Here is a 72,089-nt window from a genome sequence, read left to right on the forward strand (position 1 = left end):
TGTTGTTGTTAAATATCAAAGGTGGTATTTGTATAGATGATTGATGTTGACTTCATTATGGGTGTTGTGAACATCAAAGTTCGTATTCATATCTAATTTGATATGACAGCAAAATAAGTATTAATTTGAAGAGTTCGGTTTTGAGTAAAGTTTATGATTCAATCCATAATCATTGTTTCTTGTTATTATTGTTTACGATATTTCCGTAAACATTATTTTACGAGTTTCATTCTCGTCAGGATTCAAAGTATTGCTGAAGCATTTCGCTCAAAAAATATAAAAACGATTTTGAATACAAGTAAGGAATCAATTCTGGGATTCCTCAACTAAAATTTTATGATTCAGCAATTATAATTTTAAATGTTCTGCTCTAATGCAGATGTCGGTAAAATATCAAAATGACCCTATATTCTCTATAATGATCTTGTTGAGTGTTTCTTTCGCTCATACTTGCATGTTTTTAAATTTAATCTCTAGTGAGGATTAGCTTGCGTTGTTTAGCTACGTAATTCGAGGAAGCAAAGAAGAAGCGTTTGGAAGGTGGTTGGTCCAGGGTTTGCGAACTAGTGTAAGTTCTATTGTATAAAGTTGTTTATATTATATTATATTATAGTTGTGTTATTTTATAGTTGTGCCTAGTATACTTCTTTTTGAAGTTATAATAGCGGGTTAAGTTTTGAGATTGAGAATTATTGAAGAGAGTTTTAAAAGAAAGTGAAAATTTTATTGATGGAATTTAGGATTCTTGTTTCTAGAACTGTAACCATAAAAGATCTTGGATTAGTTTGGGGTCAATTATGATAAATATCTTCCGCTGGCATTTATTTATTGATTAAACAGGTTAATTTGGATTGAGATTTTATAGTGACGACCAAATCCTCTGATCCCGGATTTGGGGCCGTTACAAGAATGTTAGAACCATTTACATTTCTATTGAAGAGGGTTTTATCCACAGTACATTTAGTAAAATGATTTTCAAGTAGAAATTTAGATAGAGTGTCATACCAGGCTCTAGGTGCTTGCGTTATACTATATAGTTCTTTTAAAAGAAGATACACATACTCCAGAAATTTTGAGTCCTCAAATCCAGGTGGTTGGCACACATATACCTCTTCTTCAAGTTTTCCATTCAGAAAATCAGTTTTTACATCCATATGATAGACTTTGAAATTGGCATGAGCTACATAGGCCAAAGAGATTCTGATTGCTTTTAGTCTTACCGCAGGAGCAAAAGTTTCATCAAAATCAATTCCTTCCTCTTGAGAGTAGCCTTTGCAACTAATCTTTCTTTGTTCATTATAATTATGCCATTTTCATCCATCTTGTTTCTAAATACCCATTTAGTTCTAATGACTAATCTGTCTTTCAGCCTGGGTACCAGCTTCCATACTTTGTTTCTTTCAAACTAGTTTAGTTTTTCTTGCATGGCTGCAATCCAGTATGAATCCAGTAGAGCTTCCTCGACTCGATTGGACTCTTCTTGTGAGAGAAAGCTGTTGTACAAATATTCGTCTTGAGTTACTCTTCTGGTTTTAACTCTGTAAAATGCATCTCATATAATTAATTCAAATGGATGACTTTTTGTCCATTTTCTTTATGAAGGCATATTTGATCTTGATGATGTGACTTCATTATCTTCATTCTGTTGAACAAAATTTGAGAGATTATTTCTTGAAGCGCCCTCTGAGTTTGAGGCTTCAGTAGCAGTTGATGAAGTTCTAAGATCTGTATCAACTGATAGATCATTTTGAGCTTCAATGGATGCCATATTTTGATCAACAATTGTCCTATTTTACTGATCAATGGCTACTTCTTTTTATTGGTTAACTGCTCTTTCCATATTAGTTGAATTTGCAGGCCCTGTGTTGATTCTTCTGGGAACATCATCAGCTTCATCTTTCTAGTCATCCATTTCATCATCAAATATTAGTGCATCATTGTACTCTTGGTCTATCAATCCTTGAATCTCCGTGTCATCAAAAACCACATGAACTGATTCCATAACAATGTTGATTCTCATGTTATTGACTTTGTTGGCCTTTCCAGCTACATACCCAACAAAAATTCCTTCATCCTCCTTGGCTTCAAATTTGCTAATGTTTTTTCCCTAATTTCTCAGAATAAAACATTTGCATCCAAACACATGCGGAAAATCCAAGGTTGGTTTTTTTTTCCCTTTTAACATTTGATATGGAGTCATACCATGAGCTTGATTTATTAGAGAGATATTCCGAGTATAACATGCAGTGTTAATGGCTTTAGCTCAGAAGTAGGTGGGTAATTTTGATTCTCCCAACATTTTCCTTGTTGTTTTAATAAGAGTTCTATTTTTCCTTTCAACAACTCCATAATAGAATTCTTGAACTTAATTCCATTGTCACTCTTGATTTTTCTAACTTTCAAGTCTGAATTATTGTTAATCATCTTGATATGATTGATAATGATTTCACTGGCTTTATTCTTTGAATGCATAAAAAATGTCCAGGTAAATTTGGAGAAATCTTGGAGATAGACATGATATTGACTAGTCCAAATAAGTCCATGTGAAGCAATTACATGGGTTTGTCAATTGAGGAGACTATCTTTTGAAAGAGGTTTTTTTTGCTTACCAAGTTGGCAAGCATTATAAAGACCATCCTTGGAAAATTCTAATTTTTACATTCCTCTAACTAGGTCCTTCTTAACTAGATCATTCATTGTTGAGAAGTTGAGATAAGACAGTTTCTTATGCCACCAGCCTTCATCAATACTTTCTTTACTGAGAAGACAAGTCATAGAATCTGCATCTGTGGAGCCGAAGTCAACTACATAGACATTTCCTTTCGTGACTCCCGCTAACACCATTTTGTTATTTTTCTTGTTTGTAACACCAAAAGATTCCAGATCAAAGTCTACTTTAAGAACTTTATCATAAAGTTGACTGACAGTCATTTGGTTGTGCTTTAGTCCTTCAACTAGTGCTACTTGATCAATGATGACATTTCCTTTTGAAAACACGCCATATCTCACAGTATACCCTTTATTATCATCTCCAAAGGTAATATTTGAGCCAGCTTTTTCTTTTGACTCTTTGCAAAGGGATGAATCACCAGTCATGTGTCTTAAGCAACCACTGTCCACATACCAGAGATTTTTCTTCTTTTCCTGCACTCAATCAAAACCAACTCAATTTGACTTTGTTACCCAAGTGCTCTAGGGTCCTGCATTGTTAGATGCTTTCTTTGACCTATTGCCATTCTTAACCTTAAACTTTGGAGGATCACAGTCTATCTTAGTCTTTGATCCTTGATCAGAATTAATGATGTTTAAATCAGATACGAAATGTTGTGGATGCATAGCATTCATGTAAGGATTAAACATGTTATTCATTTTATTCATATTCCATGACATGGCACATGTAGTAAAATAGTAACTAGGAATGAATGTCATGGTATTGCAGTTTTGATTAAACATATTCGGTATAGGCAAAGATTGTATGGCAAACATAGACATAACATGCACATGCACATACTTGTAATTAACAGACAGATGATTGAAACTACCACACTTAGAACAAGATTTTCTTGGAGCATACTTAACTAGGAGTGTAATTGTTATGTTTGTTAATACCTATCTTGTCATTTTGATTATTCTTTTTTTTTTAAGATAAGCCTTAGTCTTAACGTTGTCCTTGAATTTCTTGTTGGATAGGTGGCCTATGTTCTGTTGATTATCCTACTTGGTTTTGTTACTCTCACCAATCATAAAGTTCTTGCTAACTAGACCATACTTCTCATTAAGTTTTTCCAGTTTGGAAGAACTGATTGGTTGAAACTTTAACTTTCAACGGATAACTACTATCCGTTGAAACACAAGTTTTACTAAAAAGTTCAAGCTTAACTTCACTCATGTTTCCAGCAATGTCACAGAAGGATTCGATGTCTTGAATTTTTACGATCTTGTTGTCTGCATTTCTAGATTCTTTCTATTTAGCAATAACAGTTTGTTCATGTTTAAGTAGATTTTTTAGAATTTCTTCCCTTTTAACACATCAAGAAAATCATCTTTGACTACAAAGTAATCCTTTTTTAATTTCACAAGTCCATACAACTGAGTTTCTAATAAAGTATTTTTTTTAACAAGTAAAGCATTGGATGTTTAAATCTAGCATTTTGTTTCTTGAGAGATTTAAGGGTGGCGTACAGATTATATAGTTAGGAGGTCATATCATTTATAGTCTTTTTGCATTCACTCTTATTCAAATTAGAAAGATCAGTAGTGATTACATGATTGCTTGATGGACTAGCTTCAAGACCATCATCATCAGCCACCAGTGCCAAATTTACATATCCAGATTCTTCGTCTGAGTCATCTACATCAGCCCAGTCCTTTTTCTTGGTAATGAAAACTTTCTCTTTTTGTCTTACAAGATCAAAGTATTTCTTCTTATAATAAACAACTTCATTACTCCTGGAATTCTTTGGTTTTTTGCACTCCTTTGCAAAGTGTCCAGCTATTTTATAATTATTGCATTTAAATTTGGATTTCTCAACCAAATTTATATTAGATCGGAACTCTTTGTAGATTGGCTTGGAGAAAGATTTTCTTTTGAATTTCATGTTAAAAAATCTTTTCGACAGAAAATCCATATGTTCATGTAGATCTTCAAGGTCATCAGTTGAGGAGGAGTCACTCTCAGTCTCAATAGCTTTGAATTTTCCTTTTAATGATTTTGGTCTTGATTCCTCAGCTTCATTTATTGTAGATTCCATCTTGACTTCCATTTGCTTCTCACAGTGATTTGATGCACCAAGGGCTATATATATGTCTTTCCTTTGACCCTTTTTAGTTTTCTCATCTTGTTGCATCTTCAGCTTATAAGTTTTAAGGACTTCATACAATCTATCTAGAGTATATTCCCTATAATTATATGATTTTCTGACAGAGACATTTGTCGACTTCCCTTCCTTTGGAAGAGATCTCAAGAATTTCATATTAGAATCCTTAACCAGATAAACTCTTACATTCAACCTTAGACCATTTAACAGTTTTTGGAATATGTTTAATGTTTTAGTCAATCTGTCACCAAGGATAGTCACCAAGGATAGAGTGAAAGTACTCATATTGTTGTATAAGGAGTTGCATTTTGTTTTCTCTGATTTGTTCAGATCCTTCACAGATAGTTTGAATGGTGTCCCATACATCCTTGGCTATGGGACTGTTCATGACACATTCAAACATGTCAAAACTGATTACCAAACTCCTATAACAGATGAATAGATATCTTTGAGAGCTGCTAGGTTACGCATAATAATAAAATAATAATCAACACTTATAGTGTTAACCTAATATGTGTTTACTGCACAGTTACACAATCAATCTAGTTGATATGATAAACATGAATAAGGAATCATAATACATATCCAACTATTTATTACTACAAATAAATAAAGTCATACACTGACATATCTCTGCAAATATATCCTCCTGTGATATCTCCTAATTTCCAGCTTGACAAATACTGATAATGACAAATGCTGATGACAAGTACTTATCAGCAAATACTGATGAAAAATGTTTATGAAGTCATCCTTTATCAAACTCTGATATCAAAAATACTGATGGCAAACTCTGATAGTTTTAAATACTGATATCATCAAACTATATCTAACAATATCCCCCAACTTGTGCATAATGAAAATATGTAGAAGTTTCTATTTGATGATGTCAAAACTATCTAAATGCAGAAGTGTTTACATATGTACAGTCTTAAAGTCAATGTCTTCAGACATTATCTTCAGTCTTGAATCTTGGCATAATCAGCAGCTTCATCAAAGAAATTTTTGAGTAGATTTTCCCCAGCTACATTGAAGTACATCTCCATTTTCTATTTGATACCCTTCAGCTCTTGAGTAGATTCATCATTTGGATAGATAGCTGCTCTAAGGTCATGAAGTTTGGATCTGTTAGTTGATAGATCATCTAGCTCCGGAAATCCAACCTTCTTACCATTTGGATTAAAAGTAAGAACTTTAATTCTAATAAATGTAGTTATTTGAGCTCATCCTTTAGGCATATCAAGAGTTGATCCATCTACTTTGGAATGTATTTAGACTTGATACGTATCCCTCTCTGCTTTATGTACACCACATTCTTCAGATACTCAGACTGGCAGTTGTAGAGTTGTTGACTTTCAATAATGTCACTATATATTCCAACTCTTACCATGGTTTATCTTGCATATGTTCTTGTGAAATCCTCAACCTTGGTCCTGATTCAAGAAAATAGAGTCATATTCTCCTTTGGCTTATTTGTATCAAACATATCAAGCACAATTTGGACAGATACAATCTTGTGTAGATCTTCTAACTTCATATTTTCACCCATTCCTATTAAGTTTCCAGGCTCTCTAAGAATTAAGGCATTTTCTGTATAGGTATCAATATTTGGAAGACCAAGAGCACTAGTTTTTCCAGTCATTCTACCTTGAGAAGTGACACTGTAGATTTCATTAATGATCTCGGAAGAATCTCTCTTTGGTGTTGGTGTCTTGCTACTCCATAATAGCTTTTTCTTCTCATCAAGAGAGGGACTTAATTTATCATCTTTTGAAGCATCTCTGGATTTATCTTCATCAGAGCTTAAGTCTTCTTCAGGAATTGGATGATCAGCTTTTGTTTCTTGATCAGTTCCGTCTTCAACATGAGTAGTATCAGTGGTTGAGACTGGTTGAGCTTCAGTATTTATTTCTCTAACTTGAGCAATGTTAGTGGTTTAACTGATTTCAAATTTTTCAGCCCAATCAGATTCAGGAATCACTTTTCTCTTCATGTGAAACTGATTGGCTTCTTCTTCAATAACTTTACCTTCATCAGCATTATCATGAGCTTGACTTACTGAATAGACTGGATATTTCAGTATTTGAGGTTTAATAGATTCTAATTTTTCTCCAACTTTCTCCTTTCCTTTATATCTCGTGTCAGCATTTAATATAGCTTGAGACCTAAGAACATGTTCTTCAGCATTTGCAGTTAAGCTGATGCCCTTGATGACTATTCCATTCTCCTTAGGTCTTTGACTTCTTTATGATCTTGTATAAATATCTTGAATTTGAGGAACATCGCTATTTGCTGACTTTAATAAGGCAAATTCTTCCTCCATCAATTTCAATTATTTTAGATCAACTCCAGGATTCTCTCTTTCAAAAATCATTCTACTCACCTCAGAATCAAAAGCTATAATTTTAGGATCCTTGTTAGAAAAGAGTTGTCTTCTTACCCTTCACTTTCAGTGTTTGCATAAATTGACTTGCTTTAGTACCATATTCCGCAATTATTTCATCTTGGTCATTATCAGCACTTGTAGCTATCAGCATTTGTCTTTTAATAGTTATCATATTTGTAGTAGTGAATTCTTTTATCTACACATTCTTTAATACTTGATGTTTTCCTCTTCCACCACTCCTATAACCTCTTACTCTACCTATTCTAGATTAGTTAGTGCTCTTACAAACACCACTAGATCCAATTAGATCTCCACATCTGCTTGCACAGACTTTAAGACTTGTTATTTTCCTATTCCACCGCTCTTATCACCTCTAACTCCACCTTTTTAGACTGGCTAGTTGTTTTAGAAAAACCACTAGATTTATTTAGATCTCCACCTTTACTCCTGGGTGTCTGCCTCCCTTATTCCCTCCGTCAGAAGCATCATCCCTATCATCAGCTTTAGCTTGAACCCGTTTGCATTTAGATTTAGCAATTATCTCCCCCTTTTTGGCATCATTGCCAATAAGAAGAGAGATAACTAATTTCAGCAACTCTTGAACCTCATCTAGTTGACCAGACATTTTAGCTTGAGTAGCTTTCAATTTAGCTTGATTGGCCTCTAGTTTGTCTTGTCTGGCCAAAAGAGGCTTTATTTGCTTCTATAAATCAATCTCGGATTTGAATTTTGCTTCACGGAATGCATCTTTAAGTGCATCCATTTGTGCATGAGCCTTATTCTAAGTGGTATGAAGAGATTTAACCAGAAGGGTAGAGGCCTTGAGATGAGTGACAAGATCGGGATTTGTAAGATGTCTTTCAGCTGTTTCCAAATGTTGAGAAGTATGGTTAACAGTAATAGGATAGTTTGGATCCTTCTATTTGGAGTCCCATTCTTCTTCTAAATAAAGTTGAGTTGTAGCTTTAGCTTGCTCAGCCATTTTAAACTTCCTTTCTCTGTCAGGCATATATATCCTAAAAAAAGATTATGTCATCCAAGAATTCATCAGGATTAAGAGCTAAATTAATCTTAGAGACATCAATCTCCATCATCAGAGTCATCTTCATCAGTGGAAACTTCATCATCAGCAGTTGTTTCTTTGAATTTCTGTGATACTTCTTCTCCATCATCAGAGTTTATATTTTCCAAAGAGGCTATGTGAGAACCAACCGCTTCGGAAACTTCAACATCAGCATTTATTTCAATTCCTTCAGGAATTGTAAGCATAGGTGTGTGCACATTAGTAACTAACTCCAAGACCTTATTTCCAGTAGAATGTGCAGGAGCCTCAGGAATTGGGTTGGACACTAGAATATCAGCTTGTGGAATGGATTGTTCTGCACCTTCAGCACTAGCAGTAGCATGAATTGTAAGAATGGTTGAAAGAAAAACATCAGTGGACTGCAAGAAAGTATCAATACTTAGGCTTGCAAAGAAAATATCAGCACTTGGTGTCAGAGTTTAACTGAGGGTCTACATGTTATGGATCAACAACTGTTTCTTTGATACTCTGAACACCTGCAAGAGAAGAAAATGAAAGACTTATAACTCTATATTTTTATAAAGTAGTCTCACTACTTCTCACTGCACTCATCTCATGACTTTTGATAGTCAGAGTTTCCTCATAAGGATTTGCTAAATCCTGACTTTCAACTACCTTTCCTTTTGCCTGGTCAGGAGCATGCCTCTCTTTATTTCTATATTTCTCTAGATCTTTTTCTCTCACCCTCACTAGAAAGGCTCAAAATTTTTTGTCCTACAGAAATAAGGGATGGCTGAGAAGAGATATTTGTGGTCACATGAATAGGGGTGTCGTTTTTAAAAGGTCTATACATGATCATGCCATTAGGATTTCAACTAACAATAAATGCTGACAAAATAATATCAGGATTTAAATTAAATATTAATAAAAAAAGACTCAGTATATGTATCTTGTGCTATGAAAGTGTCATCTTCCTGTAGAGGTAGTGCATCCAATGGAAGTATTGAAAGAACTTCAACATATTTTGGTGTAGGATGCACCATTTTTCAAGATCCAAAGCTAAGATAGTATCATAAGGAGATAAGCATGCACTACCACTTTGGGGTAGTGGTTCTTGAGTGGCTGGAGATTATGGAGCTGCTAAATCACTTCAAGATTTAGGTACCGGTGTACTCCTCTCCTCTTCATCTAAATCTTCATCCTCTTATGCTTTGTTGAGATGCACACCAGCTGTACTTTTCTTAGAATGAGACTCAACAAATTTACAGAAGGCTTTGACCTTGGAAACATCAACTGTGAAATTGAAAGTGTCAACCTCATACCTTGCTTGAATTGTTTGAACAACTATAGAATTGAGCATTTCTTCAAAGTCTGCTACATCACTTTGAGGTGTAGGTTCTTGTGGGAAAGAACCATTATTTGATGCTTCATCATGAGGAGATGAAGGTTCTTGTGGGCTTGGCTCTTGCTCAGTGAATATTCTGGTGGACAAATCATTTTCAACATCAATTTCCTGAGCTACTCTTTGAGTTATATCAGCCATTATTCTTTGAACTTGCTAAGAGGTGGCAAGAATCTCTCTCACTCTTGTATCAGACTTTAATGGTGAGTCAGAGATTGTAACAGGTTTGGCTGCATCATGACCATCCTTTTGACTGCTTGAGCTAGTTTGAGTGGCTATAGCTTCACCTTCCTCAACAATTTCTTTCTTTATCTTCAATGCCTGATTGATAAAGTAAGATTTGATCAGCTTTCTTTTCTTTGGTCCAGAGCTAACATAATCAGCATTTACATCATCAGGATTTGTTTCTATGCAAAATCAGTGTTTAACTTCTAAAATTTGGATGATAAGGCAGCATTATCCTCATTATCTGATTCTGACTCAACAACAACTAGTCTTCTCTTTTTAGATTCTGAAGGTTTTGAAAAATGAGAGACTGTTGTTTTACTTCTACCCTGTGCACCATCAGTTTTTGAGCAGGGTGGTTTTTAAAAGCCCTAAGTCATCAGACTTTGCTAACCTCTTTCTTTTTACAACAGGTGCCTGTTCAGAGACACCTGAGGTGTATTGTGTTTGGATTAGTATTTGAGTAGTGGAGCTTGGGTTGGCTACAAAGGGGTTTGCTATCAGTAATTTCATGTTTCCTAGCTCTTTGAATATTCTGTAGACCTTAGGTCTCAAAAAGCCTTGCAATTAGCAAGTCCCTTACAGAAACTGAGATTTTAAGATCAGGAAGATCATCCCTTTCCTTATCCTTTATTAATGAGATCAGGAAAAGCCCTTTTGGTTAATTTAAATACATAGATTATCTCATTAAAAGGAATCAGAACATTTGTAAAACAATGGTTAAAAAATAACCGACGAAATCTAGCATAATAGACAGTATAAGGGTCGGCATTTAACCTATCACCTATGAAACATAAGATAAGTCTACCAAAATCATAATTGCAAGAATGTAGTAGAGAGTACCCTATTTTTTGAGACATCATTGATGGAGCATTAAAATTAGAACTCTTATTGTTGAATGCTCTGGTGATACGGTCATAGAAGAAGTTTCATTCCCTTCTAAGTCCAGGTTTCTTCAATTGACCCAAGTTCTTTATATCCTTGTCATACCTCCTCCGCAGGGTAAACCACCACCTCTCAGGTCCCCCGACTGATTCTACCCAATCTGAGCACGGAATCTCCTCATCTCTCCATCAGCAATTGGAGATGCATAACTATCTTGAGAAGGGATATGAAGAGCATCCATTATAGTTTAAGAAGTGATAACTTTTGTCTCCCCGTTGTATTCAAAGGTTATACTTGGTGTACCTTCATTGGAACCACCATCATTAAACACACCTTTTCTCCAAAGAGCAAGAACATTGTTACCAGAAACTGTAATGGGATTACTAAGAGCAAATCCCACCTCACTAACAACCAATAGATCCCAGAAGATATGATAATCAGGATTTATGCTATTTTATTCAATAATGGCTACATAGTTGTTGGGTACAAACTTAGTACCATTGTAGTTAAATGCCTTTGTTGCAACTGGAGAAGTAATTTTTAGCTGTTTGAAAAAAGCTTAAACGCTGATTAGGGTTTCAGAGTTCAATTGATAGAGAAGAAGAAATAAGAGAGTAGAAATAGTTGTGTAAAAGATAAAAGTTATAATTTTAAAATCAAAAATTGATTTTGTATAACTATGTACTCTTTTACTTACAAACAGTTGGACTTAGTGGGACACGTGTCATAATTGTATTGCTCGTCAAATAATCAAGGAACATATAGTTAAGAGCAGTAAAGACGTGCACAGTTACACAAGGTAATTTTCAATAATTACTGAAGCTTTTTCCTTTTTACACCCCACTAACTACACAGAAAAAATCATTGCATTTGCCCACAAGCTTAATCACACCCACTAAATCAAATAGTAATCCTGAATTAGACATTTTCTGAACAAATTCAAAAATCCATCAGAGATTAATAGTCAACCCACATGCTTGACTCATATCAATATTTATTTTTATTATCAGAGTTTATTCATACAAATACTATATAGAGTAAATTATCATAATTAAACACTCTAAACATTTTTCATACATTAAATAACATGAATTCATGGTATTAGTGTTTAAGACAGTCATAAAGAATTATGAAATACTGATCTGTTGGAAATTATCAATGTCAAGAATCAGGATCAACTATGGAGTCAGGATGTGAAGCCAGTCGAGATCTATATGACAGTCAGGATTTGTCAAGCGTCAGGATCTGATATAGTCAGGATATGCATCGGGATGTGATGACTGTCAGGATATGATTGGATAAGTCACGGCTACAGGATAAATCAGAATCTATTGATTTATAGGATCGTAGTCGTTGATTTAGATATGTATAGAAACTAGATAATTTATACTGTAACATATCTTGTAATTGATAGGGATTGATTTTACAACTGTGTGATATATAAACACAGAATAGGTTATCACTTTGTGGTGTGCTTAAATCGAGTATTATTCATAGCCTAGCAGCTCTTAAGAATATTGTTTTTGAGAGAGTTATGTAACAATTTATTAAAGATCAATATAGACTATTATTTGATTCATCTGTTTATTATTATTATTACTTTACTTCTGTGATAAATCGATTTATTAGTTAATTGTATCCAACCTATTTTAAACAATTAACTTTACTGGGCAACATGATCACTTATTCAGACTTGTTCAGATCCTTCATACGGAGTATTAATGGTGTCCCATACATCCTTGGCTATGGGACTGTTCATGACACATTCAAACACGTCAAAAATGATTACAAAACTCTCTTAAAGGATGAACAAATATCTTTGAGAGCTGCTAAGTTACACATAATGATAAAACAATAATCGACACATATAGTATTAACATAATATGTGCTTGTATACTGCACAGTTACACAATTAATCTAGTTGATATGATATAAATGAATAAGGAATCCTAATACATATCCAACTATTGATTCCTACAAATAAATAAAGTCATACACTGACATATCTCTGCAAATATATCCTCTTGTGATATCCCCTGATATCCATCTTGACAAATACTAATAATGATAAATGTTGATGACAGGTACTGATCAGCAAATATTGATGACAAATGCCGATGCGTCATCTTTTGTCAAACCCTTATATCACAAATACTGATGGAAAACTCACTACACCATAAAATGCCTACTGTAACACCAAAAAAACGTTGCATTAGGGGGTGCATATGTTGCTCTTGCCCCAGTTTTAAGTTAAGCTAACATTTTCTTAAAGATGGGTTTTTCCCTATTGCCTTAGGGGTCTACGGTAACATATTTGGTGCCTAAGGCAACCTCGTGTTTTAACTTGTTTATATGTTGCCTTAGCTTGCTAATGCAAAAGAAAGAGAGATCAGTTGTAACTTGTTTTTTATGTTACCTTAAAGTTTTAAAATGTTTTTAAAAAGTGGGCCCCATGGTGGGACCCACTAGCTGACATGACAAGTGTGGGCCCCACAATGCTGAGTTGTCTTGATGACGTGGTAAGTGGGCCTATAGAACCTAATGTAACATTTTGAGAAGCTGTTGTAACATTATAACTAGCCTAATAAAACATTTTAAACATAACATGGCAACAGTTTAGGAGGCTATTGTAACACTTAGCACAAACAAATTGAAATGCTTATTCTGTAAATTGAAGAATCCCAATTATACAATTTCATAACTGCAAAATAATGCATCCAACCCAAAAATTAAACATCCAAATATACAACCAAATTAAACATCCAAACTAACTATAATCACTACTAGTATTTCTCTGAAAGATGACTCTATTATTTTCTTGAGAAAATCATAGCCTATCATTCCAGGTATACAGTAGTCTGTTATAATATGATTCACTGCCATTTCCTGAAATCAAGAAGACCGAGTTTTAACAATCCAGAAGTGCATATAACTGAGCCCTTTTGAAGTTGCAGCTTTAAACAAATGAAATGAGTACCTGTTGATTTATTGGAGTTGTAAATGCTTTGTTGGGACTGATTTGTTCATCATTTTCATGCAATTCAAGAAATTCTAAAGCTTTACTACCAGAATCAACTTCTGTAACTGCCATAAAAAACAATCAGAACCAAAAACTCTAAAGTAATGATATAAACTAACAGATCAGAAAAGGAATGAGGTTTGTTGGGGTGAAACTGCTGCCCTGACAAGAGTATATGAATATTTTTGGAAGAAGGCAAGTACACTTTTTGTCCCTGTGCAACTGATCAGTTAGATTGACAAGTTATTGAAAGATAATGTAGTTTGTTACAACCATAGATCACTACAAGTTATCACTAACTAAACTTGTTATGACAATTACATATCAAGGAGCTGGGTTGGGGGTACATGCAGTTTCTTAGATGTCAAAACAACACATTTAATATCCACGTAAAATTAATGCATATGATTTTTACCAAGACACTAAAATTGAATATTTGAACAAATTACACATGTGCTGTTAGTAAGTCTGAGTTCTGTCGGTGACCTGATAAAGCTATTTTTTTACAAAGACTGTAGTTATAACAAATACAATCATACTATATTAACAAGGCAGTATAGAAATTCTTCATTAACTAGTACAAAAATTTGAACGGAGCAAGAACATTTACTAATAGTAGTATAGTTAGCAGAGAATCTAGATGCAATAACTCGTGTTAATGCGTAAAATAGGTACTGTATATGGACAAAGACTGAGATTTTCACAATATGCAGAACCATTTACTAAATTACTACCTCCAACAGTCACATCATAAGCATCTTCAGCCGATAGAAGCGGTTGAGCATCTCCTTCAGGGAGGCCCTTAGGATCAGTAGATTTTCTTCGGCGCCTATTATTAAGGCGCTCCAGTTTCTGTCTACAACTACGCTTACCTTCATCAAGGTCTGACAGAATGTGGAACCTGCCAGAGCACAGTAGTATAATACTTCAGAAGAGCAACAACAAATTAACATCTCAATTACTTACATCATAGCTCAAAACTATTGTCCTGCCTTATACAGAAAAAAATCTATACAATATCGGTTTCAATCGATGTTACCAAAATTTAACAAATAGTAAAAAAACATCTCTCAGCATACAAATTTAGCATTCATGATAGTAGTCTGACAGAGGCAGCTATAAAAGTAACGCAACAAGAGGGTCATCATGAAGTTAGAAAAAGCATTAAACCAAATTCAATATGTAAATGTAACACTGTGGTAAAGCCTCGACGCATTAAACAAAAGAAATAAAGAAAAACTTCCATCACCAGCAAGTCCCGCAATAGAGAATCATGATAGTGCTTACTAGATAGTGCACTCTTGCACTAATAATAAGAAACCAGGACTCTCTAGCACTCTTGCACACACCTGCGCCCAGGACTTCTCCAATTCGTAAGAAACCAGGAGCAAATCTCTCCTTGTCTCCACCACTTCAAAATCATAGCATAGAACCCCCTCTCAGCAAGAACCCCGCCTCAGGCCAGCCATACCCACAGCAAGCAGAAGAACCCTCCCAAACTACCAGACTATACACGCCAATTATCCACAAAGACCAGGACATTTAGACGGAAATAAAATCTACACATAGAAAGAAATGCACCCAGAAAAATACAACCCACCCCTGCATGAAACAAATGACCCCAAAAACAAAAAATCCAGAATTGTACCCCCCCCTTCCTCTTCAAAAACAGCACAAAAAAACTCATCACAGCAAAACCCCAAACCCATAATAAATAATAGACCAATAAAACACCCCCCTACTCCAGCCAATAAATAACTGAACTTACTAGAGAGTCCTGGTTTCTTACGAGTTGGTTTCTATGTTAACATTCATGTATATTAAGAAAAATAATAATAATAACACTTACTAGACAGTGCTTACCGTTTCAAACAACTCTAAGAGTATGATTTTTGAACCCACACCTGTTTCTACAGTTTCGTAGTGTTATAATTTATAACCTAATTAGTGAAGAAGAAAATCGCATCAAAATTTCATAATGTTAATAAGTGAGATTAGAAGAAGATTAAGTAAAAATAGGAAACTAATTGAACTCAAAATGAAGAACAAGCCCTAATTTGTCATTCAAATTAATTGGGCCCTAAATTTTTATTCAAATCAATTGAGCCCTAATTGAGATTAAAAGTTAAAACCAGTGTTAGATAGATTGACTATGCTGAGAAATAGTAGTGAGAAAGAAAGTAGTGGGAGAAAATAGTAGAGAGAACGAGGGAGAAAATGAGAGATGGTAGTGAGAGAGAGCACAGAGAGGCGGCGAGAGAGTGACAAAATAGGAGAGAAGGAGATGGTAGTGAGAGAGAGCATGTTGTGTGGGCTCAAAATTGCGTGCGTTTTGGGTGAAAAATTTTCATTTGCCCGCTTTACAAAATTTACCGGGTCCAAATTTGGTATTCACATAATTAGCTTATAAAAATATATATTTACCTTATTTATTTTATTGTGTATATGAATTTCTATATTTATATTTTTTAATATTTTATATTTTAATATACATATATGTATAAGTGTGTATATGAAAATGGTGGGAATTTATTTTTTACTTTTAAAAATTCCAATTATTGATTATTTTTAATTTTATTATGAATAAAATATAATATAAAATTTGTATAACATCACATATTTTATTATTTTATAAATTTGTATGTTTATATTTTTTAATATCCTTTATTTATAAAACTAATAAAAAAAGTGCTCATTTTAAATGAGGGAGATTTTTAGAATTTTTATTTTTGTTACTTTTCACCTTTATATTTTTTGAGTTTTACTACTTTATAAATTCTTATTTTAAATTTTTAAAATTTTCATTAAGTATAAAATTTGTTTATCATCATTCATATTACATATATTCAATTTATAAATCACCTTAAATTCTTGTATAATAATTTAAATTACTGATTAATCTTAAAAGATATTATTTATAAGTTTTAATACTCTACGGTAACACTTTGACAAAACTGTTGCAACGTGCAACACTTTTTACGTAATGCAACATCACATTTTTGGCTAAGCTAACATAGAAAACATAGTGTTAAATTAGATCGCAAGTACTATATCTAAGGTAACATATTAGCTAACATTCTTCAAGGGGGGCATTGCGATAGGCCATTTATGGTGTAGTGACTCTTGATAGAATCTAATAATTCTATAAGCATATAATTCTCTAATAGAGACAAGGACCGTAATCATCATATCTAATTATCGAGATTAAACCGAAGGCGGAAGCGTACCTGAATCCATAAGGCTATAATTTGTAAAGATATCTGAATCTGTATAATGTTCTTGATTATTGTCTTCCTCAACCGAGTACTCCTTAGGATTTTCTCTATGGCTCTCTCTGATGGGTAGAAGATAAGCCGTTACGTGTACTTGATATATCGGAGACTATAACCCTTTTTTTATATACCACCTAATTAAATCTCCCATTATAATTAATTGGGCCTGGTATTAGGTATCCACTTATTAGGTCCATACAATAAATTAAAATCTAATTGGGTTTCTTGTTTGATCACTTAATTTAACCCAATATAATAAATAGCAAATATAATTGATATATTTATATGTAGCCCATAAAATAATAATTATTATTAAAAAATAATTATAACAATCTCCCACTTGGGCTTCATATGAATTCGGAATCAATTATACAAAACTTTAGTGCGCAACTTTATGCTATTTATCGTCCTTAGATTTTACCAAAACAATTCAGTCCGTCTACTATATATGTATGAGATTCTGGCGGCACTCGTCACAAACTTTACGTGACTAAACCTTCCAGGGTCACCACACAAATATATTCAATGACATGAATCAATGCATGGATAAGTGGCATGGAAATTACATGTAATGTGATCTATATAATGTCTATTTCCAACTAGTACTTAGGCAATCTCTAACGAGATTGATTTCAATTTTCTCAACTCAATGTTAAACCACAATAAGAAAATTGAACAAAAGTAGAGTGACATTTAATAAAATTCCATCAACTGTATTCTGCAGAACATAAACAACTCAATGTTTATTACATAAAACACCAAAATACAAACTCCCACTAAACCAAAGTATCACATAAGGTAACACCCATATGAGCAGTATGCTCGTGAAAGACCTTAGGTGTTAATGCCTTAGTGAGTGGATCCGCAATCATGGAGTTAGTGCCAATGTGTTCTATCGAAATTTGTCCACTCTGAATCTTTTCTTTAACAACTAGGAACTTAATATCTATATGTTTTGCATCTGTAGTGCTCCTATTGTTGTTTGAAGACTCCGCTGCTGATTTATTATCATAAAATATCTTTAATGGTCTTTCAACACCATCAAGGATACGCAAACCAGTGACAAAGTTTCACAGCCATAAAGCTTGATTGGATGCCACAAAACATGCTATATATTATGCAACCATGGTGGATGAAGCTATGAGCGTCTGTTTGGCAGACCTCCATGAAATCGTTCTACCAGCCAGTAGATAAACATAGCCCGAAGTAGATTTTCTTTCATCTTTGCATCCTCCAAAGTCAGAATCTGAATATTCAATGATTTCTAGATGATTTGATTTCCTGTATGTGAGCATATAGTCTTTTGTTTTCTTCAAATACCGTAAGACTCGTTTCACTGCTTTCCATTGCTCCATTCCCGGATTACTCAAATATCTTCCCAACATTCCAACAATGAATGCTATGTCAGGACGAGTACAAACTTGAGCATACATTAGGCTTCCCACCGCCGATGCATATGGTATCCTTTGCATTTCCCTTATCTCAAGTTCATTCTTGGGACACTGTTTGAGACTAAATTTGTCTCCCTTAGACACGGGTGTATCCATTGGTGCACAATCTTTCATGCCATACCTTTCCAGGATCTTTTCAATATAGCTCTTTTGTGACAATCCAAGAATACCTCGAGAGCGATCTCTATGTATCTGAATTCCTAATACAAAAGAGGCGTTACCAAGATCCTTCATCTCAAATTGATTAGTGAGAAATTTCTTGGTATCGTGCGATAAGCCTATATCATTAGTAGCAAGTAAGATGTCATCAACGTATAAGAGAAGAAAGATAAATTTGCTCCCACTGAACTTGTGATATACACAATGTTCCACCAAGTTCACTTCGAAACCATATGATGTGATTACATGATGAAATTTGTGATACCATTCACGAGAAGCCTGCCTAAGACCATAGATGGACTTCTTTAATTTGCAAACCACGGTCTTTGGATCTCCAATGACAAAGTTTTCTGGCTGAACCATATAAATTGTCTCGCCAATGTTTCCATTGAGAAATGCCGTCTTTACGTCCATCTGATGTAGCTCTAGATCATAATGAGCCACAAGTGCCATAAAAATTCTAAATGAGTCTTTCGTGGAAACCGGAGAGAAAGTCTCATGGTAGTCGATACCTTTCTTTTGAGTGAATCCTTTAGCGACTAGACGAGCCTTATATCTTTCGATGTTACCACTCGAATCCCTTTTGGTTTTAAATACCCATTTGCAACCAATAGGTTTTGAGCCTTTAGGCAACTCGACAAGATCCCAAACGTCATTGTCTTTCATAGATTGCAGCTCTTCATTCATGGCATCAATCCACTTTTGAGAGTTAGGACTCTACATGGCTTGTTGAAGATTTACAGGATCATCTTCCCCAATGCCAATTCCATCTTCATGTTCTTGTAGAAAAACAACATAATCATCTGGAATTGCGCTCTTTCGCTCTCTAGTGGATCTCCTTAGTGGCACTTCTTGGGATTCATGAGGTTGTTGAGTTTGCTCAATTGGTTCCTCATGGGGAATTTCAGTATTGTCTTGTACCGGAGGGCCTTGAACAATGATAGGTATCATAATCTGATCATTGCTCTCGGCAGAGTCATAAATATGATCATGACTATCTTCTTCAAAGACAATACTTTTACCTATATCTTCCCTCCCAAAATCAACATCCTCAAAAAATCTTGCATTATCAGTCTCAAAGAAGGATCTAGTAGCGGGATCATAAAATTTAAATCCGCGAGTACGTTCCGGATACCCAACAAAATAACAACTGACCGTCCTAGAGTCCAGTTTTTTTTCATTCGGCCTATATGGCCTTGCCTCAGCTGGACAACCCCAAACATGTAAATGCTTAATACTAAGTGTTTTCTTAGTCCAAAGTTTGTAAGGAGTTTCGGCCACTGCTTTAGTTGGAACCCAGTTAAGGATATAAATTGCAGTCTTTAGTGCATCTCCCCAAAGTGATTCAGGCAAGGAAGAATGACTTATCATACTTCTCACCATATCTTTAAGAGTACGGTTTCGCCTCTCAGTAACACCATTCATGTTTGGTTTTCCTGGCATAGTGTACTGAGGGACAATTCCACACTCCTTTAGGAAGTTAGCAAAGGGTCCTGGACGTTGCTCACCTGATCCATCATATCTACCGTGGTATTCACCACCACGATCAGATCTGACAACTTTAATACTACTGTTTAGTTGAAGTTCAACTTCAGCTTTATACTGTTTAAATACGTCCAGAGCTTGTGACTTCTCATGTATCAAGTATAGGTACCCATACCTAGAGTAATCATCTATGAACATGATAAAATACCGTTGACCGTTCCAAGAGGCCGTAGGGAATGGTCCACATATATCGGTATGAATCAGTTCCAAGACACTTGTAGCTCTATTGGCACCTAACTTTCTCGAGTTTGTTTGTTTTCCATTAATACATTCAACACAGACTTGAAAGTCACTTAAATGAAAGGGATCAAGAATTCTATCATTCACAAGCCTCTGAATTCTCTGTTTAGAGATATGACATAATCGCTTGTGCCACAACATAGCAGAATTCTCTGTTAACTTACGCTTTGTACCTCTTGTACTTGAGTGCAAAATTTCATTATTAAAAGCAACAATATCAATCATATAAAGATTATCAATCAAAGAACCAGTGGCAACCACATTTGAATTTAAAGAGAAACACACTTTATTATTTCCAAAAGAACAAGTGTAGCCATATTTGTCCAAACAAGAAATAGAAATAAGATTCCGTCTAAATGATGGTGCAACAAATGTCTCAAATAAATCCAAATAACACCAGTTTTTAATAATAATCTAAATGTTTCAACAGCTTCAACTGAAACTTTATTGTCGGCGCCCACGTAGATGAATCTTTCGACATCAATTGGTGGTCGGCTCCACAGGCAACCCTGCATAGATACACTTATGTGAGTAGTAGCACCAGAATCTACCCACCAAGTATCCTTAGGTATAGAAGCCAAATTAACTTCAGAACAAACAAGGACAGAAGTCTTACCCTTCTTCACACGCCAAGCAGCATATTTTGAATACTCTTTCTTCATGTGTTCATCCTTCTTTCAAAAGTAGCCGGTTGTTCCCTTATCCTGCTTCTCTTGCAACCGATGCTTGGGTTTTCCACTTACAATATCCTTACCTCTCTTTCTCTTCTTATCATGAGAGCTTGATGCCAAATAAGCACTCTCAGTCTTCTCTCGCAAAACCCTCTCTTCCTCTTGCACACAGTATGAAATGAGCTCATTAAGAGTCCATTTTTTCCTTTTGAGTATTATAAGTCACCACAAAGTGTCCGAATTGAGGAGGCAGAGAAATAAGAACCAAGTGAACAAGTAACTCATCCGAAAGTTCTAACTTGAGTTCCTTGAGTTTTCCAGCAAGATTAGACATCCCAATGATGTACTCTCTTATGTTCCCCTTTCCTTTATACTTCATGGTCACGAGTTTTGACAGAAGATTACTCATTTCCGCTTTTTCATTCTTAGCAAAATATTGCTCAATCTCAGAGAGGAACTTCTTGGAACTTGTGCTCTCAGCAATAGAGCCCCGAAAGCCAGTTGGAATCGTTCGCTTTATGATCGCCAGACACATGCGATTAGAGTGTTCCCATTTCTCAATTTGATCCGTCTTGGGATCATCCGTAGTGGGAACTGGTTGCTCTTTCCTTAGCGCAAGGTCGAGATCCATACACCCAAGAACGATTTCAACATTCTCTTTTCACGTGACATAGTTTGTCCCATTCAACATTGGAATCATGCTCAATTGAGCGGAAGCGGAATTAACAAAAGCAGTGAAATAAAAAATAAATAGACAACATAATGCTCAAAACTAGTATATACAATAATGTGATAAATTTTAAATATTGGCAACACCATCACAAGATACCTAGAGCAATATTAAATTTTAGTCTTTTGACAGAAAATTTAATTTACAATTGGTACTCTCCGTGCAATAATCAAGTATTAGCAATTAATTTCTGTCAAATAATACGCCTTTCTTTGGACCGACTTATTATTCACATGAAAACCTTAATATTGCTATACACTTATTATCACAAGAATATTTTAATTTTGGTCAAATATTACCTTCCTTTGGGCCGATAAAATTTACATAAAATTAAATATTCTACCGTCATAATAATATTTTTAAATTAATTAATCTACACAAAAGAGGTCACTTTGGTGACATATTGTTTCAATCAATTAATTTAAAAAATATTCGACCACCTAAATAAATAGGTTAATAATAATTTGCCAATAAAAAATATAACTCACAAATATAATACATTCTTTATCATATTGACCTCTCGAATATGTTTACTTAACATATTTAATCAAATAGGAAAAATTCACAGGAGTTTAAGGTCGTGTCTAAACTATCAATATAATACGCTCAATAATTTTGCGATACAAGAATACACAAATCACGACTCGTAAATCCACTAGAAAACCATTAGCTTGGTCAGTCCATGTCAATTAACAAAACTATGGTCATTAACATTTACATGAATTCATGATTAAATAAACAATATGCAAGCCACAAAAAACTATATTTATTTAATAAAGTGAACATGAACCTGATTTCTGACTTGCATTAGCTAATTAACTACTGTACAATGATCACACATAATCATCAACTATAATGCTTATCACACAATATAATTAGAACTTGTGAAGTCACCATAGGGCACACTAGCAAACGCCGTATCCAAAACACAGGAATAAACAAGTCAAACCAAAACCCGGCAATTCGCATATAACATATTTTTTGTCAAACAATTGTTATCTTGAATCCATAATTTTGGAAAACCAAACGCATAAATTAAAAAACGCCACAAATCAATTCCCAATAATTAAATATGAAGAGGCTCTGATGCCAATTGATAGAATATAATAATTTTATAAACATATAATTCTCTAATAGAGACAAGAACCGTAATCATCATATCTAATTATCGAGATTAAACCGAAGGCGGAAGCGTACCTAAATCCATAAGGCTATAATTTGTAAAGATATCTGAATCTGAATAATATTCTTAATTATTGTCTTCTTCAACCAAGTACTCCTTAGGATTTTCTCTATGGCTCTCTCTGATGGGTAGAAGATAAGTCATTACGTGTACTTGATATATTGGAGACTATAACCCTTTTTTTATATACCACCTAATTAAATCTCCCATTATAATTTAATTGGGCCTGGTATTAGGTATCCACTTATTAGGTCCATACAATAAATTAAAATCTAATTGGGTTTCTTGTTTGATCACTTAATTTAACCCAATATAATAAATAGCAAATATAATTGATATATTTATATGTAGCCCATAAAATAATTATTATTATTAAAAAATAATAATAACTCTAACTCTAAATACTGATATCATCAAATTACACCAAAAAAATTTCAACTTGAACAATTGGTAAACTGAAATAAGAACACAAGAAATAAAAATTTTAGGTGGATTGTTTTTGACTTGCCACCTGAGTTTATATTGAAGAAATAATTTGTGCAAATTACAAGAATTTCACAGCTGCGTTTTACAGTGTTTTTCTAATAGACAGTGCTCTCGACTAAGCTCTATTGAAAACTCTACGTTCTTTTTTCTTAGAGAATACAATGTTGCTACTTGGTTTATAAATCATCAAGTTACAATGCTTTCTAGACCATACATAACACAATCTTTGACGTCCCGCAAGATAGCTTCTTCATTCCCTTTCCCGTCATACTTGACAAATAAGGCTAGGTTGTATCTTGATATATTTCTTTAAATATCCCTCCAATTTTTATGCATGGAAATGCAATATTTTTTCTTCTTTACTATCAGAGATCACTTGCACGTTTTTTCTTGGCTTCCATTTTTCAAACTGAATATTTTAACAGCCCATGTGCTTTGTTAGATTTGATATATGTTTTTTGTCAAGTCACTATTAATTGCTACTTACTATATTAGCCATTGAAAGTGTAGTCTTCCTAGCCATTGATGGGCTGATCCATTAGCCATTGAAAGTCTGTTCACCTTAGTCATTGATAGCTCACTTCATTTAATTAGAATTACATGACATCGATTATTTATAATTAGCCATCCTATTTTATTTATCCATTGAGTCAGTGATGACTATTGAATGAACAATTACAACAAAGGCTATCAAATGAGATTTATATGAAAAATGCTACAAATTCTTATCACAGATAAGCTACTCTATCAATGGCTATTAGACAATGATAATTTAACCATTGATAGCTACTTCTTACTTAAAGAAATAGCGTGCTATAAGTTTTTCTCATCATCAAAAGTACATGCAATTCCTAACCGACATTTTAAATGTCATTTTCTACCCGTCATTTTCTAACCCCATTGGTAGGAAATCCTGGGTTTTGGAATGGTTAGCACAGTAAGAAATGCTATAAATATGGCAGGGAATACTTTGAAGGCGGTACAAAATGTGGTAGGAAATCTTGATTTTTTTCAGTTCCGTGCCAATCGTAAATGGCATACCAATTCATCCAATACAAACTGTAATAACCCCAATTTTTGGAATTTTTGAAATCCTGATGAATAGTAACTTTTGTTGAAATTGTTGATTGAGTAAAATTATCAGGCCACCCTATGTAGGGGTTCTTTAATGGATATTGTGAGATCATATTAGTATTCCATAAAGTAAATGAGTATATGTAAAGATCGTCAGATTTCGAATTCAAACACTTTAATTTTTCCCAAAAAATCCACCAGATACCGAAAGAATTGTGTATAAGGTAACATGATTAAAATGATTTTAATTCAAGGATTATAAGAGAGGATCATTAAAGGAATATATAATATTAAGAAAGGTTTAGGAAAGCTCAAGTAATGAGATCCTGGATATGATCCCTCAAACGATTAACGAGAACGAGAGTTAAGCGAAGCGTAAAATAAATAAGCGACCAAGAGACAAGCTTGTACAAGAAGCCAAGGAATATGACATCATCAAGCCATTGGGAGTTGACAAGTGGAAAGGGAATGAAGTAAGCATGATGATGCAAGCACGGTTAGCAAGATATTTTGCAAGATTGATTATGGACCAAGTATTTTAACCCTTGATTAACTAAGGTTAAGTTAACCAAGATATTTTTAGAAAAATCGAATAACCACCAAGTAAAATCATTCACAAACACCAAACCACTTCATCTTCTTCTCTCCCCATTGTTTATGTTTGACTTTTTCATGAAAATACAAGTATGTGATTTTCAAAGTCCAAGCTCCACACCTTCAAAAATTAAGAAATTGTTTCCATAGATTCTATATCTCTAAACTTAGTTATGGTATGATTTTGAGCTCTAGATTCCAAGGTTTACTAAGCTAATTAATTCATCAAAGTTCTTGATGAATAGTATCTTTAAGAAACTAACTTTGTGTTTTCTTGATGGTTTGTGAGATCCAAGCTTGTTTAAGGATAGATCAAGGTCATAAGGCCCCCCAGCAATATAGTTCACTCCAAGGAGGGTATAATCTCTCAAACCCAAGCTTTGACTTTGATTTTTAATGAGTTTTTGGATGATTTGGTGAAACTAAAGTTAGATCCATGTTTGCATAAGTTAGATCCATGTTTGTATAAGTAAAATCCCTTTGTATTAGTTAGTTTTGGTGGTTTAAAGATTATTATGAATGGATCTATGATTAGCACTTAAATGAGTGGTTTTTTTTGTTCGATCTTGACTTGATTAGTAGTCCTAAGTTAGATTTGGTGTTGTGATGGTTGGATGGTGATTTGGTAGATAATTGGATTGGTAAGAAATTTGGAAATCATGTAAACGTAGTCGTCGTAATGCCCAAATTAGGAAGACTGACTTTACACATAGCATTTTCACCCGAACACTCACTGTAAGAATCTGACCATTTCGCGACCGAGCCTCGAACCCTCGATTAACTTTGAGACCATGTTTAAGGCCCTTAAAAGACTAATCAAAACACGAAAGAATTATATAAAGTGTATTAGGCAGTTAGTAAAGTCCTCACGAAAGAGTCGCCTTAAAACGTTTAATGGTTAATTTTATAAAAATGGTGGAGCCGAGGGTATGCGAGCGACTAATGTAATTTATTAAGCGTAGAAGTTAATGTTAAGGTCTAAATGGATAAAGTCTAGTTTCTTAAGCTATCGTGAATTAATTCCGGCTTATATGTTGTTTATAGGTTATTGTTAGGTCCCGAATTATCGTAGAAGGGGGGTTGAATACGATAATCACTAAATTAAAAATTCTTTCGAATCTTTAGCGGATAAAATATTTAGTGCTCGGTTAGTGGTTTCGTGTTCTTGAGAGGAATAGTGAATGGAATAATAAAACGAGGAACACAAGATATTCGGGGAAATATATATTCGTATATAAATCCTCGAGGGGTGTTGCTGCACTCCGGTAAATAAATTAACCGGCTACAATCTAAGAACAACAAAGTTCCTAGCTACTACAAAGATTTACAAATCAAATCCTATACAATAATCTAGCTTTTGTTTGTACTAGGATTTAATTACCCGGTAACGATTATAATGCCCCTAAGAATATAAAAGAGTTAAATCGGGCATTATAACGTTGCTCCGGTGAGAAGTTAAACGGATATACAAATAGCTTGAGCTTCTCTGTAAATCAATTCTGCCATTTTCACTTCTCTTTTGGGAGAGAAGATGAACAGAAAAATAATGAATGGCTCTTACCTTCTGCTGCAATTGTGTAGACTTTATATCCAATAATGTGTGGCTGAGGAGAGAGAAGCTTCTGTGGCGACAGCTTTATTAAAACCTCTGTGGCGACAGGAGTATAGGAGGGAGGAGCAGTAATTTTCCTTAGTTTATTTTACAACTAAAATACTTTGTGGCGACAGGGATTTAACTTGTGTGGCGACAGGGGGAGACTTGTTGTTTCCTGTGGTGACACACTATAAGTACAAGTATGTACTTAGACTAAACTTAACAAACATGTACATGTACACGTTTGTTTATTTGATTATTTTTCTTTTCTTTTTTTTGTTTTTTTTTATTTTTTTTTTGTTTTCTTTTTGTTTTTCTTTTTCTTTTCTAAGTTTAAACTGTAATTAAATTAATTTATAAAATAAACTTATATAACTTATATAAATAAACTAATTTAGATTTATAAAATAAACTTAATTAAATTTTATAAGATAAACCATTTTAAGTTTATTAAATAAATTATATTAAAGTCCATTAAATATTTTATTTAATTTAACAATTAAACTTTGAGCTTCGCCAGTCCCATGAGTTGTTTAGCTGTATACCCCGCGCACCTCTTCTCGTACTTTAACATATAAACATTAAATCCAAGTACGTTCTTCAACTTAACAATTCTTCTATTAATAATACCCAGATTCCTTTCACGAGCGGTTGATGCCTGGTCCAACTGGTCTCGTTCACAGACGACTAACCCCGATTTAAGTCTTCGTATTATAGCCTTGATTACATTATTAAGCTTGCCTCAACTTTATTGCTTCAAACACTGACTATCAATAAAAAACTGAACTTTCACTGGAATCCTTTCTGGTACTTTAGAAAATGTCTTCATTAACCTCTGTCTATACCCTGTCTTCAATTCTTCAGATTTCTATGCTTCGAACTCTATCTATCTTCAATCAATGCCAATACACTGAAATCTTCCGGTAGCACTTGTATACTGAATCTTCAACATTTCTGAAACCCTAAAAGTCTTTAACCTTTGTTCTTCATTGAGGCATGATCATATTAATGAACTTCTTTCAGTGACCTGTAGACAAACTTCAGGCTTTCTTCTAATCTTCTGATTCTTTGTATTTTCCTTGTCTTCATTCTTCCTGATTTCTTGCGTAGATGTAGTATTATTAACCTGTCATGTTCTAGTGTTGTTATTGTGTTTAGTTATCACGTAACTGTTCATACAGCTACGCAGTCTCACCAACAATCTCCCCATATTTGATTGTTAAACTTAACAAACAAATTAAATAGAGAGGATAACTCAACTAACAACTAGAAAAATTAATGTACCAGGACTTGTAAATAATGCTACTGGTTTTCTAGATCAAATACTGCATTTCCAGATTTCTTGAGTAACTGAAATGAAAGATGCTTGTTCCTCTAGTACTGAACTGGTCTTCAAGTAGTTTCATCTTCATTTCCTTGGTTCTTTAAAGCTCTTCCAGATAACACTTCTCAGTCTTGAAGTAATCATCAGCAGCTTCTTTTGTACAACCACATTTCCTGTTGAGAAGCGCATATCTCTCTTGCTTCCCCCCCTATGAAAATCAACTGCTTAAAGCAGATCACCTTTGTCTACCACCTCTCCCGTACAATAGGATCCGTAGATAAGAACCAATGGTACTCCCCTTTTGGAAAACAGCTTATCCCCTTATGAAGAATAGTGATGAACCAAACCACTTCTTCTGATTACAGGAAATCACCTTGTGTTTTACCACCTCTCTTGTACAATAGGATCCGTGGTTACAAACAACAATGATGTGGTGTAGTGTACATGTGCTTTACCTTTTTCCTTCTTCCTGCTATTTTTCCTCCTTAGTTGAGGAATCCTCTAAACTATTATATAAGCTTTTATCTCCCCCTTAGAGATGGAATGTATGTTATTGTCTGAAGGAGTTCTCATATGTTACTTGGTTGGAAAAGAAATAACAAGTCATAGTCTGATCAACCATGTCCCTTTAAATGCTGCAAGAATGACTTCACTGTTGATCATCATGTTCACCAATCTTCCCAACTCCTTATACCTCCAAACTGTGAGATCACCAATTGTTACCAATTGTTAGCTCCCAAAGGTCCCGAAGTATACTAATCCAATCTGTAAATGTTAGGTCTCTAAGAGTTAGGTTCCAATCATAAACAGATTCGAGACCCGCAGTATCAAAAACTATGTTTAGGGATAGGGAATGGGATATAGTTTTTGTCTTTCTTCCTCACTGTGAGTGTGTGATTCTGTTTCGTGTGCCTCACAAGTGTTTCACTCTTCTCTCCACTCGTGTTTACGCTCATTCTCACAAGTGTATCACCCCTCTCATAGCTCCAAAATCCAGCTGTACCTTCAAGGAAAATCACCTTAGCCATCTTTAAGGAGGTCACAGGTGGTGCAATGGGAGTTCGCAAATCCCCATCCTTGTTAGACTCGTCAGATGAATCTGAGTCATAATCTACAAGTTACTAGTTTCCCTTTTTGGGGTTCCAAATTTGAACTTTGGGAAGGTAAATAATGATCCAAAGAATTTAGCATAAAGATCAAAGTTTCCTTCTAATGTCTTTGAAGACTTTTCCTTGTGACTCATCAGGTAATATCTGAATCATTGTCAACAAGTTGCCGATCTGCACTTATGTCAGATCCACTATCCGCAGATGCATCCAGGTTTATTAGTCCTGGGGAGGTAGACACTGACCACTGACATATGGCTATTGGATCAGTATCCTCTCCTAACACTTGTAAAGGTAATTGGTCCATTAAAGAACCTTGAACAATCGAATATGACCTTAATATGGTCGAAACTCTTGTTTCTGTCAACTCATCCTATGTGTGTGTAACCTATCCTTGTGCATCAAGAATTGTTTATGTTTGAGGTGGTGACACTACATCGGATATCTTGGCCGACAGGAAAATTTCAATAGACGCACCATGTTGAGAGGATGAATCTAGTAACTATTTTGTGCCTTTTCAGCCATTACATCTTCTTGAGAAGAGGTATGGGGGCTAGCAGTTGTCTCTGTTTAAATACTACTCATCTTTGTAGGAGACAAAGCTGATGGGTTGACTTCAGAACCTTCCTTATGTGGTTCATTAAGGCACTTTCTCCCTCACGCTCATGCATACTTTATTTTAGTGGTAAGAGAATGTTGGTTGGTTCTGTTTCTGTGTTTGACTTTACAGTCTGGGATAGAAGTTGTGAGTTTTCAACCTCATGACTATCAAATGAAAGAATGCCATTGGAGATTGAACCTGCATCACAGAGCATATGGCAATATAGAGATAAAATGAACTTAAGATCTATAATGAATAAAAATTATGCATTTAATATTTTGAGAGAAATGATGTACAATAGTGATTTCAAAAGATTTTAATGAAATAAGCAATCACCACTGTAGAAAGAAGTTTGATTTTTCTCTTAAAAATGTTCGAGTGCACAAGTCTGTTTTTATGCCTAAAAAGATAAATGATTTGATAAGACACAGACAGATGACCTAGCAGTATTAAGAAGAGAAATAAAGATTTTGTCTTTCAACATGGATGAGTTTTTGTAAAAGCATTGATCACCTAGGGTAAAGTCTAAGCAATTCTCATTCATATCAAAAGCTCCATAATCTATTTTTATAAGATTATAATCAACAAAATTGTTTATTGATAAATATTCTTAATAAGACTTACTATGCTGCTAATTTCAAACTATAGTGAATCTTTCAGATATAGCAACGCATATAAATCCACTAGAACTTAAAATCTCACAATTATCTGCAACAAAATATTAACAATATATCATTGTCTGATACTTGTCAAGTACTTTAGATACCAATAATTATGTTGCATCCTATTTTAAATATTAAAATAAGATATCAATGAATTAAATACCAATTATCTATCAAAAAGACATCAGCATTCAATTTCATATATCATACAATTGTTAACTCCTAACAACTGTAATATCTCAAACAATATTGGTTTGATAAATAAAGCAACATTAACCAACATTGTTTGTTTGCAATCTTAGAAAAATATATTAAGTTCCATATACTTTGATCCATTAAGTATTGCATCTATTATCAAAGTGTTTAGGAATTTGCAAATAAGTATAAAAATTATTCTAACTTGACAACATATGGTTACTTCTAATAAAGCAAAATCCTCATTGACCATAGTTATACTTAAGAAAAATTCATACACTTTCTATATTAATATAAGTGACTGAAGATAAGCATTGATTACCTAGAGTAGTTCTAAGTAATGTCACAAATACTAATACTTCATAATTAGTTCATAGTTAAACTCTTACCTAAATATCATTAACTGATATAAGTCAAGAAATTACACATAACTAATCATGCTACAATCATGATTCTTATTTCAGTGAATTCTTGAGATGTAAACATTGCTAAATTCACTAAAACCAAAATCTCATAATTAACTTATAACACATAAGTTACAATCAATATACTAGATATCAATTGTTGACAAATTTAGTTATAATCAATCATGCTGCTTATTTATTTTAAGTTAGTTTGAATTATGGAGCAAATAAAATCATTAAATTGCTTCAATTTCCATAATCCAAACTACCCAAAATAAACTCTAAATAAATAAATACTAAATCTCTATAAGTTAGATACTAGCACTTAAATATTTTCATAATTATTTAGCAAAAAAAAAATATTTTCATAATTATCCTTGAATAATCAGCAATAGGATATATGACTTATATTCATGACAATCACTCTTTGAATAATTAGTAATTTTAGAAATACTTTCTAAGCATATAAAATATTGAGAGTTTTATACACATAACTTATAAAATACTTCAACTTTCAATATTAGTGATTTTAGAAATAAGCATTGATTACTTAGAATAAAAATTCTAAATAATATCATTAATACTAAAAGTATCACAATTATTCATACAAGATACAAATAACTATGCTGCATATTATTTTAATATAATTTAAATTATGAGACTGATATGGAATGAAATTGTCTACAGTCATAACTTAAATCAATTAAAATAATATTCAAACTTAATGCTATAATATTTAACAACCACAAATGTATCTGACATTGTAATCATGATAATCAAGATAGTAGCACTAAGTACGAGGTACTGGATTACTGATAAATTTACAAGTCCTTTAAATATTGAAAGATTTAATACTTGTGAACTTATATTAAGAATTCCTTACAGATGGGATTTCCAACTAATATGCAATGAATGATATCCCACACTTACAAACCAATCTTGAAAAATTAACTTTATCAAGTGATTTAATAAATGTTTATGTCAGTAACTCTTTAACTAAAAGACATGCTCTCTAAATTAATGATACCTGGTGTTAAGGTGTCTTATCATAGAGTATTCCACAGTGTTGTTGGATTTGAGGTTGTTTCTTATCATAACAAGAAATCAATTTTCTTCCACAAAGTTGACAGCTTCCTGAGATGCTTCTCCTGTCACTTATGTTGACAGCTTCAGAGATGCTTCTCATGTCTTTCTTATAACCTGCGTAATCTGTATCTATATAGACAAACATGTTAAGCATAATATCTTTAGGGTACTTTTATTCCAAGAGTTGGTAGTCCCTTAAGATATCTAATAATCTTGTTAATAGCTATAAGATTGGATTCTCTAGGATCTACTTAGAACCTTGCACATTGGCATCTTGAGAACATTACATGTTGTTTATTAGCATTTGAGTAAAAGAGTGAGCTCGTCATACCTCTATAGCTTATCATTATACCTGAGTTGCACTGATCAAGCTTTAGTGGTTTCTATTGGTAAGTAGTCTTGGCATGTTCAGAATCTTCCAAATTTTGCATCTTCAAAAGATCCTTAACTTACTTGTATTGCCATCATTCTTTTGGTTTACTTGTGCTCCTTTAGGAATTATCCTAATGGCTTTCTTGAAGTAAACCAAAAAGAATTGTAACCTTTCCAACATGCTCCTCCATACCTACTCTGCAATTACTTAGCAAATAATCTTGCACAAGTTTTTGTTAGTAGACCAACATATAACATTATCATTATATCAGAGCACATATATAATATTATGTTTGTGCCTAGTGATAAGAAAGTTATTAATATGACGACTCTACTAGTTCATATTAGACTGTAACTTCAGTTAGAGTGCCATACCATGTCCTTGACGATTGCTTGAGTAGTATACTAGTTCATTCCAACCTGAAGTAAGCTTGTGAAGAAGAGATATACATAGTCTAATTGATCTGCTATTGCAAAGTCCATGAACTATTTTGCATTGACTTCCTCTTTTGACTCACCAACTAGGAGTGCACTTGTACACATCTACTAGAGTCCAATTCCAAGTGTAATATGCATCAGGTGTCTGATATGTTATAATATCCTCAAGTCTCATCACTGGTGCTATCTATTAGATACTGCTTCCTAATAATAACCTAGTATCCAGTTTGGCCTTGTCCCTCATAACAATGCCATTGTCATCCAGTTTGAATTCTGGTTATCATCATACCAATTACAAAGTTATCATTTGGTTTGGATACCAGCTTCCCTTCAATCTGGTTGCTGACTGATTGAGTTCATCTTACTTTACAATCACCCAATCAATCTGGATCTATCAGAGCTTCTGTAACTTTCTTAGTTTCTTCTTCAGATAGAAAACTAGAGAAATAATCATTCACACTCAGTAGCCCTTTGTCTCAGCAGATATGTTCTTTAGTGTCCTCTAATTTTTAATGTGGTGTAGTGTCTGACTAGTTGATCCTTCTTATTTCTACCCCTAAGTTGTTGCTGGGATTTCCTGAAAATCCTTATCCTTGCTGACTGGATTCATTGAAATAATGAATTTTATTATACACAGCCATTCCACTGCTTAGATATGAATCATCAATACCATTAATTTTCTCCTGTAACAACTTGGAGCATTGAGTTGTTGAACTGTGCACTTAGACTGTCAATCATCTTCTGTTGATCAACCACAAATGCCCTGTAGGTTGTTGACTCCACTGAGTAGCCATGGAAAATATCCTAACTGTAGAACATTCTCTCCAAACACTTTGAGGTTATCTAGTGTTTGCTTCTGATGGCCATTAACTCATTTATGGTCTTCATGTATACAACCTGATCAAAGCTTGATCTTACTTGTAGCAACCTATATTGACTACTTTAGCCCTTTGGTATTTACAAGATCTTGATTAGCTTGATATTTCCCTTGTAGCTTTAATCAAGTTCCGGGTCTTCCTTTGTACCACTTCATTCTGACACGGAGCTCCCAGTGCTGAATATGTCTCTACAGTTGCTTCCAGCTTGATCTTCTGATACGATCAATCACAATATGTGATGTCTTGTCTTGAGAATGCATGAACAACAACTTTGTTTCATAAGAGTAGTCAACCACCATCACTGAGATATATCTTTGCTTGATGTGATGTTGTCTTTGACTTCTCTTTCTGACATGCCTCATATTTATTGTCTTCTGAATTCTGGATGAGGCAGTCCTCTCACTAATCCTTTTTTACAAAAGAGTTCCTTGTGTTAATGTTCAAGGGTGAGAGCTTCCAATGCCATAGCTAAACTTCTGTCAGATGAAGCTTTATAGTAGAAACCATTGACTTCACCTTTCCTGAGATTCCAGTCTAGCCATGAGCATATCCTTTCCTTACTCTAAGAAGAGCAAGCTTCTCAATCTTCCTGCTTCAGATGAGACACTAATCCTTCATTGAATTGACATTTTGTCCTTTCATGCAGAACTGTCTGATAAGAGGATTTGTGCCTTAATTCTCCAGCAAAGAAGTTGCTTCAACTATTATCAGTGACTCCAATGATTAATTGTTATCAGTGATAGCAATTGTTGAATCCATGATGACATCCCTTTTCTGCATAGCTTGTCCCGTAATGAAAACCTTTGTTGTCATCTCCAAAGATTATTGACGGAATAGCTTTTGTCAATCATATTTGATTGTGAGGCTCTTTCTTTGATCATATACCTTGAGTATGAATTACCAAGAATACATATGAATCAATTAACCTGTTATGTCCTGCACTCGTAAATGGATCAACAGTTCTTGGTACCCAATTTATCAGTTTGGATCCAGATGGATTAGAGATTTAATCATAAACAAAGATAACAACAGCTGCAACCTTATCATGCTAATTCTTGTCTTAGCAGTCTTTGTCGTATTGTAATTAATACTTGGCATTCATTCAGAAACATTACACATAAGAATTAAGCAAGACATGCATGATATGGAACAAACAGAATTAACAATTAAATCACTAATTCTATCTAGTCCAATCCTGTTGATAAATCTCATCTTGTTATCTCAATCCAATAATAAAGTAATACATCTTAACAAATAATTCAGATCAAATAATTAAACCACAATGTATTAGGATATAGAGCGTAAGCATAAACAAAGGTCTTTTATGCTGGAAAATATATATCTCACTAAAGAAATTAATCATGTTCAACAAATATTCAAACACATATCTAAGATCATCTAACGTAACATGCATAAGTTAAACATCAATCCTAGTTACCAGAAAAATAATGTAGTGAACTAGTTTAGCATTATCTATGTGTGATGTTATCATGCTCGTGCGAGTGTTAAACATTTAAACACTATGATCTTATCATGCATTGAATATTGAGAGAAAAGTATTGCAGTGGTTCAAGAATTTGAAACCTGAGATATGTGAGTTGGACCATCTTCAGAGATTGCTATGAAAGCAAGATATTCATGATTCTCATCATCTGATCCATCCCAACTATTTCCCGTGCACTATAAGTTTTGACTGGCTGCTTCCCTAAGAAAACATTCCACCTTTGTCTCAACTCTTCAACTAAATCCCTACTCATCCTTGTTTGTCAAGCTTCTTGTTTTTTTATAGCAAAAACCCTGATAGTTACTTGACACATATGTCTTATCATAACTGTAGCTATCAAATCTTGTATTTGTTCCAACCTCAGTCTGTAACCACCTCTTGAACTGAATCTGTAAGAATCTCTGCTTCAGAATAGATAGGCTTGATCCTTGGATATAGATTATGTACTCCTTGTGAATCTGATGCGACTAAACTTCCCTGACAAGTGAAACACTGCCCTGACGTCCAGTCCCTCAAGTACTTCTACCTGAGCTTCTTCTGATCCAGCTATCAGTAACTCTTACATTCTGTCCTGAGGTTCCAACTATACTGCATGTGACTGAGATATTTGTTTGTCCCTGTTATTCTCTCTAACCTCCACAATTCCTGCCTGTATGATTTCATTGATTCCCGGATAAATATAGCATTGGTACAAACCACCGTGTGACTGTATAATCTGGAATCATAGAGTTGTCTTAAAATCTCCGAGAAAAATTGTACCCGTAGAAATTTCATTCAATTCCTGCGTCTGAAAACCCAGTGGTATCCTATGGAGTAAGCCTTTAAGGAGGTTCCACAATTTTCGTCTGTAGGTCTTGAAATCAATTTTGTTGGAGTAAGAAAACCATTATCTACAATTTCAATGTTCAGGAGTTTTCCATCTGGATAGCACATGGTCTTCGTTTTCTTCAAAAGATTGAAATCTACTTTAAAAGCTTGGAGGAATCCTGAGTCTACCAATACATTGAGTACCCTTAATTTAATATTTAAGAAAAATTTAAATTTTCAATATTTTAATTTTCTTAGAAAATAAATTAATCACAAATAAATATTTACGTAAAATCTAATTTTCAAGAATTTCGAATTTTCTTAAAAATTAAATAAAACGTAAATTATTATTTAAGAAAAATTTAAATTTAAGAATTTAAATTTATGGAAAAATAACTAAATCAAAAATAATTAATTAAGGTAACAAAAATTAAAGTGAAATTTCTCTGGCGATTAGACATTCCTGTATAACTTTGTGTGGCGATCAAATAATACAACAGGTCACAACAGAGTTTTAATTTCCTTTTATATTCTACTGTGGAAAACCCTTCTATGGCGACAAGTAACTGTTTGTGCGGCGACTTGATACAGGGTGCTCTTGTGCGTGCATAGGAGTCTGTATGGCGACGATGTTCTCAGCGCGTGGAAAACTTCTGTGGCGACTAATACCAGCGTCGTGATAATTAGATGGTGACTTAGTCGAGGAGCTGTCTACTTACCCTATGCGGCGACAAGTTCCTCTAGCTTCCATAATAAATTTCAATTGCTTTGAATGCAGTAGTACAAAATGGCAGCCCTTTAATATCAAATGCCTGATTAACAACAACCTGTAAACCGAAAACTGGAAGGCAACTAAACTGAGGATGTATCCGAAAATTTAATTTATATTACTAATTTTATTTACTAAAATTTAAATAATAAATTTATTTAAGTCAAATTTATAAAATAAATTTATTTAAATTGAGTTCATAAAATAAACTTAATCACGTTTAAGTAATAAACTCATTTAAATTAAATTTATAAAATAAATTTACTAAATCAAATTTATAAAATAAATTTATGTATAATCAAATTAATAAAATAAATTTATTTAAGGATCCTGATTCGTGTATCAATCAGTCTGCTCTGATACCAATTGTTAGGTCCCGAATTATCGTAGAAGGGGGGTTGAATACGATAATCACTAAATTAAAAATTCTTTCGAATCTTTAGCGGATAAAATATTTAGTGCTCGGATAGTGGTTTCGTGTTCTTGAGAAAAATAGTGTATGGAACGATAAACCGGAAACACAAGATATTCAGGGAAATATATATTCGTATATAAATCCTCGAGGGGTGTTGCTACACTCCGGTAAATAAATTAACCGGCTACAATCTAAGAACAACAAAGTTCCTAGCTACTACAAAGATTTACAAATCAAATCCTACACAATAATCTAGCTTTTGTTTGTACTAGGATTTAATTATCGGGTAACGATTATAATGCCCCTAAGAATATACAAGAGTTAATCGGGCATTATAACGTTGCTCCGGTGAGAAGTTAAACGGATATACAAATAGCTTGAGCTTCTATATAAATCAATGCTGTCATTTTCACTTCTCTTTTGGGAGAGAAGATGAACAGAAAAATGATGAATGGCTCTTACCTTATGTTGCAGTTGTGTAGACTTTATATCCAATAATGTGTGGCTGAAGAGAGAGAAGCTTTTGTGGCGACAGCTTTATTAAAACCTCTGTGGCGACAGGAGTACAGGAGGGAGGAGTAGTAATTTTCCTTAGTTTATTTTACAACTAAAATACTCTGTGGCGACAGGGAGTTAACTTGTGTGGCGACAGGGGGAGGCTTGTTATTTCCTGTGGCGACACACTATAAGTACAAGTATGTACTTAAACTAAACTTAACAAACATGTACATGTACACGTTTGTTTATTTGATTATTTTTCTTTTCTTTTTCTTTTCTTTTTTGTTTTTTTTTCTTTTTCTTTTTTTTTTGTTTTTGTTTTTGTTTTTGTTTTTGTTTTTCTTTTCTAAGTTTAAATTATAATTAAATTAATTTATAAAATAAACTTAAATATAACTTATATAGATAAACTGATTTAGATTTATAAAATAAACTTATTTAAAGTTTATAAGATAAATCATTTTAAGTTTATTGAATAAATTATATTAAAGTCCATTAAATAATTTATGTAATTTAACAATTAAACTTTGAGCTTGGCCAATCCCCTTAGTTGTTTAGCTGTATACCCCGCGCACCTCTTCTCGTACTTTAACATATAAACGTTCAATCCAAGTATGTTCCTCAACTTAACAATTTTTCTATAAATAATACCCAGATTCCTTTCACGAGTTGTTGACGCCTGGTGCAACTGGTCTGGTTCACAGACGACTAACCCCGATTCAGATCTTCGTATTATAGCCTTGATTACATTGTTAAGCTTGCCTCAACTTTATTGCTTCAGACACTGACTGTCAATAAACAACTGTACTTTCACTGGAATCCTTTCTAGTACTTTAGACAACGTCTTCATTAACTCTATACCCTGTCTTCAATTCTTCAGATTCCTATGCTTCGAACACTGTCTATCTTCAATCAATGCCAATACACAGAAATCTTCCAGTAGCACTTGTATACTGAATCTTCAACTTTTCTGAAACCCTGAAAGTCTTTAACCTTTGTTCTTCACTGAGGCATGATCATATTAATGAACTTCTTTCAGTGACCTGTAGACAGACTTCAGGCTTTCTTCTAATCTTCTGATTCTTTGTATTTGCCTTGTCTTCATTCTTCCCGATTTCTTGTGTAGACGTAGTATTATTAACCTGTCATGTTCTAGTGTTGTTATTGTGTTGAGTTATCATGTAACTGTTCATATAGCTACACAGTCTTACTAACAGTTACCGAACCCACATCGGACCTATTTTAACCCCAGATCGCTCAGGCAAGTTTTCTACCCATATATTGTTGTTGTGATGTAAATATTTTATGCATTATCTTGAGATAAGTGCATGGTTGTTATTAGCGGGTCCTGCGATATATTGAAGCATTTTTAATATGATATATATATATGCATGCCTGTTTTGGAATCTTAATATCTCATTGTTGATTCAATTTCTTATAAACTGCATAATACGTATGCTAGAGATAGGCATTATTTGCGTATACCCTTAATATAGGGGACTCGTTTATTATTTTCCTAAATTGGGAGGCAATACCCCCGTGTATAAACTATATAAGTATATTCATATAGTTTTCCATATATATTAATTGAATAAGGTTATTCGATAGTTTTGATTAATAATCAAACTTTAGTTTTGATTATTCAAATAAAGATCTTACTTTCGTATAAGTATATCTTTTATTATTTATTATTCATTCCAAGTATCAGTTTCAAAAACTTTTACTTTATTTATCTTTATGAAGATTATTCTTTATGTGAATATTATTTAAATAATAATATTCTGATATTTTCTAATATACCGGGACTGATTTATTTTATTAAATCATCCCTACTCCAAATATTTTCAAAAATATTTTTGAATCTTCAAAATGATTTTAAAAGTTAAAGCGGATCCTAATACTCGATTTTAATTTAAGATCTTCCTTTCAAAGGGGATTTAAATACTTTCTTAAAACCTAAGGGATCTGGTTCCGTGGTGTATTTTTGGCGCAACAAAGTTGCTAATTTATTAAAGGAGTTTGATTACTTTCCCAACGTTCGGGAAGTAAGCCCAATCAAAATGCGTTGGCATAGGTGACATGGGCTCAGTGGGAGTCCATCAAAGTGTAAGTGGCAGAGTGGTAGTCCATTAAAGCATAAGTGGCTGAGTGGCAGTCCAACATAAGGTCCTAATGGGGCCAGGGTGATGACTAGTGGGGAATTCATCCATCTACTAGTAGAAAAGGTGACTTGATTGATATCTTTGCCTGATCAGCAAGATATTAGGTTTATGCCAAAGTTTCTTCTTTCTAAAATTCTTGGAAATGACAACGTTGTTTATACTTTTCATAACATAGGAGTGTATGATATATATATATGTATATATATAGATGTATATATATATCGGGATTTAATGAAGTATCTCGTAACTTCATTTCTTTTAAATGATATTTCAAAGATTGATTCTATATGATGAGCTTTTGAAAACTTATTATACTTTGAACTGTGGTAGTTCAAGTAGTTTTTAAAAAAGGGTATAAGCATATTGGAGTATTTTGTAACTTCATCTTTTTAAGCTTATATCCAGTAAGTAATTATCTTATACTTGATAAAGATTTTCAGTAAGTTATCGATTTGGATACTTGCATCATTGATTAAACTATATATTATCTTGTGAGCTGTAATGTTCACTCTTGCTTCACTTCTTCATCACACAACAACAGATAGGCAAGCTGAACAGGACCAAGTTCCCAATTCGCGAACAGATTGGAAATATTCCGCAGCTTCCTGCAGGCGTTGATGCAACTATGACCGAGCTAGGAGCTACCAATAGGCTAGGCTTTCTACTCTTGATGTATCAGACTTATGTATATTTATGAATTGTAATAATGGCAAAGAATATGTAAATTTATTCAGAACCCTTTTCAGGTGTAATAACTTATAATTATGGAATAAAATGACTTTTATTATTTTTGGTATTCATCTCTGAGACTATAACTTGTGGTGTGTGTGTGAGTATATTGTAGGGTCACAGTACGCAGTATTTGGTTGTTAATTAAGATTAAGTGTTGTTAATGGAAATGGAACTCGTGACAACCCGGATCCCCGACCCCGAATTTGGAGGTGTTACAAAAATGGTATAAGAGCCAAGGGTTATAAACCTCAGAGATGATGTGATGTTAAAATGATAAGTTCACTATGATAATAAGAACTCTTGCCAAGTTCATAGTTGGACTACCTAACGTAGTACTGGTAGTTAAAACCCTTACGGGAACTCTTATAAATATCATGATAGTAACATAGTCTGTTATCTTATAGGGTAGCGGGGCACGGAACCCTGAGGTTTAGGAGTAACAACATGATGACATATTATAGATCAGATAATGGATCTGAGTACCCTAACGAGGGACCGGATGAGATTCATGTTGAGAATGTAGCGGTTGAGGATGTTATCCCGGAAGATATTGTAGCTGATGAGGATCACGTGGAGGATCCTGACAATACTGAAGAGATGATCGCTGAGGAATTAATGACCGTAGTCAGGGTGACTACCAGTGCTAGGATGGCCGCAAGAGCGGCACTAGAGGATGGAGAGTTACCAAGGGCACAGCAGATTGTGAGGGCAGTTGGAGTGGAGCCTTCTATGGTATATGTTACACCAGTAACAGACCCTCTCTAGGAGGTTCTTGTAGACATCCATGAGGTTCCACCAGTTCCTGTTCACTCCCCTGTACAGAGCCCAACACCTATTGAGGAAATGCCTCCTTTATCTCCCGCACCACTGTCACCTGATACTGTGCTTGGTTATCTAGTTGGATCTCCTGGGCTGCACCACCTGCACCCTACGGAATGCTAGATGCAACCGTCCAGGCTTCTCTTATTGCCAATTATTAAATGACTTTGGATGGCTTTTACGAGGCCCGTAATGTTAAAAGTGAGTTGTTGGATCGACTTACTACACCGAGGAGTGAGTGCGGGGTACTTCCTGCAGGATTGGTTTATAGCCTGGATAGGATTGAGGCTACTACCCGAATTACTGCTAGAGGCCATCTTGAGGGTCAGATTGATCCAGCTCTACTTAAAATTATCCTAGACCTCATTTCTTCTTTGATGGAGCAGGTTAGCAATGTCATGCGTGCTCGCATTCCTTGATCCAGAGTAGTGTGCAGAGTCAAAGGGATCAGACAAGAATTTTCATTTAGCACCACCTTTGGAGGATTAGCCTAGTTATGAATGATTATTCTAGAGTGACTAGATGATTATCTACAGTAGTACTTTTGGGATGGATCAGATCAGATGATGTAATTCTCTTTCATGTGTCTAATTGTTATACTCTCGAACAAATGGTTATGTATATATTTGTTCCTTACAGTTATGACCAGTTCTTTTGTGATAAGATCGCAAGTTTATTCGTATTTTTATCTGCATTGTTAACACTTAAGAGTGTCATGATACATATAGAAAGTGGGAATTCGTATTTTCCGACCATGTAAGCACTGTACGAAGGAAAGACTTGAGCAAAGTAAGTAAAACCAATATAAAGAGTTCGTCAAAAAAATTTCAGGCATTATGCCCCCACAAGGAATGAGATTAGAGAAAACCCTGAGTTTATTAAATTAAGGAGGTCACAATCAAGATATAAGGAACCCACAACCTTATGAAGTGGGAAATGAGGATTTAAAACTTATAGGATGACCCCGATTATGGGGAGAAGGATGAAACGTTTCATATTGAGAAAACAGAAGTCAAGTAAGGAAATGAGACCTGGGACGGTACTCCTATGGGGCAATTCATGGACCTACCTAAATAGAGCTTGGACTATTATCCCCAACCACCACCCTGAGGAATCGATGCGGTAAAAAAATATTCCTTCAGGACCTTTTTATCGCTTAAACTCTCAAAATTCCACGGAACAGCTGACCCAGCTAAGGCAAGAGCCTGCCTAAAGGAAATAGAGGAATCATTTTAGACTCTACCTGATTAATGAAGCGCAAAAAAGTGTTTTTGCCACTTGTCTTCCGATGGGAGAGGCCAACCACTAGTGGGAAGGCCAAGAAAGATATAAGAGAAAGATGTTTTAATAAACTGGTTAAAGTCCAGTCAATTGTTTCAGGGAAAGTACTTCCCAAGGTATAAGAAAGAAATGTGAGAAAAGCTTCCAAGAGCTAAAGAAAAGATTGGTGACGGCCCCTGTGTTGGCATTGCCGGATGGAAAAAGAGATTTTATGATTTATAGTGACGCCTCACACAAGGGATCAGGGTGCGTACTTATGCACAAGGTAATCTCGTCCAGAAAATTAAAGGAACATGAAATTGGATACCCTACCCATGATCTTGAGCTCGCGGAAATAGTTTTTGCCTTGAGGATTTGGAGGCACTACTTGTATGGAGATAAGTGCGAGAATTACGCCGACCATCAGAGCCTCAAGTACATTTTGGTTAGAGCTAATCAAGGATTATGATTGCGAGATTCTTTATCATCCAGGGAAAGCCAGTGTGGTAGCCGATGCCTTAGTAGGAAAGAGAGGTTCGAGATGATAATAACTTTGGAAGAGCTGATAAGAGATTTTAAGAAGATAGAGAAGTGTGTCATCATCAGGGTGATGATGACTGATCATGAGATAAAATTGAGGTTTGAATTCATAAGCGATACATATAATTAATCCCCTTTAAGTTAGGAGTATTTGATGAAACTTTAAGATAGATCGATGGATTAATAAGGAAACACGGACGGGCTGAGGACATAGGAAAGCAAGAAATTAGGAAATTGGATGAAGGAAGTGACCTTCAAGAATGTGAAGTGTATGTGACACATGTGATGTGATACCCAAAGGGGGGACACCATGTATAAAAGATATCCCAACATTGAGATGACTGTTGAGATAAATAACAGAAGTAAATGACTAATTAGAACTAAAAAGTTCATGTTGAACACGACCAATATCTTCCAGAACATCTTGCTACCATTACCTAATCAGGAAAGAAAAGCAGATAATCGTTGTTATCTTTTAGAGGCCATATGGATTAACCTCAGTTTGAATAAGGATGTTATTGTGAAACTAGGTATAGAATATCGAGGTGAGAATGATTGAATAAGTACCATTATCAGGGATATATGACTGGATGTATCCATGAAAGGATGCAAGTACCTTTTTAAAGGTAGAATTAAGGATAGAACCTCGATAACTTGAGATGAACTCTAGGGGAATGCATAAAGGTTGGCATTTTACCCTTAATAGGAAATAATGAGTTTGACAATATAAATTGGAAGGATTAAGGTAACAACAACCTTGAAAGATCAGTGGAGAAAGTTTTTAGAACTATATAAACAATGGTTCTGGTATTAGTAATTGGTATCTCGATATGCCATCTACCTAGGGAGTACAAGAGGAACGATTTAAGGATAACCTTGGTGAGGTTATAAAAAGAGAGGTGATATTTAAGTTTTCCGAATAGAAATTTTGGTAAAGAAAATATGACATAATAATAAGGATGCTAGGTGGGGCACGTGTTAAACCATAAGAAAGTATAGATCGAATCAGTGAAGGTCTAAATTGTTTAAAACAAGAAGGACCCAAGATTAGGGACGTCCTAAGTATGATCGAGAGTCAACCGTGATGATGTTCACATTAAAAGACTAAGGAAATAACTTATGAAAAAAAGGTGATATTCTTCCAGAACTTAAGAAGAGCGTTCTCGCATAAGCAATGATTGGAAATGAGGTAGAAAATATAGTTGAAGAGGGTTCAAAAGACATTGATTGGAAGGAACTATTACTATCAGGAAAGGCCAATGAGGTGGCCGATGCTTTAAGTGTAAGAGAGCAATTATCGACGCTCGTGCCAAAGGAATACAGTAATGCTACTGAAAGCTGTGAAGGTGGTATTGTGGTATGGAAGATTTATATTCCTTCTAATGACTGTGCAATACTCAACCATAATAATAGGTTGGTAGAGCTTTTAATTCATGATTATCGTTGTGAACGGGCTACCCATCTTAGAAGGTCCTATCTTGAGATAAGCCAGGACCATGTTATGAAAGGACTAAATGAACCTGTGAGCTTCATATCTCTAAATAAAGACATATAATTAATAATGGTATTAACATGCTATCATTGCTTTGATTGAAACTCTTCTGCAATTTTATCTGCTTTAAGTCGTATAGACGTCAAGTTCGGAAAATGTTTAACTTGGATCACGAATGGTTATTATGTTACCGCTTTAGAAGATTTCGATACGGCAGGTATGGACTCTGTACGGTTAGCTATTAAGATTCCGAGGAAAATGATTGACTACAATAGGTTGGAGGTGGACCATAGTAGTACAACAATGAGTTTGTGGATAATGGGACGATAACAACCGTGAGAGTTATATTGTAATGGATGTTGAGATTGAGTACCACTAATCGAGTCGTGGTAAGTATAAGTTATCATTGATAGACTAACTAAATCGATTATTTACCTATTGAATATTTATTCCCTCTTGACAGAGAGTCGTATTACTATACGAGGAAGGTTGTGGTGCAAAATATAGGATTCTAGTAACAATGATGTCTAGAATGAAATCCTAGATTCAATTTTCGATGTCGAGGGAGTTTCAAAGGTGATTGTTTATGGGCTTAGGCAAGAGCATGGGTCCGTAGAACGATGGAAGGAATAGTAAAATATCTGCGATGCGATGATACTTGATATCGATATATATACATGAATAAGTGTTTAATTCTCTGGTGATAAACCTCTATAGTTAAGAGGTAGATTCCAAGCCATATATTTTGAGATCATATATTTTTATATATAATTCTATTAAATTCGTTCTTTTCTCTCCTTTTCATTTCGTGTAAACTGAGAAGAATAACCATTCCAGAAGGGGAGGTATTGTCGAATGACTATCTATCTATGTGATGGAAGCCTAGTAGGATACCACCTGTTGTTTAATTGCTTGTCAAGTACTAAAGGTTGGCCACCTTCTGTACTAACTATGCAATAGGACAAGTGTTCGTGATCATGATCAAACTTTCAAAGATAGAAGTAGCTAGAAAAGGAGTAATATGAGTACAGTGGTATTCAGAATAGAATCACGTTCGTGATACTAAGGTTGACGTGTTTATTAAAAGGTTATAGAACGCTAACGAGCAAAAGTTTAATCAGTATAGTAATAGGTACGAAAAATAGTACCGATTATAGACTACAAAAGAGTGGGTATTGAGAACCAAAAGCTATAGCGCTAGAAGCTATGATGAGAAACTATTTGATAGACTCAAAAGGAAGTTGGAATGATCACTTAGCACGGATCGAGTTTCCTTACGACAATCAATTTTATGTCAGTATCTAGATGATGCATTATGAGGTCCTTTGGGGTAGACAATGTTGATTTCCCTTGTATTGGGATGAAGTTGGAGAGCGCAAGATGCTCGGGCCCGAAGTGGTCCAAAGAACCAAGGATATAGTGGATTTAATCAGAGGACGGCTGGTAGCATCCCAAGATCGATAGAAGGAGTATGCTAGTTTGGCCTGAAAGGGGCAAGCAATATGAAGTAGGAAACCTAGTGCTGTTAAAGGTATCCCCTTGGAAATGATTGATGAGGTTCAGAAAGAAAGGAAAGCTAACACACAATTTATTGAACCCTTGGAGATGTTAAAACGTATTGGGAAGTTAGCATATTAGCTAGCCCTACCCCCGAACCTGTAGTAAGTTCATAACATGTTCCAAGTATCAATGTTAAGGAAGTATAATTTGAATGTCGGACATATAGGGGAATACGAGCGCATGGATATGCAACCAGACTTAACCTATGTCGAGCAACCAGGAAGGGTTATAGATCGAAAAGGAACAAGTGTTTAAAAACGGGGTTATCAAACTAGTCAGAGTTTGGTGGTAGAACCACAATGTGGGAAAATTGACTTGGGAGTTAGAAAGTGCAATGCTAGGAAAGTATCCCGAACTGTTTAAAATGTCAAACTGTTGAATAGGAGAGACTATAATAACTCCAATTTTTGGAATTTTTGAAATCCTGATGAATAGTAACTTTTGCTGATATTGCTGATTGAGTAAAAGTATCAAACCGCCCTATGTAGGGGTTCTTTAATGGATATTTTGAGATCATATCAGTATTCTATAAAGTAAACGAGTGTATGTAAAGATCGTCGGAATTCGAATTCAGATACTTTGATTTTTCCCGAAAAATCAACCAGATATCGAAAGAATTGAGTATAAGGTACCATGATTAAAAGGATTTTAATTCAAGAATTATAAGAGAGGATCATTAAAGGAATATAAAATATTAAGAAAGGTTTAGGAAAACCCAAGTAATGAGATCCTGGATATGATCCCTCAAACAATTAACGAGAACGAGAGTTAAGCGAACTGTAAAACAAATAAGCGACCAAGAGACAAACTTGTACAAGAAGCCAAGGATTATGACATCATCATCAAACCATAGGGAGTTGACAAATGGCAAGGGAATGAAGTAAGCATGATGATGCAAGCAGGGTTAGCAAGATATTTTGCAAGATTGATGATGGACCAAGTATTTTAACCCTTAATTAACTAAGGTTAAGTTAACCAAGATATTTTTAGCAAAATTGAATAAAAACCAAGTAAAATCATTCACTACACCAAACCACTTCATCTTCTTCTCTCCCCATTGTTTAGGTTCGACTTTTTCATGAAAATATAAATATGTGATTTTCAAAGTCCAAGCTCCACACCTTCAAAAATTAAGTGGTTGTTTCCATGGATTCTATATTTCTAAACTTAGTTATGGTAAGATTTTGAGCTCTAGATTCCAGGGTTTACTAAGCTAATCAATTCATCAAAGTTCTTGATGAATAGTATCTTCATGAAACTAACTTTTTGTTTTCTTGATTGTTTGTGAGACCCAAGCTTGTTTAAGGATAGATCAAGGTCATAAGGCTCCCCAGCAACTTAGTTCACTCCAAGGAAGGTATAATCTCTCAAACCCAAGCTTTGACTTTGATTTTTAATGAGTTTTTGGATGATTTGGTGAAACTAAAGTTAGATCCATGTTTGTATAAGTTAGATCCATGTTTGTATAAGTAAGATCCATGTGTATTAGTTAGTTTTGGTGGTTTAAAGATGATTATGAATGGATCTATGATTAGTACTTGAATGAGTGGTTTATTTGGTTGGATCATGACTTGATTAGTAGTCATAAGTTAGATTTGGTTTTGTGATGCTTGGACGGTGATTTGGTGAAGTTTGGTAGATAATTGGATTGGTAAGAAATTTGGAAATCGCGTAAATATAGCCGTCGTAATGCCCAAATTAGGAAGACTAAATTTGCACATAGCATTTTCACCCGAACACTCACGGTAAGAATTTTACCTTTTCCATTTTTATATAGTTCATGATATGAGCTTTTTTTTTATATGTGGATCGCTTAAATCCGAGTTATGAGTGAGGAGAAACGATCGTTTTAAATAACAGTGTTTCGCGAGCGAACCCCAGACCCTCGAGTAACTTTGAGACCATGTTTAAGGACCTTAAAAGACTAATTGAAACATAAAAGAATTATATAAAGTGCATTAGGCATTTTTTAAAGTCCTAACGAAGGAGTCTCCATAAAATGTTTAATGGTTAATTTTATAAAACTGGTGGAGTCGTGGGTACGCGAGAGACTAATGTAAATTGTTAAGCATAAAAGCGAACATTAAGGTAAAAATGGCTAAAGTCTAGTTTCTTAGGCGACCGTGGATTAATTCCGGCTTATATATTATTTATAGGTTACCGGACCCATATCAGACCTATTTTCACCCCAGATCGCTCAGGCAAGTTTTCTACCCTATACTGTTGTTGTGATGTAAATATTTTTATGCATTATCTTGAGATAAGTGCATGGTTGTTATTAACAAATCTTGCGATATATTGAAGCATGTTGATATGATATATATATATATATATGCATGCCTTTTTTGGAATCTTAATATCTCATTGTTGATTCAATTGCTTATAAACTGCATAATATCTATGCTAGAGATAAACATTATTTGCGTATACCCTTAGTATAGGGGACCGTTGAATATTTTCCTAAACCGGGAGGCGGTACCCCGTGTATAAACTATATATGTATACTCATACAGTTTTCCATATTTATTAACCGAATAAGGTTATTTGATAGTTTTGATTAATAATCAAACTTTAGTTTCGATTATTCAAATAAAGATATTACTTTCGTATAAGTATATCTTTTGTTATTTATTATTTGTTTCAAGCATCAGTTTCAAAAACTTTTACTACATTTATTTTTATAAAGATTATTCCTTATGGGAATATTATTTAAATAATAATATTTAGATATTTTCTAATATATCGGGACTGATTAATTTTAGTAAATCATCCTTACTCCAAACATTTTCAAGAACTCGATTTTAACTTAAGATCTTCCTTTCGATGGGGATTTTAATACTTGCTTAAAACGAAAGGGATCTGGCTCCAAAGTGCATTTTTGGCGCAACAAAGTTGCTAATTTGATAAAGGAGTTTGATTACTTGCCCAACATTGGGAAAGTAAGCCCAATCAAAATGCGTCGGCATCGGAGACATGGGCTCAGTGGGAGTCCATCAAAGTGTAAGTGGCTGAGTGGCAGTCCATCAAACCGTAAGTGGCTGAGTGGTAGTCTAGCATAAGGTCCTAATGCGGCTAGGGTGATGACCAGTGGGGAATTCATCCATCTACTAGTAGAACATGTGACTTGATTGATATCTTTGCCTGATCAGCAAGATATCAGGTTTATGCCAAAGTTTCTTCTTTCTAAAATTCTGGGGAATGACAACGCTGTTTATACTTTTCATAACAGATGAGTGTATGAGAGATATATACATATAGATGTATATATATATATATATCGGGATTTAATGAAGTATCTCGTAACTTTATTTCTTTTAAGTGATATTTCAAAGATTGATTCTATACAAGTTTTATCATGTAGCTCCTTCTATATGATGAGCTTTTGAAAACTAATTATACTTTGAATAGTGGTAGTTTCAAGTAGTTTTTCAAAAAGGATATGAGTATATTGGAGTATTCTGTAACTTCATCTTTTTAAGCTTATATCCAGTAAGTAATTATCTTACACTTAATAAAGATTTTCAGTAAGTTATCGATTCAGATACTTGCATCATTGATTAAACTATATATTATCTTGCGAGCTGTAATGCTCACTCTTGCTTCACTTCTTCATCACAGAACAACAGATAGGCAAGATGAACAGGACCAAGTTCCTAATTCGTAAACATATTGAAAATGTTCTGCAGCTTCCTTGTAACACACTACTAGAAAAAGGGCATTAGACATTGGTTCTCGACTGATTTCTATTTTATCGGAAACCAATGTCTTCATGGGTGTAGAGAAAGGTGTTTTTTTTCACATCGGTTCAAAACCGATATGAAATATACCTTCTAACATCGATTTCTTTCTTTTTTCATAAGTCCAAAACCGATGTCAAAAGTCATTTCAGACATCAGACACTTGAAAATACTAATGTCTAATATGTACATAGACACTTGAAAATACTAATGTCTAATATGTACATAGACATCAATTTTAATTTTAGACGATATCTCATTTTTAGGCATCAGTAATGTTTGTTACTTAAAAGTGATGTCTTTGTGGTAAAGAGAATGGGCTTTTAATATATATAAACTGATGTTAAATATATTTACCGATCAAACAATATACATACCAAAAAATGCTAAAAATAGAAACAAGTGTAATTGTATTTAAATAACTAAAACATTATTTATAATTACAAAGCCAATCTAAAAACCATCCAAAGGATTTTAGTATACAATAAAAAAATTCAATTATAATTTTCAAAACTTGTATCAAGCCTATTGCAGCTAATACTTTACTCATGCTTTCCTTGATCCACCAGTCCATATGATACTCTTATTTGGGCTTCCACGTCTCATTTACCTTTAGTAAACAGTGTAACCATTGTTCCTACATCCTGCATGAAAGGCAGAAAAAAGACATTATAAAGAGATATCTATTGATACTTGTGAGTAAAACTCAGAAACAACATCGCTATAAAGCAACATAACATCAGTATGCCAAGCCCTTCCTTGTCTTTATATCCAGTTCTACCAAGTCTATATATGTACTGCTCTTAATCGGCAGGTATGCACACCTATAGTTGCACATATTGTATCAAAGATATTAGCTCACATCATTTTGGTATAGCAAAACTTATTCATTATTTTATACAAGGCATTATCTGCGAACATGGGAAATTTTAGCAACTTGCAATTTATATCAATGTGATATGATTGTCATACCTGTATGATAAGTGTAACATCTGGATAGTCCACTCTGCGCTGAAAATGGTCTTGAAAATGGGATGATAAATCATACAAAGTCTGTGAAATTGAAACACTGGCCACGAAATGAATGGCAAAGCCAGATGTCATTCTCAAAGTCATACATATCCAACATCAATCCCCTCACTCCATTCTGAACAACAAATAAACAACATCATAAAATCAAAACAACTAAACAACTAAATAATTCAAAAATAATAATCGAAAAATGCAATGGCATACTCTGAGTTGGTTAGTGACAGTATCTTCTTGATTATAAAAAGTAATTCTCTGAGTACCAGTCAATAGAGGTGCATCAACAATCAAAATGAATTGTGGGTCATGAGCCACGTATATTAGATTCACCATATAAATTAGGCAAAAAATGGTAAAAAGATAGGATCATTACAAAAGAAGAAGGAATATTAGCTTGGCCTATAGTACAAATGGGCTGATTCTTATCAATTGCTGGACAATTCCCACAATATAAACTGGCCCACAATCAGTAGCAGCTGAACATGATTCCGTGAACTGTGCATAAAAAGTAATTGTTCTTGAAAGATTCAGCTTCAAACTCAAATAATTATAGTTGCAACACATAAGATCTATGCATTATTACAAGAAATACAGATAAATGTACATATAAAGAATGAACCTGACAAGTGCCATCAGAACAAGCAGTAGAAGTAGTGATGAGTAAGATAGATACAAACAAGAAGATGTAGTAGGAGCTGCAGTCATTAGGAAGTGTGCTTCTGCTCATTCGATTTTCTGAAGAGCAAGACCATTGCACAACATACTAGATTCCAGAATTTGTAGCAACCAACGGATTAATAGCATCTAGAGGAGTCAACTTAGATTATAAAAAAAATCAGCATCGTATGCAATAGTAGAACATACAAAAAAATTATACAAACTGAAGCATTTGTAGTTGTACATTACAAAGAGTGCAAATACACAAACAATACCGAATGGGAAAGCATAAACATTAAGTAGATCAAGTAAGATGACTCGTGTAAATTATACAAATTGGTTGCTCAGGGTTTTTAGTGATGGGACCTCTTCATTTAAAATTGAAATATTATTATATAAGACAGGGTAAAGCACCAAGGGCTGATGACAACCACCTAATAAGAGTTTGGGGTAGCTTAGGATCCCTTGGAAGGCCAATAAACTACAAACTAAATAGTGACTGGGAATTGGGTAGAATTTTTTATTATTTTTTTAGCATCAGCAGTCACGTGTTTCATGCTGACTAGTGTACAGGTCTGTGTTATTATGTAATTCAAAAAATGTGGAGGAGCTTATTTATATGTACATACACACTCTAGTCTCTACTGTACTGTTTCAGCTTCATTTAAGATGAATATATGAGATCACTTGTTTGGTGATTCTCTTTCACATTTTTCATTCTCACCCAGACTATATTAGTGTCCTATCTGATCCAGATATTCTATCCCTGTTTCTTCCATGTCATCTGTCAAAATCTAGTTTCACAGAGTTGTACAATATAATTGAAACCTGATAAATTAAGTGGTGAAGTTTCCAGCCCATCCCAACTTAGGTCTATACTCTTTCCTTCGTCCTTGTTACACTCTTATCTATTCTGGTCAGCAGGAACTGACCTGAACCAGCCATGGGGAACTGACCTGAACCAGCCATGGGATTGCTCTGCTCCACCACAGACTTTACTAGAGCAGCTCCTGCCAATACGCTGAGGCCGGTGGCTAGCTGAGACAGCAACATAGGAGCAACCAATTCTTAAAGAAACCCACAACTACTCAGCTTCTCAAGACAATTTCTAAATTATCTGCATATATGCTGCTTCTCAGCTTTGCCCAACAATTGCAATATAGACCTATGAAAAGTTAGCTTAATTAACTGAATATCATAATATCCTTGGTTTACAAAGAATCAAGACCACTATTATATTTTTAGCTGACAAGATGAAATCATAGATAAAATAAAAATTCAAGTGAAAGAGGATAGGCAACTACTATTGCTTTTGTTTCACTGGAAATATTAATCTTGAGTTAGTAAACAATAATTCTGCAATAATTTACTGAAAATACTTGCTCAATCAAGCTCGAAACTCCAAATCAATCCGCTTGCTTACTCAATCAAGCTCGAACCCGTATAAAAAATTACATAAAAAACAAAAACCAAATTATAAGAGAAATTATAAAATCACTAACTAATTCCAAGAACACAAATCGAATATTTGGGGAAAATAGCATAAATAAATAAATAATTAAAATTGCATACAATTACCCAAATAATAAATAAAAGTAAATTGTATACAAAAATGCATTCAAATACACATCTGAGAACTCACTTAGATGAGAAGAACCGCTGTTATCAAAATTAGTACAATAGTTTATAAATTTCACCAATTATTAAAAGTGAAATATACTTACAATTTAGGGCTTGATTCAAGTTATATGCCTTGATTACAACTTGTATATAACTCGGTTGTTATTACAGAGACTCGATTACAGCTTGTAGAGCTCAAATTAGGGCTTCATGTATACTATTTTATATACCGATTAAGAACTAGGGCTTCAGAGCTTATAATCGACTCAGAGGGCTGTATTCATTCAAGATTTTAAAGGATTTTTTAGGATTTTTGAAATCAGAGGTATTCAATTTGGATTTTAAAAAATCCTTTAAAATCTGATGGTATTCAAGCAGGATTGTTTAAAGTCTTTTAAAATCTGAGGGTATTCAATTTAGATTTTAAAAAGTCATTTGAAATCTGATGGTATTCAATTTAGATTTTAAAAAATCCATCAAAATCTTATAGTATTCAAAATTCCATGGAGTTTTTTTTATTTGATAATTTTGTGGATTTTGATGGATTTGCTAGTACATTTTTTATCCTTTGAAATCTCTCTAAACTCCATGAGATTTTGATGGATTTGAGAAAAATTTAACTAAAATTATCAAGACTCTACGACATTTTCCATCAACTCTCTTAAAATCCATGTCGAATTGAAATCAACAAAAATCTTTCAAAATCCATAGATAATTATCAATCCTTTAAAATCTAGATTGAATACACCCCCTTAGTGTGTGTGAATGTGTGTGATTTAGAGAGATAATAGAATAAAGATGAAAGAAGAGAGATGGAGAGATGGAGAGAGGGAGGGGAAGAGAGAGAGATGAGTATGAGAGACGAGAGAGATGAGCGAGAGAGAAGATAGAGACGAGTGGATGAGAGAGATGAGAGAGATGTCGGGTAAGAGGAGATAAAAAAGAAGGGGGAAAAAGAGGGGAAATATTCGGGAAAAGGGGAAATTTTTTGATAAAGTACAAAAGTGGAAAATTATTTCGGGCTCTGTTTTTTTATTTTTTTTAAATTTTAACATAGACATCGGTTAGTTAACGACCGATGCGAATAACAAACTTTAACAACGGTCCTTAAATGACTGATGTGAAAGTTAGAATTTAACATCGGTTAAAACACAACCGATGCGAAATATAGGTTTATATTTTTTGAAAAAATACTAATAGACATCGGTTATTAAAAAATCTGATGTAAATATATATCTTTAACATCGGTTTGAAAAAAACCGATGTTACATCGGGTTTTTTTCCGACTGATATTAAAAGAATGATGTCTATTAATCTTTTTCTAGTAGTGACGCCCCCAAATCCAGGGTCAGGGGATTTGGTGGTCACAATAAACTTCAATCCAAAACAACTTGTTTAATCAATAAACAAATGCCAACAGAAGATATTTAGCATCTATAACCCCAAACTAATCCAAGATTTTATCAGGTTATAGTTCTAGAAATAAGAAATTCAAATTTTCACAAATACATTTTCACTATCTTTTAAAACTCTTTTCAACAAATTTCAACTTAATACTAAACCCGCTAGTATAACTTCGAAGAAAAGTATACTAGGCCGAAATATACGATAATACAACTATAATATATATATACAAAAAGTTTTACACAACAGAACTAAAATTAGTCCGCAAACCCTAGATCAACCACCTTCCAAAAGCTTCTTCTTTGTTTCCTCGAATTACGCGGCTAAACAGCGCAAGTTAATCCTCACTGGAAGGTTAAATTTAAAAACAGGCAAGTATGAGGAAAAAAATGCTCAGCAAGTTCATGATAATATGTATATGGTCTTTTGATATAAAAAAACCGACATCTGCAATAGAGTTGTTAATTTAAAATCATAATAGCTGAATCAGAAAATTTAGTTAGGGAACCTCAGAATTTGTTCCTCATTTATATTCAAAACCCTTTTTTGATATTTTTGAGTGAAAATGATTCAGCAATACTTTGAATCTTGACGAGAATAAAACTCGTAAAATAATATTTACGGAAATATCATAAAGAACAACATGAAACAGTGATTATGGACTGAATCAAAAACAATATAATAATTTTGATTGGAATCCTCGAATGACAGTGTGTTGCCGCCGGTGATCAGCCGCAGAGCAACACCGGTATGCCGAAGAATATCCAAGTAAACACAGGGGTACCCAAGGCACACATTGACCTAGCAAGGTATTATAAACAAGTATAATACATAGCTCACACTGGACCGCCGCCACTGCCTCTTACGCAACCATCCAATCTTAAAACCTTTTATTGAAAGGGGTTATAATAATCGACACCCTTATAAATTTTATTCCGCACTTGGGCAGGAATACTCGCAAAAAACCATTTTATTTTCAAAGTATAAAACATTTATAAATCCGGTAATTGGATAAGTAAAACACTTAACTATTCTGAACATAGAATAGCAGATGAGTTCTTGCACAAACAGAATTATTTAATTCAGCCATATGTAAAACAGTTATCTATTCTGATGTGGGAATAGAGAAGAATACTTGCTTAATTATAAGCAGTTTGATATGTAAAATATTGAACTATTCTGAAATTAGAATAGTGTAGAAAACTTGCCTTTGGTTTTTATCAGTTAGTAATACTCGTGGCAACGCAATTATCTCCGTCCGGCATCTCAAGACATTATCATCTTTCATTTCAACACTTCAATGATATGTTGCTCATACGATTGTTAGAGGCCAGATATCCAATACCATTCCATTTCATTCCTTCCAATGTCTGTTCTTGATTAACTCGAATGATCTGCATTTATAATTAAAAGATAGCAGTTTAATCCTCTAAACGATAATTACTTGACGAACTGCGCGTCAAAATCCTATCATCTACCCATATGGTAGCCAACACATAAAGAAATTAGTCAAACACAAGACCTTTGACCCACGTACGCACGTAATTCATATAACACATTAACATATAACTCACGTAACACATAATTCATATCACATTTGACTCAGTTCGTCAAAAGGTCCGACTCGGTATGCTCAAAACTGAAATCGAGTCAGAATACGATCGATAAATAAGCGACTCAGAAGTGACTCGCAAATCAAGTGACCTTTCGAAACAAAAGAATTTGTGTCTTGAAAGTATTTTTAATAGCAGCAGTATATTTTTCTGAGTCTAGACGCATTCCTTTCGTATTAAACGGACAAACGGTCTATTTTCTACGAATAAAATAAGAATAATTAAATTAATAATAATATTAATTAAATATTAAATACCTTTATATAATTTTTTAAAAGCTTAAAATAATTTTAGAATGTTATTTGGCTCAATTATAAATAATTACACTTCATTCAACTATATATAAATAAAAATTAATGGATTAAATAAATCAATCAACTAATGAAATGAATAAATAATTAACCAAAACAAATTATAAATAATTAACTCAAATTATAATTTTCGGAAATAATAAAAGATAATGATTTGAAATTAAAATAGATGTTTTATAAAAAAAATCGAAATAACAACTTTGTAAAACGGACTTTTCCCGGGGTCAGAACCCCTCAAAACTAATCCCAAATAATACAATCCAACTATACTCTAATAAAGTTTACAAATTTCAAACATACAATAATTTATATTTGCACGTATAAACACGTCAGAAACGAAAAACACGGCCAAAAACGACTCCTACAACAACTTCTAAAAATTAGAAAATATATATGTAAACACTAACATCCTATAATATACTCAAGTATAAAAGCGAAATCTCGAAATCCTTACCCAAAATAAATTCTGATCACCCCAAGAGATTATTTGATATCCGAAAAATGCTCCAGAAAAATCCGAAACTAATAACCATAGACATACACACGCTAAAACGTCACGTGGAGTAATCAACACTATCAGACTCCTTTTTCTATGCTTCGGAAATAAAATAAAACGAAAATATGCTTCACAAATTTTCTTCTCAAAACCTTGCAATATATATATACATATGCGTAGATATCGAAGCGCTGATCATTTCCATATGTAGAGATTGAAATTTGGACGAACGGTTTGAAAGATATGATTTTTTGAATATTAAAAGTATAACTGTAATATAAGAGAAAGACGGAGATAAGAGAGGAGAGAGAGAAGGGAGAGAACGGAAGGGGGGGAGAGAGAAACGGGGGGATGTTTGCAGGAAAGTGAAGGGAGGGGGAGCAGGGAGGCGGTGGTTGTATTTGTGTTAATCTGTATCTTTTTTTTCTTTGTTTTTATAAAGCAACACATAGTAGGAAGAATCTGAGAAGTTGCCACGCATAACTTTAGTTTACAGGAAGTAAACACGTGTAACTGCATCTCCTGGAAGCTTCGCTTCGTCCCACATTTTTTTATTTTAGTGAATAAAAGTACGGATAAAAATAATCTGAAAAATTACCGAAAAAATTTTAAAATTCCCAAAATATTCAAAAACTAGTAAAATATAAATTTCGTAATTTTAATACATTTTTTAATCTAACATCAGACCCGCATTTCGAGATTTAACGAACAAACTTGCAGGTGAAACTAACTCGAAAAATCACTGAAATCCTTCTAAAATTCTCAGAATATTTAAAAATTAATAAAATAAAATTTTCATACTTTTTAAAACATTTTTGAATTGTGCATCATACCTGCATTTTACGATTTAACGAACAAATGTGCGGGTGAATATAACCCGAAAAATTTCTGAAATAATTTTTAAATTTTTGAAATATTCAAATACTAATAAAATATAAGTTTCATATTTTTTGAAACATCCTTGAATTTAATTTTAAATTCACACTTAAATATAATCAGAAAATCATTTAGGGATAAATAATTGGAAAATTATTACTTTCTAAATTATATAAATTCCTATAAATAATTATTGAAATTATAAAATCATGAAAATGATTTTAAAGATAATTTAAATATTTATGAAAATAAATTTTCAATAAAATCACTTCTAAAGACAAAAATAAAAAGATACGACTCAATAATTAATAATACAAATAATCCTCAATCACAACTAAGTCACACACAATTAATATTACATACAACACATAGTTGACATAATATCCACTCAATCCCTAATATTACAAAACGAAATCAATTTACCGATATCAATAAAATGATCGGCTTTCAAATAAATTTTTGAAAATAATAATTTAAGTAAATATTTTCAGAAATTAACAAGGATCGATACAACACTTAACAATTAGCACATTACCATTTAATAACACAAACTCGTCAAACAGGAATAAATATCCACCATTTGACTCCTTTCAAATCAGAAAATCACATAAACATATTCAAATAATAATAATAATATTTCTGAAAAATACGGAATATCACAATCTACCCCCTTATAAGGATTTCATCCTCGGAATCAGCAGAAGAGAGCACCAGGGATCTTCTGGCCAACTTTCCAATCTTGCATACATAAATTTTCTCAAAATTTCAAATAACACTAAAATTCTTTATACAACACAGTTATCACGGGCGCTTCATTCTGTACCATCGTTCTTTCCCATTGAATCAATTATTTATTCGCATACCATTTGACCAAATTCTCCATAAAATCACTTTTACTGATAGAGAGAAAGATGAATAGAGAGGAAGATATAGGGAAAGAAAAAGAAAGAGAGATAAAGATAAATAGAGAGAGAAATAAAGAAACAGATTGACTTCGTTATACGCCATTGATGTTTTAATCGCATTGCAATCCACTGTTGATATTGGTAATGCCATCACATAGCCTTACTTTGACTTGACCAAGATAACTCAGCCCAACTTGATTGGCATACCTTCGTATATTTGAGATAATAAAATCATGAAATTTTAAAGAGAAAAGAATTTCATATCATAACGGGTGTCCCACCATTGTGGTTACTAAAATCTGAATTTTTGAGAAAGTATTTTTGAAACGAAAGAATAAGTGAGAGATCAATATGATCAAATGAACTTGTTATTGCTTGCCCAAATTAAGACACTACTAAAGGTTATTAACCTTCTTATAGTCACAACACACACAAGTGATGGCGTCTCATCTAACTCCTATCACACAGACAGGTATACCTTGTGTTCCCTATAGTTAGAGTTGTTTATCTCAGTCAGAATAAAAGAATATAAAAGAAAATCCAAATCAAATGAATAATTAAGGGTTTCTAATAAATGACCTATTAATACAATCCTTGGATCAAAACTAAAAAGGTTTCAAAGCTGATATTTTCGGAGAAAATGAAATCCTCGAAAATAAGATTCTGGCACAAGATGGTCATGTGGTGTCATATCGCCAGTAAAACTATCCGCCATAAAAATAAATTGGAAATTTCAATATCGCAACTTGACAGAGCTATCAAAACCTGAAAATAGGTTTCATGACAGCCTCTGACACATTATGTGATTGAAAACGGGTGTTAGGGATTATATCTTTTAACAGATACCTCTTTTCGAGAGATGTCAAAAGAAGTTATAGAAAGAGAAGGTATTGCCAAGGTCTCAATACTTATCTTCTATTTGAACTCTTTTGTTGACTCATCATCCAATTCTAGACACTTTTTCACGTTCTAAGGATATAGATAATTTTCATCGTCATTGAATCGTAGTAGCCTTAGAAGATTCCATAATAGAAGTTTACAACTACCAGGAGTTTTGTCTAAGCTCAACACAATCATCTCAAACGAATGCGCCTATCTTAGCTTACTCGTTGGTACTATATCCGACAGTCTAATAGGAACTCGATATGAGCTCAAGCGTCCTTACATAACTATACACACTCCTACACACTCTCGTTTCTAGATTACTATAACTTCAACTCTGATACCAACCTGTAACGCACCCAAATCCGGTGTTTGAGGATTTGGTGGTCACAATGAAACCTCAATCCAAAACAACCTGTTTAATCAATAAAAAATGCTAGCAGAAGATATTTAGCATCTATGACCCCAAACTAATCGAAGATATATTGTTAGGTCCCAATGTGTTTGTAGAAGAGGGGGTTGAATACAAACAGTACCGAATAATCGAATTAAATGCGGAATAAAAAATGTGAAACAAAATTCAAGTTAAATAAAAATATTATTAAACTTGAAAGGTGTTACAACAACTGTATCGATTACAAGGAATTAATCTCAAATTAATTATCACAAATCTAGAATAAATTCGACATGAACTTTTTCTATTTTTGTAATAAAAAGATTCAAATGCTAAACGCAATTTGAGATTAAGTTCTAGGGATTTTGATCCGCTAGATTGTTACACAAGAACAAGAGAATGATTTCTAGTTGATTGGATTTTACATTACAAACTAGAAATTGTGATCTTGAATTAGCAGATAAGATGAAATATTTTTCTGCTTCTTTTTCTTTTGTTCTCGGGTTCTGTTTTTGTTGGATAATTGAATAATGAATGCTTCTGCTTCTTTTAATCAATTCAGCTGAATGAAAATAGAGCTGGCATGACAATCCTTTGGCTCAGTAAGACAATCGGTAGGACTATCTTTAGAGCTAGCAAGACAATCAGAATGAACTAGCAAGACTTTCGGTATGACTATCAATTGTCATACCGATTGTCATAGTAGTTCAAACAGATTGTTTTTGCTGAATTAATAAGTGATTTTAATCTAATAATAATTCTGGTAAGACAATCAACTGAATTAGCATGACTTTCGGTATGACTATTGATTGTCATACCGATTGTCATACTAATACAATCAGTTGTCTTTTTGGAATTAAAACAGATTTTAACCAATTAAAAATTCTGAAAAACCTTAATATTAATTCTAAATTAATTAATCAATTAATTTAATTAATCAAATAAATTAATCTTTTGTAGATATAATTTATTTTCTTAATTAAATTATATGACTTAATTAATTAATAGAGAATTAATACTAATCTTGAGCAGCATCAATTCTTCTGTATATCTTCTGAAAATCATTGAAATATATGAATCAATTCCACCACTTCAATGTTGACACTCGATGTACTGTCTGGTTCATGAGTGACTAACTTCCGTGACGTTTCTTCATGTCTTGACTTTGACACTTTGATTTTCTTCAGATTAAATCCTTGTAATTAATTGATACTCTGACGAGATCTCTGTCACTTGATTAAATCCACGATCTTGATTTATATCACTGAGGCTTGATCAATTTCTTGAACTTCTTCCAGTGAATTAACTCCTCAAGTCTGTAGATGAACCTTGTTTCTGAATCCTCTGACAGATGTTACTTTGCGAGATCTCTCTGACGGTCGATCCACTATTTACTTATTACATTCTTATTTGAGTTGAGTTGAATCCTCGAATATACAAATAGGCTATGACATATGACTTACAATCTCCCCCTATTTGTTTGTTAAACAATAACACACAAATACCTAGAGGATAACTCAACTAACAAATAAGAAAAAGATATAAAAAGAAATGCAATGTAAATAGTAGAAAAGTTATGGATGACATTTAACATTTTCCAGATTCCAAGTAGATGTTCCTCTAGACTGAACATATCTTCAAGTAGTTCCATCTTCATTTGTACAACCACATTTCCTGTTGAGAAGCCCATATCTCTCTTGCTTCTCCCCCTATGAGAATCAACTGATTAAAGAAGATCACCTTCGTTTACCACCTCTCCCGTATAATAGGATCCGCATATAAAAGCCAATGGTACTCCCCTTTTGAAAACAGCTTCTTCCCTTACTAGAAAATCACCTTGTGTTTACCACCTCTCCCGTACAATAGGATCCGTAGTTACAAACAACAATGGTGTGGTGTAGTGTACATACGTAGGATCTTTTTCTTCCTCCCTGCTATTTCTCCCCCTTAGTTGAGGAATCCTCCAAACTATTACTTAAGCTTTTATCTCCCCCTTAAAGAAGGAATGTATGCCGTCGTCTGAAGGAATTCTCATATTTCACTTGGTTGGAAAAGAAGTAACAAGTAGTTTCTCTTTCTTCCTCACTGTGAGTGTGTGATTCTGTTTAGTGTACCTCACATGTGTTTCACTCTTCTCTACACTCGTGTTTACACTCATTCTCACAAGTATATCACTCTTCTCTCATAGCTCCATAATCCAGCTGTACCTGCAAGGAAAATCACCTTAGCCATCCTTAAGGAGGTCACAGGTGGTGCAATGGGAGTTCGCAAATCCCCATCCTTGTTAAACTCGTCAGATGAATCTGAGTCATAATTTACAAGTTGCTAGTTTCCCTTTTAGGGTTCCAGATTTGAATTCTGGGAAGGTAAACAATGATCCATCGAATTTAGCATAAAGATCAAAGTTCCCTTCTAATGTCTGTGAAGACATTTCCTTGTGACTCATCAGGTAATATCTGAATCATTATCAACAAGTTGCCGATCTACGCCTATGTCAGATCCACTATCCGCGGATGCATCCAGGGGATTTAAGCCTGGGGAGGTAGACACTGACCACTGACATATGGCTTTTGGATCAGTATCCTCTCCTAACACCTGTAAAGGCAATTGGTCCATTAACGAACCTTGAACAATCGAATCTGACCTTAAAATGGTCGAAACTCTTGTTTCCGTCAACTCATCCTTTGTGTGTGTAACCTTTCCTTGTGCATCAAGAATTGTTTATATTTGAGGTGGTGACACTACATCGGATACCCTGGCCGACAGGCAAATTTCAATAGACACACCCTGTTGAGAGAATGAATCTAGTAACTGTTTTTATGCCTTTTCAACCATTACATCTTTTTGAGAAGATGTATGGGGGGTTAGCAGTTGTCTCGGTTTAAAGACTACTCATCTTTGTAGGAGACAGAGCTACTGGGTTGACTACAGAACCTTCCTTATGTGGTGCACTAAGGCACTATCTCCCTCACGCTCATTCATACTACATTTAGTGATAAGAGAGTGTTGGTTGGTTCTGTTTTTGTGTTTGTCTTTACAGTCTGGGATAGACATTGTGGGGTTTCAACCTCATGACTGTCAATGAAAGAAAGTCATTGGAGACTGAACATGTATCACAGAACATATGGCAATAGAGAGAAAATGATTTACAATAGTGATTTCAAAAGATTTTACATGAAATAAGAAATCACTAATGTAGAAAGAAGTTTGATTTTGTTTTTCAATATGAATGAGTTTTTTTTTTGATAAAACATTGATCACTTAGGGTAAAGTCTAAGTAATTCTCATTCATATCAAAAGCTCACAAATATATGCAACATAATGTTAACAAAATATCATTGACCGATACTTGTCAGGTACTTTATATACCAACTGTTATGTTGCATAACATTTAAAATAAAATAAAAATAAAAAAATAATACAATACAAATAATAATAATAAAAACAACTATCAATGAATTAAATACCAAATATCTATCAACAAGATATCAACATTCAATTTCATATATCATACAATATTTACAATTACAGAAAATACAAATAAAAACTTATATAAATATAGCAAAAATATAGAAACTATTTACAAGTTCAATGATAACATTACCAGCTTGCAAATAGCCATATCCCTCGGATAAACCTTTGCTGTTATCTCTAAAGGTAACCATGGGGCCAGCTTTCTCAACCACATTTGATAGCAGGGCTCTATCTCCGGTCATATGTCTTGATGATCCACTGTAAAGAATCCACACTACCGGTTATACCTGTTTAATGCCCTGCACTACAAATGGATTAGACCTTCCTCGGAACCCAAACTTGGTTGGGCCCGGCATACTTGTAGAATTGTCCTTTGTCAGGCAAAACAACATTTTTAATTTTAATTGTCTCAACTTTCTCAATGACTGAACATTTGACCTTGTAAACAGCCTTAACAAATTTCTGTTTAAGCTTAGGCACAAATGTCTCCTTTCTAGCCTTAGAAGGACTGGCAGTCTTAGACCTATCATGCTTCTTGTTATTCACATGCTGACGAGGAGTAGTCTTATCATTAGAAACATGCTTACCATTAAAATAAGCATACATCATATTAAAAGCACAAGACATACAATTAGAAACACCACATGCTTTATGAGAGTGATTAACAACAGGCAATTTATGCATGGTAGACATGGCATTTTTGTTATCCAACTCATGTGTGTCTGAGTTAGTCTCAGTTGCTTTCACAACTTTGACTGGAACTTTCGACACACTTGACTTGGAAACAACCTTCTCATTAGCAAGATCTTCAGCACATATTTCTTCTTGAATAACAGAAGAGGTCGCATCAAATGGTTCAACAATTGATGGTTTATAGAGGGGTTCATCAACACCCTTAAGCACATGTGGTACTTCCCTCCCTTTAGCACAGACACGAGGAGGGGAGTTTATGCCTAATTCTCCAATAGCAACATTGTAATCATAACCTATTCCAGATGTTTAATTAACAGATTGCTTACTGTAGAACTCTTTAGCCTTCGAACAAGAATTGAAGTAGGCTCTAACCTTAGTCTCAAGACCGGTGATCTTGTCTTTGAGAATAGTTTCGAGTTTTCTATAATAGTCAACTCTATTCTCTAGAAAAGATACTTGTTCTTTTAATTTGTCTTGATTAATGTGCACAAGTCTTAATTCATTGACCTCTTTCTCAAGGTCTGTGATCTGTAAACTTAACAGTTCATTATCACGACGTGCACAATCTAAGTTACCTCTTAGATGATAAACCATTTCAGCATCAGAAAGTTTTACCTCTATTCTTGACGATGAAGCTTTTCCATCAATAGCCATAAGAGCAAGATTTCCTTCATCTTCATCTTCACTGTCAGTATCATCCCAGCTTCTTCCCTTTGCCAGATAAGCCCTTTCAGAGTTCTTTCTTACTTTCTTTGGCTTCCTACATTCTGTGGCAAAGTGTCCCAACTCATTGCAGTTATAGCATCTAATGGTGCTCCGATCAACCATCCCTATTTTGTATCCACCACTGCTGGTGTTAGAGGATGAAGATCCACCTTTCTGGAATTTGTTGTAATTGGACTTGTACTTAAGCTTGGGTTTCCTCTTGAATCTGACATGGGAGAATCTCTTGACAATTTGGGCCATTGACTCGTCTTCCAATTGCTCCAGCTCTTCCAAGGAATAAAAATCATCACTTGATTGATTTATAGTAGGAGGATCATATTCTGCTACTAACATATTTTCCTCAGCCTTGGAACACTGTACCATTCTCTCCAATTGTTGAGATTGCTGTTGTTGTTGACCTTCAGCTACAAGTGCAGTAGATGTGCTGACCATTCTATCCTTTCCGTAGACTTCCTTCTGTTGAATCTGCTCCAACTCATAGGTTTTTAACACTCCATAGAGCCTGTCCAAAGAAATCTCACTCAGATCTCTAGCTTCTCTAATGGCAGTGATTCTATGTTCAAGATGAGTTGGCAGTGTTAAAAGGAACTTTTTGTTGACCTCCCTGATTGAATAATATTTCCCATTTATGTTCAGGTTGTTGATCAACGCATTGTACCTCTCAAACACTTCAGTAATTCCTTCTCCTGGATTTGATTTAAAATATTCATACTCAGAGGTTAGAATCTCCAACTTGTTCTCCCTAACTTCCTCTGTGCCTTCATTGATCACCTCAATAGTTTCCCATATATGTTTGGAATTTTTACAGTTCATCACATGTCTGTTCATCAAGGGATCAAGGGAATCAATTAAAATTAACTGAAGGCTGGCATCCAAGGAGGCTTCATCTTTTTCAGTAGGAGAAAAATCCTCAGGATCTTTAGGATAGGTTCTGGCTTTGGTGATCACAACATCATCTACTATCACCTCCGGTTCAATAACCATCGGAGTTCTTATCCCCTTCTTTAACAAGTTTGAATATTTGGGATTTGCCACTTGTAAAAATAAGAGCATCTTCTTCTTCCACATAATATAATTCTCTTTATCAAATTGTGGAATTTTAACGGTTCCAACTTTTTGTGAAGTCATTATGAATTTTTGAATGAATAAAAATTCAAGGAGTTGAAAAATCACAAAAGTCTAGGATCTTGATTTGTTCGTTAATCAGAAGGCTCTGATACCAATTGTTAGGTCCCAATGTGTTTGTAGAAGGGGGGGTTGAATACAAACAGTACCGAATAATCGAATTAAATGCGGAATAAAAAATGTGAAACAAAATTCAAGTTAAATAAAAATATTATTAAACTTGAAAGGTGTTACAACAACTGTATCGATTACAAGGAATTAATCTCAAATTAATTATCACAAATCTAGAATAAATTCGACATGAACTTTTTCTATTTTTGTAATAAAAAGATTCAAATGCTAAATGCAATTTGAGATTAAGTTCTAGGGATTTTGATCCGCTAGATTGTTACACAAGAACAAGAGAATGATTTCTAGTTGATTGGATTTAACATTACAAACTAGAAATTGTGATCTTGAATTAGCAGATAAGATGAAATATTTTTCTACTTCTTTTTCTTTTGTTCTCGGGTTCTGTTTTTGTTGGATAATTGAATAATGAATGCTTCTGCTTCTTTTAATCAATTTAGCTGAATGAAAATAGAGCTGGCATGACAATCCTTTGGCTCAGTAAGACAATCGGTAGGACTATCTTTAGAGCTAGCAAGACAATCAGAATGAACTAGCAAGACTTTCGGTATGACTATCAATTGTCATACCGATTGTCATAGTAGTTCAAACAGATTGTTTTTGCTGAATTAATAAGTGATTTTAATCTAATAATAATTCTGGTAAGACAATCAACTGAATTAGCATGACTTTCGGTATGACTATTGATTGTCATACCGATTGTCATACTAATACAATCAGTTGTCTTTTTGGAATTAAAACAGATTTTAACCAATTAAAAATTCTGAAAAACCTTAATATTAATTCTGAATTAATTAATCAATTAATTTAATTAATCAAATAAATTAATCTTTTGTAGATATAATTTATTTTCTTAATTAAATTATATGACTTAATTAATTAATAGATAATTAATACTAATCTTGAGCAGCATCAATTCTTCTGTATATCTTCTGAAAATCATTTAAATATATGAATCAATTCCACCACTTCAATGTTGACACTCGATGTACTGTCTGGTTCATGAGTGACTAACTTCCGTGACGTTTCTTCATGTCTTGACTTTGACACTTTGATTTTCTTCAGATTAAATCCTTATAATTAATTGATACTCTGACGAGATCTCTGTCACTTGATTAAATCCACGATCTTGATTTATATCACTGAGGCTTGATCAATTTCTTAAACTTCTTCCAGTGAATTAACTCCTCAAGTCTGTAGATGAACCTTGTTTCTGAATCCTCTGACAGATGTTACTTTGCGAGATCTCTCTGACGGTCGATCCACTATTTATTTATTACATTCTTATTTGAGTTGAGTTGAATCCTCGAATATACAAATAGGCTATGACATATGACTTACATATTTTCAGGTTATAGTTTTAGAAACAAGAAATCCAAATTTCCACAAATACATTTTCAATTTTTTTAAAACGCTTTTTAACAAATTTCAACTTAATACTAAACCCGCTAGTATAACTTCGAAAAGAAGTATACTAGGCCCAAATATACGATAATACAACTATAATATATATATATATATATATATAAAAAGCTTTACACAACAGAACTTACACTAGTCCGCAAACCCTAGACCAACCACCTTCCAAAAGCTTCTTCTTTGTTTCCTCGAATTACGCGGCTAAACAGCGCAAGCTAATCCTTACTAGAAAGTTAAGTTTAAAAACATGCAAGTATGAGCGGAAGAAATGTCTCAGCAATTTCATTATAACATGTATATGGTCTTTTGATATGAAGAAGCCGACATCTGTAATAGAGCGATTAATTTAAAATCATAATTGCTGAATCAGAAAATTTAGTTAGGGAACCTCAGAATTTGTTCCTCATTTATATTCAAAACCTTTTTTGATATTTTTGAGTGAAAATGATTCGGCAATACTTTGAATCTTGACGAGAATAAAACTCGTAAAATAATATTTACGGAAATATCGTAAATAACAACATGAAACAGTGATTATGGACTGAATCATAAACTTAAATCCATTTTACTCAAAACCCCAATCATGATATCAATGCTCATTTTGATGTCATATCAAATTAGATATCAATACTAACTTAGATTCTCACAACATACCAGTACTGAAGTATTGAAGTCAACATCAATCATATATATCAATACCACTTTTGATATTAACAGCAAATTAAGTATCAACATCAATAAGAAATTAAATCAAAACTGTATTTCAACTTTTATTCAAAACAAAAACACTTGATAAATCATTTATTATATGATGATAAAAAATAATATAATAATTTTGATTGGAATCCTCGAATGACGGTGTGTTGCCGCCGGTGATCAGCCGCGGAGCAACACCGGTATGCCGAAGCATATCCAATTAAACAAAGGGGTACCCAAGTCACACATTGGCCTAGCATGGTATTATAAACAAGTATAATACATAGCTCACACTGGACCGCCACCACGGCCTCTTATGCAATCATCCAATCTTAAAACCTTTTATTGAAAGGGGTCATAATAATCGACACCCTTATAAATTTTAGTCCCCCATTCACTTGGGCAGAAATACTCGTAACAAAACCATTTTATTTTCAAAGTATAAAACATTTATAAATCCGGTAATTGGATAAGTAAAACACTTTACTATTCTGAACATATAATAACAGATGAGTTCTTGCATAAACAGAATCATTTAATTCAGCGATATGTAAAACAGTTATCTATTCTGAAGTGGGAATAGAGAAGAATAATTGCATAATCATAAGCAGTTTGATATGTAACATATTGAACTATTCTGAAATTAGAATAGCATAGAAAACTTGCCTTTGGTTTTTTAGCAGTTAGTAACACTCGCATCAACGCAATTATCTCGGTCTGGCATCTCAAGGCATCACCATCTTTTATTTTGTTAGGCCCTTAATCAACTGTAGAGGGGGTTGAATACAGTTAATATGATCAACTAGACAAAGCTTCAACAGAATCAACAGATTTTATATCAATCTTATAAAAACTTATTATACAAGTACTCTCTCGAAAGGATGAACAAATATCCTTGAGAGTTGCTAGGTTATGCGAAAGATATAACAATGTCGCAATTGCTTATAGCATGAACCTAAACTATGCTTTTATAGAGCACAACTACCAATGTATAAGGAATCATATTCTATTAACAACAAGAAAACATATACTATTGCTTCTGAGATAAAGTCCTCCACCGACTTGAAATTTATGTTTCCTTTTCCTCTTCAAAGATCAACTGATGTGACAAATACTGATTTCATCATCTGTTGACATCATCATCTGTTAATACCATTACCCATCGAATATCAACATCCGTCGATATCATCATCATCTGTTAATGCTTGTGATCATCATCCATTGATGCTTCTGATAGTTTCTGTTTGATATCATCAATTGCTCTAAACATATTTCAACACTTCACTGATATGCTGCTCCTGCGATTGGTAGAAGCTAGATATCCAATATTATTCCATTTCACTCCTTCCAATGTCTGGTCCTGATCAACTCAAATGATCCGCATCTATAATTAAAAGACAACACTTTAATCGTCTAAACGATAATTAATCGAAGAACTGCGCGTCAAAATCCTATCATCTACCCTTACGGTAGCCCACACATAAAGAAATTTGTCAAACACAAGACCCTTGACGTACGTACGCACGTAATTCATATAACACGTAAACATATACCTCACGTATCACATAATTCATATCACATATGACTCAGTTCATCAAAAGGTCTGACTCGGTATGCTCAAAACTGCAATCGAGTCAGAATACGACTTTTTGATAAATAAGCGACTCAAAACTGACTCGCAAATCAAGTGACCTTCCTAAAATAGAGACTTTGTGTCTCGAATGTATTTTTAATTGAATCAGAATATTTTTTCTGAGTCTAGACGCGTTCGTTTCATATTAAACGGACAAACGGTCTATTTTCTATGAATAAAATAAGAATAATTCAATTAATTATAACATTAATTGAACATTAAATACCTTAATGTAATTTTTTAAAAGATCAAAATAATTTTAGAATGTTATTTGGCTCAATTATAAATAATCACACTTCATTCAACTATTTATAAATATAAACTAATTGATTAAATAAATTAATCAATTAATTAAATAAATAAATAATTAACCAAAAAAATTATAAATAATTAAATCAAATTATAATTTTTGGAAATAATAAAAGATAATGATTTGAAATTAAAATAGATATTTTACAAAAAAAATCGAAATAACGTCTTTGTAAAACAGACTTTTCCCGGGGTCAGAACCCCTCAAAATCAATCCCAAATAATATAATCCCACTATCTCTAATAAAATTCATAAATTTAAAAGATACAATAATTTATATTTTTATGTATAAACACGCCAGAAATGAAAAATACAACCAAAAACGACTCCTACAACAACTTCTAAAAATTAAAAAAAATAAATATATAAACACTAACATGTTATAATATACTCTAAGTACAAAAGCGGAATCTCGAAATCCTTACCCAAAATAAATTCTGATCACCCCAAGAGATTATTTGATGTCCGGAAAATAGGTCCAGAAAAATCTGAAATTAATAGTCATAGACATACACACAATGAAATGCCATGTTGAGTAATCAACACCGTCAGACTCCTTTTTCAATGCCCCGAAAATAAATTAGAATGGAAATATGCTTCGCAAATTTTCTTCTGAAAACCTTGCAATATATATACCTATACATAGATATCGAATCGCTGATCATTTCCATATGTAGAGATTAAAATGTGGACGGACGATTTGAAAGTTATGAATTTATTAATATTAAAAGTATAACTGTAATATAAGAGAGATAAACGGAGATAAGAGAGGAGAGAGAAGGGAGAGAACGGAAGGGGGAGAGAGAGAAACGGGGGAATGTTTGCGTAAAAGTGAGGGGAAGAGGAACAGGGAGGTGGTGGCTGTATTTGTGTTTATCTGTTTCTTTTTTTTATATAAAGCAACACGTAACAGCAAGAATCTAAGAAGCTACCACGCATAACTTTAGTTTACAGGAAGTAAACACGTGTAACTAATAAAATAAAATTTTCATAATTTTTAAAATATTTTTGAATTGCGCATCATACTTGCATTTTACGATTTAACGAACAAACGTGCGGGGGAATATAACCCGAAAAATTTCTGAAATAATTTTAAAAATTTCAAAGTATTCAAACGCTAATAAAACATAAGTTTCATAATTTTTGAAATATCCTTGAATTGAATTTTAAATCACACTAAAATATATTCAGAAAATTATTTAGGAATAAATAATTGGAAAAATATTATTTTATAAATTCCTATAAATAATTATTGAAATTATGAAACCATAAAAATGATTTTAAAGATAATTTAAATATTTATGAAAATAAATTTTTAATAAAATCACTTTTGAAGACAAAAACAAAACCATACGACTCAGTAATTAATAATACAAATAATCCTCAATCACAACTGAGTCACACACAATTAATATTACATACAATACATAGCTGACAGAATATCCACTCAATCCCTAATATTACAAAACGAACTCAATTTACTGATGTCAATAAATTGATCGGCTTTCAAATAAACTTTTGAAAATAATAATTTAAGTAAATTTTCAAAAATTAACAAGGATCGATACAACACTTACCA

General features: G+C 33.7%; 2 long non-coding RNA genes across 6 annotated transcripts; both read right to left on the minus strand.

Moving 5' to 3' along the window:
• Nucleotides 1-13,462: 13,462 nt before the first annotated feature.
• LOC141668230 (uncharacterized) lies at nt 13,463-16,034 on the minus strand. The gene is made up of 4 exons (XR_012552965.1): nt 15,622-16,034; nt 14,493-14,659; nt 13,717-13,823; nt 13,463-13,625 (listed from the first exon to the last, which is right to left on the minus strand). It is a non-coding gene; the product is annotated as an uncharacterized LOC141668230 (long non-coding RNA).
• Nucleotides 16,035-50,505: 34,471 nt separating this feature from the next.
• Nucleotides 50,506-53,781, minus strand: LOC141667470 (uncharacterized). Of its 5 annotated transcripts, none has more exons than XR_012552638.1 (5): nt 53,529-53,781; nt 51,521-52,969; nt 51,355-51,402; nt 51,091-51,265; nt 50,506-50,762 (listed from the first exon to the last, which is right to left on the minus strand). It is a non-coding gene; the product is annotated as an uncharacterized LOC141667470 (long non-coding RNA). The 5 variants fall into 5 exon arrangements; XR_012552637.1 differs by having other exon boundaries at nt 51,355-51,964; nt 52,761-52,969; nt 53,529-53,779; XR_012552636.1 differs by having other exon boundaries at nt 51,355-51,642; nt 51,767-52,969; nt 53,529-53,778.
• Nucleotides 53,782-72,089: the final 18,308 nt, after the last annotated feature.

The sequence above is a fragment of the Apium graveolens genome, chromosome 6, assembly GCF_009905375.1.
Source record: "Apium graveolens cultivar Ventura chromosome 6, ASM990537v1, whole genome shotgun sequence".
Classification (NCBI taxonomy): domain Eukaryota; kingdom Viridiplantae; phylum Streptophyta; class Magnoliopsida; order Apiales; family Apiaceae; genus Apium; species Apium graveolens.